Here is a 72,089-nt window from a genome sequence, read left to right as displayed (position 1 = left end):
TTAGCTGTGGGCAAAAGTTGAGGTTTACAGTGACACACACTGAATTGATAAATTAAGTGCTATTGACTAATTGAGATTAATCCCAGGTTCTGAGCAACAGGACTGTATTTGCCGTGGCCAGCTTATACGTCCCCAGTAAGCATCATGTGTGGGACAGCAGTGCCAGATGGTTGCTGTAATGGCCTGTCATCTAAGGGGGTGTTGCTATAGGAGGTTATTATTGACTAAGGAAATGGTGGTGGTTGGAAGAAGTGGCCACCTGGGGTTTTCTAGGGATGGTCAAACGCAGGGTCTAAGGTTGAATAAAGGAATTTGCCATCTTCTCTCTGGGCAATACAGTGTGAGGTGGGCCATGCTTGAAGGTGGAGAGAAATGAGATACTGAACAAAGGGCATTTGTGGAAATGCTACAATATGAGAATACAGGTTTTAAACACAGACCCAGAGCAGTTGTAGTGGCCTAAAATCTACCAAAAAATGCAGGAATGAAAATCTCTTAGGAAGCAGCATCCCCTGCTTCTCCTCTTCACGGCCAGATAAGGTGAACTGAATTCATCATGCCTGCAAAGATCTACAGGAGACAAGGTACCAGGGGTCAAGCAACACTCACTGCAGGTCCCTCTGCTGTGCAAGTTGAAACAGCATGAGAGACACCTATATTCCTGAATTTGTGCTTGGGTGCTTCATGGTGTCAATTTGAATTAAGAATGGTACTCTTCCATACAAAGGATGTTAGTACGACTTTGTGTTGGAACCTCACAGGAGACAGTGCAGAAATCTCACCCTAAATCCCTGTATCCATCTTATAGGATGGAGCCCATGTCTGAGACAGTGAGAGCCTCAGAAGAAGCTGAGTGGATATATGTGGGGTTTCTCAGCTATATAAATCCACATATGAACTCAGTAGATTAAATTATCTCTCTCATATCACTAGATAATCTCAGTAGAGTGACCCTCCCTCAGTGCAGCTCCCTGCTCTGAAGGAGGCTCCTGTTCAAACCTGGATACCACAGCCCAAGATGGGTTCCAGCAACGATTTTTTTAACAGTGTACACCAAAAGCCTCCAATTAATGTTCTGTCTGCTTCTACTGCTGTAACCCCTCCTTAAGAGACCCAAGGATCCTTTAAGCATGGTGTCACACAGAGAGCTCAAACTGAGCTGCACCAGGATGTGGCTGTTGGGAGATTTTCAAAGTATGGCATGAGAGTAAGTGGTGCATCATTTTTGCCTTTTCTAGGCATCCTCTAAAGCAATAGTTCTGAGAGGTATAATTTTTCCCCTTTTAAGTGGGATTTAACATAGTCCTAAAGATGAAAATTCAGCTGTCAATGTAGTTTTTCTATTTCTTACTTTCTCTTTAATTTTTAAGCTGTTATCTAGCTATTGCACTTATCCGAGACTCTTATCCTACACTCTTGAAAGTCCACGACTTTCTGAGTGCACAAGTTCTCTATGTGTTTATTCATTCAAAGGTATTGCAGAGCTTCCAATAGGTGCAGTGAATTCAGGAGACAACATGCAAAATTTGGGCCCAGCCTCAGCAGCTGCTGAAAACACAAGTGACAGGATGAGACTCAGTTTCTGGTGAGCTGGGGCAGAGCTTTGAGCCAAAGGTTTGGGCTTTGCTTTTTTTTTTTTTGCATTAAATATCCTGAAATCCTAGCTGACAATTTGTGACTAGCCAGTGAGGATAGGTCTAGCCTGGAGTTTAGCATGGTCAGTTCAGAAGGGAGCCTCTGTGACACCGAATGTTTAGTTGTTTATGCCAAGTTGAAAAACATCACTGAGAAATAGGCTCTTCTCTGGCTCTTTGCCAAATTTTGATGGTATCATGGTGAGGGTGCCGTGCTGGTAGGTAGGAGAGGAAAGTGTGTGTAAGAGTTTCCTATTTCTCAGTGGGGTGCTTGTACCACTGGAATTGGTACCAGAATTAAAAGGAGATTGTTACTTTTGTAACACTCTTCCTGGAATTTGGCTGTTCCCCAAATTTGTCCCCTAACTGAAATAATTTTGTGAACTTTACCAAATCCAGCTTGGTTGAAACAACAGTTTTGGTATATGGATTGTGAACTGCAGAAAATTCCCCTGCTTCTGCACCCAAATAATTGTCATATCCTGCTCCAAGAAGAACCAATCAAGGGAGCAGAGTAAAATTACAGTGTAAGCTGCTTGGGCTGGAAGGAAGGAGAAAGAAGTGGTATGATAAAGAGATTGCTTGAAGGCTGAAGCCCTTGGACTTTAGCTATTAGATAGGTCTTGTTTCACAGGTGCAATATGGCAAATATTTTGATTTCTCAGAGACCCATGGTCTACTTAAGAGACAGGACACATTACATCGTTGAGATCTAGATGTTATGGATGTATTATTCACATAGTTAATGGATATAAAAATAGATATAAATGAACATTTTTTCCTCATCCATTCCCTATTAAGCAAACTGATGGAAAACCTGTAGAAATAATTTGAAGTTTTTATCTAGGTACATCCTTACATGAAAAAAAAGCTGTCTTGGAGAGAGAAAGACTCTTGAAAGTGATCCATCCCTAGTTCTTTTCATCTCATCTGGTTTTGTATCATCTCAGTTGCACAAAACTAAACCACAGTTTCTTAACAAAATTTCCAAACAATACAGCCTCTAATATTTTGGTATACTTAGAGGATGAGACTTTGATTTCTTTCACACCTGACATTTGTACTGGGTCTGTGAAAATTTTCCTGCTTTCTCTTTAGACTGAGGCAATAATAACCACCCTGATCAGAGGATTATATTTATATTATTAAAATAGTTTATGATACAAAAATAATATCAGGTAATTGCACTTTTTAATCTGAAGATGGTAATAAATCCCATTTATTTTCTAGACACTTCTTTTCTGGTACTCAAAATTAAAAAAAAAAAAAATTCTAGCAGTATAATAAAAAGGATACTTTATTCCTAACCATTGTTTGCTTTTCTCTTCCAGAATGTGACCTTCCGTTGGAAAGATGCTTAAGTGATTTTAAGAGCATAGAATAGATATTTCAGTTGGAAAAGACCTACAATGATCACATAATCCAACTGCCTGACCAGTTCAGGGCTGACCAAAAGTTGGAGCATGCTGTTAAGGGCATTGTCCAAATGCCTCTTACACACTGACAGGCTGGGGGCATCAACCACCTCTCTAGGGAGCCTGTACCAGTATTTGGTCATTCTCTCAGTAGAGAAATGCTTCCTAATGTTAATTCTAAACTTCCCCTGGTGCAGCTTTGAACCATTCCCATGTGTCCTGTCCCAGGATACCAGGAAGGAGTGATCAGCACCTCCTTCTCCAAACTAGATGAGCCCAAAGTCCTTAGCTGCTCCTCATGAAACATTCCTATGAGCCTCTCACCACCTTTGTTGCCCTCATCTGGACACATTCAAGGGCCTTCACATCCTTCTTTAATTGTGCAACCCAGGATAGCACCCAGCAGCAGTAACTTTTTGTGACATAGAGGTGTTTTTTTAAAAGATGGGTGATACCTAAACAAAAGCATGTGTGGCACAAAGAAATGAGACATTGAATTTTAAATCGCTGATTCAAAAATACTGTCCTTCTTCATTCCAGGACAATTATTTTTCAGTTGTTGGAGATAAACTGGGAGAGGAGGGAATTGTAGCTACACAAAGCATTGGGGTGAGAGGCAGGAAAGCTGGAGAGGGGACCACAGAATCTAGCCACCATAACAAAAGAGTGTGCCCTGCTGTGGGATAAGTGGACAGGGGACTTGGAGTGTGAAGAAAAGAAGATAAAAAACTAGGAAAGTAGATGAAATAGGATAGATATTTTAAGAAATAAAAAAAATTTTAAAGATTAAGAAACTAGCATTTAAAGAACAGTAAACTAAGTAAGGTGTTGTGTACACTCTGGTATTAAGGTTGTTACAAGCCTAGGCAGGAGTTCATTACTTTTTGCCCAGACAGGATCACTTTTTTTATTCTTATTGCTTCAATTTCTATAGAGGCTCAGTCTTTTTTTTTCTTTAATACATCCCCAGTGAAATGTAAAATAACCCAAAACAACAACACAACCAAATTTTTGTCCCTGCATCTCAGGCACAAGTTCTTATACAGTAAAATGTGAATAGTATTCTGTTAATACTAGAAATCTCAGGAAAATGCCTTCATTAGAGTATGCACCTGGTTCCCCTAGAACTTTGTAAGTTTTAGGTGCCCAAATTCCTTTGCGATACCCATCCTAATTAACTTGGTCAAGGTCATATGAGAAGTGTGGTGGGAAGGTGAAATTCAAGTTCAGTGCCTCTGTCTCTAAGACCTTTTCTTCTCTGGGACATAGAGGCTATTAACCTAAGAGCTCCCTAGTTCAGGAACCAAGGAGAAGCTGGGAAACCTCATACTCAGTTGGCCTAGAAGGGTTATATAAATAGTTATCAGATTTAAGCTAAGGAATGTTGGTGTCTCCCTCTATTTTTCTGTTTCTCACGCCTTTCTTTTAGGTTTTGGTTGAAAGAAGGCATCCCAAGATTAGTATTTTTCTGTCTGGCTGGGGCAGGTTGAGAAAAGCCTTGGTGTGTCTCTGTGCTGAACCAGAGCTGCACTTCACCTGGAGGGTTATGTTCAAGGAAGGGGCATAGTGCAGCTTTCTGATTCTTTTGTCCTCCTTTTCCTTTGTACTGGAGGCTAAGACTCTGGAACACACTGGTATAATAGAAAACTATTCTGAGGGAAACTATAGATGTTGAAAAAAGATGCATTAAATTATTGCAAAGGCAGAAAAGATGATGTTAAGAGGCTGTCACCCTGGGAAAAACTAAAAAGTTTGTCTTATGAAACTTTATACCATGCAGTGTTTCAGTGTATCATCTGACAAGTAATCTCCCAGTAAAATGTAAACCAGAAATTGTCCTTGTCTCAGAGAGATGCATGCCAAGAGACCCTGAGAGTCCTTGCACCAAGGCAGGGGTTACTAGGGAAGATTATCTGAAAGCTCAGAAGACAAGTGAGTAACGCTGAGTGGACAGCCCATCACCAGGGACCCTTAGTATGAAACCAAACCAAACCAAACCAAACCAAACCAAACCAATCACCCTATTTACTTTTCTAAACAGCTGACACCTATGTTAGTGAGTCTCTGTTTTGAGAGGAGATTCCTGGGGGTTTCTTCTGTAACTTCCGAGAACATCCTTTCTCTTGTCATGGTTTGTTTTGTGGGTTTTGAAAGCACTTAATTATGTGTCTTTTAAAAACAAACAAACAAGCAAAACTGGCAATTCCTTGTTGTTTTTTTTCCCTTAAATACATAAAATGTTTTGTTTTGCTTTGTTTCTTAATAGCTGCCTACAGTAATTCACTAGATGAAGTTGAATTCTTTTTCACAGAAAATATTATGCAACCATTGCAAATTTGGGTGGTGGTTATGGCTCCTAGTAATGACTAGACTCTTATGTGGAATTCATTTCGTTCTGGCTGCATGAGGAACTGTGTCTCCATGTGAAAGATATCCAGAGTGAGAAAGGAATTATTTTTCTCTGAAAGACCATGAGAGAGTGGATTAAGACAGTTTTTCTTTCTGATGCTGAGACCAATTTTCAGTTTGCCTGTTGCAGGTTTACACAACTCAGAGGCTTCATCCAGGAGTTAGCATGTCTTTGTTGTAATTTATATACTGTCTTTGGTTAAAACTAAAATAGAATTCAGCTGGATATGTGACCTAAGCCATACTACCCAAGCTTAACTAACTGGAGTAAACAGAGTTCAAGTTACTCCTGGGAACCCATCTGCACTGAATATAGAGAGATTGAAACCTTACCTTAGTATTGTGGCTTAATCTAAATGTAGACTGACTAGTGGCTGCATGTTTTGAGGTGACCTGTGCCTGTTTTCCTGTGACCATGCACAGCATCCATGTGATTACACACAACACTCACACACGGCTCCTCCGGGGTGGGCTCCTCCAGGGTGGGCTCCTCCAGGATGGGCTCCATCTCTGCTTGCCCCAGTGTAAGAGCACAGAGGGTCTTCACAGGGACTAAAGAAAGTGCTCACACCTTCCACACACAGCCTTGGCCATGTCCAAACCCTGCAGAGGGTGGAGGTTGGAGGATGCAGCACCAATTGTGAGAGCAGGCAGGGGAAGAGAGCAGCAGAGTTACTTGCATCCTGCTAACCAGAAGGGGTTTTTTAATATATTAAAGGAAGAGTTTCATTTTGTAAAATGCAGGTCTCAGTTCAATGTGACCAGGAGCAAATTTATCTTGTTAGCACTTATTTACAACTGACAATTCTCAATTAGCATTTGAGCCTAGATTCTCATTTCTATAAATCCCTAATGAGAGTATAAATTACTAACGAAAGAGCTAAATCTCAGGGCCAAAGTCTTACTTCATTAACACACTAATGTAAATCTGAAGTGTTTCTGTTCTTCTGAGCAGAGTTACTTCACAATAACATTGGCATAAATGAAATGGGAAAGAATTCTCGAGGCTTCTATAGAGGGGCAGCATGAAGTGGTATCATTCTGTTTAATTCTCAAATTCTCTTGCTCTTAGGGAAAATGTCTTCAATGTTTCTGTAGTGTTGTGCTCAAACTCATTTGTCTCATTTGTCTGGCTTCAGACTATTTGATTCCTTTAAATGTCTTTTTTCTTTTTGCTCCTGATGCTCGGTGAGTAAAGACTGTGTGGAACCCTAAAATATTTGTTACCTTTTGGTAGAATCAGTAAGAAAGGTATATCTATTTTAACTAGTATTGGATTTACATATGATATAGGACTCATAGGAAATAGGTAATAATTTAAATTTCAGAAATAGTAGAAATTATGTAATTTATGATAAGTGTTTAAATTTCTCATTGAATGTATCATGCTAATCTGTGATAATATCAATAGGCTGCTGTAGCAAAGACCTAATAGTAAAGTCACTGTACTAACTATATTTTTGGTTTAAACACCTAATAAGAGTCATAGTACTTGGTCAGCTGTGGGTTTTATTACCTCCTGTAACCACTAGAAATAGAGCCATGTTCAAAGGGTCTTTTAGGAAAGACTTTTAGAAAGCGTCTTTGAGGAAGTCACCCAGTGAGTAACGTGTCCTATCAGTGTCCATGATGTTCACTTTGACGTAAATGCCAAAAAATTCAGTCTAACGTGCTAAAAACTCCATGATGCAGTTTCATGTGCAATCCATCATGTTTGATGTTCATGTTTTAAAAGACTGCATGTTCCAGGCAAGAGTCATATATGAGGGCCAAATATCAATAAAATGTGGATTACAATTTTCTCTGTCATGTTTGTAATCTTTTCTTCTTAATGATCTCCTGCTCTCCAGGCTCCTTAATGAGCCTGTTCAAAGAATTTCTTGAAAAGTATTAGATAATTAATTAGAAATCCTAACCAATATTATCTGGATGAAAATTATAAAGCAAAAATTATGTTTATGAAAAAATAAATCTAGCATCATTGTTTTGAGTCAATAACAATTTTACTATTTCTCTTAAGTTAGGAAAGTTCAAACACATGTTTAATAAAGGAGAAAAGCCTACTAAATATCAAAATACTGGCATAATTACAGCAAAAAATTATTCTACATCTTTTTCATCATGCTTTATAATAGGACTCTAAATGATGAGTTTCTAGAGTTCTTAAGAGTATTAGCATTCTACCTTGTAGAATATTGTATACTGTACAGTACAAATGTACTGGCTGGCAGGCAGTAGAAACAAGTGGGAAAATGCAAATAGATGCTTTGACAATGCTGAAATGAGAGGAGAGGCACACCCTTTTAGATCTTAGGATCTCTTGCCATCCTAGGAAAAAAAAGAAGGAAAAACTTGCCACATGTTAGCAGAAGTTGCATGTATTTAGCACATAACACAAAGCTTTAGTACACCAATCATAAACTGGTTTTCTTGTCCTCAGGAAGGAGTGAAGCAAGTAAAGTTAGTAAAGGAAGTTATGCTTTGCAGAAAGCTGTCTCTGTCATGGAAGGTCAGATCTGGGATACTTAAGATGAGATTGGTCATGTAAGTTGTAGTTGCTGAGGCCACTACTGCGGCTTTAGGTAAGTTTGGACTGTTTGTGTAAGGGGTCTCTGTGAGGTTATGAAGAAATGCACCAGCTTTTCTTCTGAACAGCACAAAATATTTATTTCAAACGTCTCCATGCCTGAAGATAAAACATAAATTTTGTGTCACATAGTTGGCAAAGGCAGTTTCAGAATTAGGCATTCTGAATCCTACGTGGCATGCTTTATAAATGGCTGGTTCTAGTCTAAAAACAGAGTTGTCATCTTGCTATTATACCAATATGTAAACAACAAAATGATGATGTGCAGAAGTAGAAGAACAAATATAAAACATTTTGTAACAGCTTACTATATTTCTTGTAAATACTTTTTTTTGGTGACATACTAAAATAAACAATTGTAAGTAGAACTGTAGCAATTTTCGTGAACACAGTGATATCTGAATAGAAATGAGGACTGGAATTGATTCTCAAGTCTAATGTTTGCCAAGAATTTTTGTTTTAGGGGGGGGTGTGTGTGTGTGTGTGAGTGTGTTTTGTTGTGGGTTTTTTGTGTTTGCTTTGTGTTTGGGTTTGAGGGTTTATTTTGTGGAAATATACTCTGTTCGACACATTATTGTTTTGTGATTATAAAAGTTCAGACAGATTTGAAAATTAAATAAAATTATTGTTGCATGGTGCCTGACATCTATTTTAGTTGATTAATATAATCAAGATTTCAAAAGAAAAAATAATAAATGCCATTCTGGCCTTTTCTAGTTAAGAAACAAAACCAAATTGTAAACAACAGAACAAAATAAAAACAATTAAAAAATATTCAGGAGAAAAACCCAGTCAGTAAAACTATATTTAATTTGGTATACTGTATTTAGATTTTACAGGAGGCCTTTCTAGAATTTACAGTTTTGCATATAGGATAAGTAAATAGACGAGGAAGGATTTCTGTCAGATACCATTGTGACAGGCTTTAGTTTAAATCCTTAAGACAGATAGATAGAAGTAGATTAACTGGCCTCAGCTATTTCATGTTCCTGTCTGAATGGAAACACGGTTCCATGTTGAGCTAGTGTGTCCTAGCAGCCTGAAGTTGTAATGTATTTACTGCCTTTTCATCTTGTTTAACATTTGCTTAACATATTTATTCAGATGAGGCTGGGCATTTGTTTATCCCTTATCAAATGAAGTGGGACAGCTCTAGGATAAGAGCAAAGAGATGGTATCACCAGACGCACCTGAAGGCTTCTTTTTTTTTGTTGTTTTTGGTGACAAGATAGCACTTAAGAAAGAAAATATCAACATCAGAAGATAAGTTCATTAAATCACTTGTTAGCCAAACTTTGGATAACTTTTGTTCTATTTCTTAGCATGTAATATATTTTAAATGCTGCAAGAAAGGAAATACTCAACAGCCAACCTTAAACCCAAATCAAACTCCCATCCCCAACCATTAAACAAAACAACTAGCTCAATTCTGGGAGCACCTAACCTGATCAAATAAATAAATAAACCTAAGGGTAAGGGTTCTAGATGGACTATGACTAGACTTTAACTCAAACACTCAAAAGATAAAGCCCCAGATAATCTATCCTGACTGGCAATTGTTTGGATTACCTTGAATAAAGAGCTGTGTGTAGTGCAGCTTCTGCAGTTGTGGTGACACATACAGGCTCTGTCCATTGTCTGTTCTTACTTCCTCTCTCCTGTTCTTTTTCATATTGATTTCTATTCTACCCTGTGCTCATCACTGTGATTTGTATAGACAAAACCTGTACCAAACCAGTAACAGTCTTAATCACAGCTGATATTTGGTTCTGGCCTCACACTTCAGGCATCTTCTGTCTCTTATTGTGATCTGCTTTAAGGATTAAGCGCCCAGACTTGCCCTTAGTTCTATGCAGCACAGTCCCACCACAGCAGTAGGTCACACAGGTGTATTCTGGGATGGCTGTGGAAGGTAAATGCAGAATGCTTCTCTATTGACCCTGGGGAAAAATCTGTCCATGTAGTCACAGTAACTTCCCCTGCCATCTTTGCTTTGGAATGTTTACCTCAAAATCTATGCCTAAGTGTCCCGAGTGAGTGAAATGTGATTTTAAATATCAGAGGGAGAGTACTTCCTCAGAAATTACCTGCTAACCCTATAGCAGTGAGTAGTTTCACATAAACACGCTAATCTCCAGAGAGCAGGAGAGGAAAAGATGTCTTAAAAATTATGGTGATTTAATTTTATTTTGCCCTAGAATGACATTCTCCTGAGTATTTGTGAAAATGAAGATGAATATGCAGGGCTACATTTGGTTGATTTCGCGCCAGATGGCCAGTTGCAGAGGCTGAACTAAGCTGAACTGATTGATTCGTTTTTGCCATATTGCATGCTGGCGTTTACCAGAGTTCACATCATTCAAATACTAACATTTTTGGTGCTTTCTCTTTTTATTTATTTATTTATTTTATTTTTCTTATTTTCTTGGGATGACCTTTGCCTTCGTGATGGAGTCTCCCTGCTTTCTTTCCTTCCTTAGTCTTTCCAGGTATCAGTCTTTTCCCTACCATAGTATTGTTTGGTTGGGTTTGGGTTTTGTTGTGTTTTGTTGGGTGTTTTTGTATCAAAAATATTTAATAAACTGCTCACAGAGACAGGGAAAGAAGGAAATGCAGAGGGCAAACATGCACTATGGCATTTTTTTCCTCCCTGGAGGGTTAGCTTTCTCTTTCACTTGTAATTTGTTACATGTGAACAAAGAATACATCATCTTGCATTAAAAGGGAATCCTTAAAATTCCATGGTTTCAATTTACCTATTATAGGGACTGTAGAGCAAATACTTTAAATTCCCAATGTTCTAACTTTCCTGGAGATATTCCTTTAAAAGCTAATGGAGATAATATCAATACTTACACTGAAATTACCCTAGAAACTTCTGGAAGTTAACAAGAAAAATGGTTTCTATTTGTTTTGAGCCATTATACATACAAACATACATATATATATATACACATACACACATATACATATACGTATATATATAAAATAAAGAATACATAGGGAGTAGCATACCATGTGTGGATGTGCACATATGGATCTTACGAATCAGAATTGGTATATTTTGGGTAAAGATTTAAAAGACTTAATGAGCATGGGTTTTCTTATTAAGTTCTGTGGGCTTTGGAGAGATTTCAGTAAAATTTCAGGAAAAATAACATCTGAATATATACTAAGAAATAAAAAGCCAGTAGTCCTTTGGCAAAAGAAGATCTGCACTTGTGAGCAAAGTCTTTCTTTCCACTCAGTTTCAGCCATAACTCTTAAATGTAATGTCAGGATCCACCTCTTTTTCAGGCCAAGTAATCTGTAAAGCACAATTCCTCACTGATTTCCTACCTTAAATAATGAGGGCTTTGGAGGGTCAGAGGAGAGGGGAAGAAGTATGATAAGATTTTTTCCTAATGGTCAGCACTACAGCAGAAATTTGGATCAAAATATTGGTCAGAAAAACAGGAAGAGAGAGCAAAGCCCTACCCTGACAGAAGCCAGTAGGGATTTTACTGTGGGCCTGAGAGGTGCTGTAGTTTATGAGAGGAGTATGGGGTGTTCTTGTTATGCAGGACTGAACCTACAGATAGAGCCATCAGCTTAATCTCTAGCATGTTGCGAAATCCAACCAGTGCTTTACGGGGCAGCTGACCTGCATGATTGACACATGCTTGTGTGGGGCTGGGAATCCTTCAGATTACTTCAAAGCAGATATTTATGCTGGCTGGCTGCCGTAGGCCAGATGATTTCTTCAAGAGCTATGTCTAGGGAGAGTATCCTCTGTTCTCCAATTCTACTTCATTGCAGCTGTGGTGGATGGTCTCCATCAAAATTTGCTTAACTTGCCCATGCGTGTTTCTCTACTGCACTGGGCAAGGCAGGGGCAGGGGTGTTCCTTGCCCTGTGTTTCACACCTCTGCTCTGAAAGGCTGGATCTTTGTGGCCCCAGAGCTCAGACACAGGCATGTCCTGCAATAGGAAAGGGGAGGGATTTCAAAGGGTGGACATGCACATATAGAAAATCTGATAGAAAAATATTTTTAAACTTTCTAAAGCACTATGGATTTACTCTTCAAACCCCAAATATTCTCTGAACTTTTTCAGTTGGCCAGTTATTTTACCAGCCAGCACAGTGAAAATGGTACAGCACTAAATTTGCCAAGAGCCACCTGCCACTTGTGCTCAAAAAATGCATGGTGGGATTGATACAAACCTCAACTTTTGTCGACAAATCTCCACACATCTTTGTCACCTATAACTGTTCTGTGCATCAAACAGAGCAGTCAGAAACCCAGCCTATAGGATTGAGAAGGATTAAAAAGGGTGAACCTACAGTACTTTATTGACCTAGGTCCTCACATTAACCTGATCTGATCCTTTAATTACTATGAATAGAATAGGGCTTAAAGTCCTACTTAATAACACCCCATGCTTTTTATTCTATAAAGAGCTTTCCTATTCATGTGGCCTCTTCTTTTCAGATTTACAGATTTGTAGCAAGAAGGAATGCATGGTTTTTTTCTGGCACTCCAGGGGAGAAAGCTACCTAATGTGTATGTGTGGGATACTGGAAAGCATAACAGCAACTTTTCTGTTTTGAAAAAAGTTATTTACCAATCAATCCTCATTCAAGTTATTTGCCAGGCAAAGGTGTAAGGAAAAAAGGCAACCAAAACATAAGATCTTAATTTTATAAAGGTAGTAGAAGGAGCTTAACACAGTTTCTATGTTAATCAGAACTGTAACCACAGCAGATGCACATTTTCCCCCTTCCCATGAACACTTACCACCGCCCCCCCCCCAGACTCAGAGAATCAGCATATTACTGTAACCTAGGCAGACTGATACAGACACACTTGATCATATATATGGGTGATATATAGTACTATAATTAATAACTGGTATTTTCTCTGCATTCAGGAAAGCAGCTGCAGCCCACTGATAAGATACTTTATGAGAATAAAATCAAAGCTGAGCATTAATAATTATAATTTGTCATGATCAAGAACAGTGAGACAATAATTTTATTTCTTGAGACTGAATTGAAATATGAGTGGGCCGCTGGGTTAAAAATGACGAGGGGACACAGGTTGTGATTGGGAGCCTAAGACATTGTGCTAAGAGCATTATAAAAAGTAGAAACAGTCTTCCTTATTGTTACATGAACATATTGTGCCTAGCATCTTGTGTGAATCCACCCTGAGGCCAGGTTGAGGGTACAATCCAAATTTGGTTTTGAGTTAAAGATGGAATGAGTGACAAAAGAGAAGTAGAGGGTTTAGGGGTTTTTAGGGCGGAGGAAGAGAAAAAAGAGAAGGAAAAGGAAGAATCTGACAAAAATGGGTGGAGGTAGTGGAAAGAACCAAACCAAAATCATCTCCTTCTCCTTCAGTCATTGCTTCCAGTATGATTTCCCTGAGCACCGAATCCTTTGACTGTCGCAGTTATAAAGAGATTATAGTTGTATACTGAATTTGGAAGAGAGGGAGGGCTGCAGATATTTTACCATTTGCAAGTTTTTCTGCTTATTAAGGAACAGCCATTTCAGCACTATTTTAAGGCTAAAACTTGATTAACATGCAGCAGTGAAACTGGTCTAATTTTATTTTACTAAATTTACTGTAAATAACATGTTAGTAAAATAAATACTGAAAGAGTATGGTATCTGACAGTGAAGGCGTACTTAAAGTGTTTTATTGTAATTCCTTAGCTTTCCCAAGGCAGGTATTGTTAGAAGCCAGTCTGATTAGTCTATCGAAGACACGTCGCTGCCTCTTTCTCCCCCACCTTCCACCCTCTTGAAGACAGAATAGTCTTTACTATGCTTTTAAGGAATGAGGATTTAAAGTGAAGCAAACCATGACAGTGCCAAAGCATACCTATTATTGACAGGTTATATGAAAATGATTGCTTGAATTTATAACCCACAGAGAGACAGACGGACAGACACACAGACTCACAGATGTATATAATCCCTACTTTAGCATTATAGTCTTGCTCTCTATTGCTACTCTATACAGCTGTAATCTCAAAAGACCATTTATTAAATGTGAAATATTGTATGTTCCTGTAGCCTCCTTTCTTGATTGTGTTCCCAGGGCTTTGTTGGGCAATTGATTACACTGTGCACAATCCCGCTGCTTTAGGTATTAATGGCAAAACCCCCATTGTCTTCAGGATTTAGGGCCTTTATGATTTTTTTGAAGTTCATTATATTTTGCAAGGAACTGAGTTTAGAATCCCTGATTGGAAAGACTTACCCCTCACATCTTCCTGTGAAATGTTTTACCTTTAGAATGAAAAAGCATTTGGACTCTGTAGAATGGTTTTGATCTGCGGGATTAAAAGAAATCAGTACTGAAAATGGATTCACATCATTTTCTTTTTGGGTACCCGATTCTTGTGGGGAGGGGGAGGAGGAGGAGAGAAAAAATAACAGCTGATTTAATATAAGTGGGCTGAATTCCCTCTCCTGGTGGGTCTTTCAAACCTCCAGTTTCTGTTCTTGCCATTGCTCTGTGAGTATCCCCCTCCCCTTTTTGTTAAAAGGCATTTACTATGAAAGCCTACAAAAGCAGCTTTCAGTCTGATTAAGCTTCTCCTGTAAAAAAATACAAAAATAGGGATACATTTGGGTCAGTATCAGCCTGCTATTCATCTGCCTTAATTTGCCTACACTGGTTACTAAGGATGCTGCACCTGAGCATGGAAGCCTTCTGCAGTCATTGGGAGCTCCCCAAATTATAATTACTGAAATTCCAAGGTGCAACGATTGCCATAGCCCAAAACCAAGTTGTGAGAAGGGTCTAAGCAGCTTGATATAGCTGTGGGCACACTGCCTGTGGGCACCAGTTTTCCAGCCTTACCTGGAGTGAGCTGTTGCTTGGTGGACACAGAGGGAATGGTTGTCTCCTGAAATCCCCATCACTGGTGATGGCTCTCTCTCTCTCTTCTCCCTTGTGCAGAGGTGGAGTGTCTCATACACCCAGCTGTGTGTCCACTTCCAGAGGTTGCTCATTGACCCTCAGTCAAGGCAAACCATGCCCCACCTTAATTTACCTACCTGTAGAATGGGTACAGAATAGGTGTTTCTGATAGGTTTTTGAGGGAGGCTCAGTACCTGAATTTTTTTGACTTTTTCAGCATTAGCATCTGTATCTCTCACTCGCCCATATATAGAAATACATACAATATTTCTCTCAAGCAGATTAACATCTGTGTGAAATATTTGTGCAGCAATTTACAAAGGTGCTGTGATAACACATGTAAACATTTTAACTATGTAGCACTGAAAAATAAGTTTGAACTGGAACTGTGATTTGTTTTTGCCCTCGAAAGAATTTTGCAACCTTTCTTAATAATTTTTTTCTTTAGTACACAGCAATGTTAAAATGTAATCTTTATTACTAAATGAATGAATGACTAGTGTTGCTTAAGGCACAGACTAAAAAACCATTTTCCCATGAAGCCCAAGTATTGTTGCTGTTGCAGTTGTCCCGTTGTTTTATTAGCTCTGAACAATGTTGGACTACTCTCAAAATCTAATAATCTCTGTAAAGTGTCTTCCCTCGGTAGCATCTTTGATAATGGAGAATAGATTCTAAAAACACAATAAAAGCATAAAGAGAACATTATCATAGCTGCTTTCAAAAACTAGAAAAAAAAATCCAAACAAGTAAAAATGAGACAGAATGCATAGAAAGGAAAAGAAGAAAAGATACTAAATATTAAGTTGTTTTGTAATTTTGTGTTTGTGTTTATGATTTAATCTGCTAACAGCCATGTTAAGTACAGCACAGGATTTGGTGGAAATTTCAGTGCCAGCTGCACACTCTTTATTTCTGAGGAGAAAGAGAGAGAATTAATAAAAAAACCTACGATTTTTTACTTATTAATTGAATTATAAAAAACATATTTTTTTTTCTTTTTTCTTAATGGCCATCAGTTCCCATCAAACATACATAAAAGGAAAACGGTCGTTTTAAATATTATAATTGTTCTTTATATTCCTCTTATTAGCTAGGCATCTTATGATCTCTGAAGAGCAGAAATGGCCCTGGAGACAAAAGCATCTTTGCAGTGTGTGTGCGTTGCGGCGCGCATGCATGCGTGTGTGTCTGCCTATATGTGCACAGATATGCGTGTGCACAAGGCAAAGACCTGCACAGGCTTATAACTGGAGAACAAACACCCATGGCTTTCCTTTGATTTTTGAAAGCAGAAAATATGAATGCTGGCCCCAGAATGTCAGAACATTACAGCTCTTTTGCTATGTAAGTGGAAGATATATTTTTTTAATTATAATCTTTTATACCAGTGACTTTTACATGAAGCAACATTCAGATGTTTGATGTTTCACATTTATTTAAACAATCATTGTGTCTCTCAAAATATTTTCCCTGAAACCTTATGTACAAGTAATAAAATTCTTGTATTGGAGCAGGTTCATCTGATAATAGCAATATAAGGTTGTCTGATTATGCCAAAATGCTATTGAAGAAAGGAGGTTTTATTAACCGACTTTGAATGAAATCCATAACATCTATGAGATTTCCCCCTTCTAAATTGACCAAAAGCTTCATTAGAGAACAGAAACCTTTTTTAAAGCATACATGCTAGAGTATAAAATACATTTAAATTGAACCTAGGGAACAAATTATAACCATTAAATTTCTTTGCCAGAAATTCTACTCTCGTCTCTGCCCCCTGCCACTTCCCTCCCATGTTAGCATCTAGATGCAGCATCTACATGCTAACACTTCAGGCAATTCACTCTCCTGTTTTAAGTAGTTTGAGAGGTAACCTCAGTTCACAGAACATCCTAAGAGACAGGTTTAGTGATGCTGGATGCCATACTTATGGCTTTTCTTCTTGTGTCTTTGTACAGGTCAGTAGTACCTCGGTTCTGCCATCCACATTAGATTTTGAAACGCTACTCTTCCTGGTGATTTTGATGTGCATTTCACCTCAGGAAAATATTTGTTCCAGAAAGAATTTTGCCTGGCATGTTTCTGTGCAGGGGCAAAGAAATGAGTGCTATGTTCCTGTAGAAACAAGGTTTTTCACCCCTGTGTTTGCAAAGGCAGTTACTAACTAGCTCTGGCAGTAACTTTTCTCCCTCTTTGGCTGTCTGCAGGATGACAGGTCAGCAGGAGCTGTGGGTAGAGTTGTATGCAGTTCTCTGCTTGCCAAACAGTTGCTTTTTGTGGGAGCATTTTGCCTCAGACTGGACTCTTTCTGTCTTTGTAAAGGAAACCTCAGCAGAAAGAAGGAACACACAGGAATGCCCTTCATTCCTTTTTCTTTTGGCTCTGTCACAGTCCCATTTCTACCTCTTGGAAGGGAATCTAGCTTCTCATTTAGGACCTTCACAGGATTTCCCTGTGCTTGGCCTGAGGAACAATACTGGGTATTTCCAGAAAATTTTCTTAGGGACACCACTCCGAGCTATTTGCTGTTGTGCACAGCAGATTTTCCAAGCAATACTGCATGTAGTTCCCAGGTTATTTTTTCCCAAATATTTTTAGCAATTCAGTAAATTTCTATTCAAAAGATCTTACTGGAAAACATGAGAATAAGTGATAGCTGTTTTGCTTAAAACAAACCCCAAAAGCCTTATTATGACTGCAGCAGTTTTAATGTAAGTATTTTGGTCAAAGCATTCGAACACCTAATATTCTGCACTTTAGCAAACAACATCCTTCTCCCATATAATGAGATATAAATGTTCACCATCAAAAAACTCCACAACCCCCCAGTTAATTAGGGGAATACATATTTAAAAACAACCAAAAAAATGCAAACACCAAAACTTTGTTTTCAGTCTGTGGTGACTAAAAGTAAGGCCACCGTGGGAAGAGTGTCTTGAATGATATAGTGGAAATAGTTGTGTCTGGCTAGAACAGAAAACTTTGGAAACTGCTTTAAGTATTACAGTTATTTAAATCACAAGCAGCTATCTTACAATTGGCAAAAAATTAGGTTGGAGGAAGAATTTTGCAAACCTGACATTTTAAATTCTGGGCTATCCATTTCATACGATTTCTGACCTTACTTAAATACTGATTTCTCAATAAATTTAACAAAATATTGGATTTTGTAAATGACATGTAATAAAATATGAATTCTGAGTGCCTGCTGCAAAGGTAATTTATTTCAGAGAACTGGATTATTTTGATAAAAAATAAGCTTTTTTCAGCAGGGAAACAGTTGTTTGTTGCTCAAAAAATATATTTACTTGAAGAAAACTTATTTTCTGTTACATAATGAAATTTCTTCGATTTTGAGTCTTTCTACACTGCTTTGAAAATATTTTGCTCACTTCTGTTAGATTTAGCACAGACACACAGAGTTGCAGTCTTATATATTTCCCTTGTGGCAATTTCCAGGGCCTTATTCTGTGGCTTCTGAGCATACTTTCAGCAATAAATTAAAGGCTTCTGGAATGGACATTGTTAAAAAAAACCCAAGTGACAATATGGTAAAAGAACCCTCAAACTATTTGATCCGCCTAAATTTGTTTAGATACCATCGAATCTCCACTGTAAATGGAAACAGTAGCAGCCACACTTGTTTTTACCAGATGAATGTTTTCTTGACACTCAGGAGCTAAGCTTGTCTTTAATGCTGAAGAATCGCCCTATTTGAAGACAGGATTGTAGTCATTGAAGGGTTAAAGTCAGTTTTGAATTTGAGTTAATCCATATGCTAATCTATTTTAAATATCCCTGCATAACTACCATCATATTTTTAGCAGTGCAGTTTGTTGTTCCAGTTGCCAGCTATTTTTGATGACACAACAAAATAGGGCAGAATTTAGTTTTAAGGTCTATTTTGGTCTCTAACTTTAAAAAGGGAAAAATACCCTCTTGTCCAAGGATATTTTTGATTTGAATGGTCTATACCTGCCCTCTGCAATCATCCAATTATTGTAAGCAGTGTGATGGGCCCAAGGTATTAGTGCTGGGAACGTTCCTGTTGTCCCTCGGGTTAGGGATTGTTTTGCAATGATCACCTGTCCTGATTTGAAGATTGCATGACAAGACACTATTAAAGTAAGGGCAAGGAATTCAATTTCTTGATGTCATTTTGCCTGGCCTGGTTTTGAAAATAGGTCACTGTATGCTATCTGGATTTGTATATTATAACAGCACCTGCTAGCATTTTTGTAGTGAAGGGTCTAGCTGTATTTGCATTATAAACCCCTATTTTCAGGGGTTTATAGACTGTAACTTGATTATAGAAGCAAGCTTCTATCTAAATGTTGCCATGCAAGGTCTCTTCTAAGGAACGTGGTTTTTACCCTGCAAATCTCAGTAGACACATGTTCAGCCATTTCTGCCAGGGTGAAAAATGAAAACGTATTTTCAGCTACAATTTGGTATTGAGAGTACATTCCTTTAGAAAAAAGATACCATGCTATATTTATCTTTTAATTAAAATGATCCTTAAAAGAGCTGTGTTTCTGATGCAAGTCTTAATAAGAATCTGAGTAAGTATAGGTTATAAACATTGGTGACTGGGCATGTATATTTTAATTATGCAAATCCACAGTAATGAATGCCCTTATATAATGGAAGGATATAACAGGGTCAAAAACTGGTTGTTTGAAAAGGTTGGTGAATAAATCATATGGATCTGAATGTCAAGTTTATGTTTATCTACTCATTTACACCACTTTTTCCCGTAATGTGGAATTGTTTCTGAGGGAGCCAGCATCACTCTGTGGCCTAATATTTTAAATCGTGAATAGATTCTTGCTTACACAACTGAATCAGCACAGCTGTGCAAATGTGTGTATTTAACACTGATTGAATGTTTCCACCTATACATTAAAAAATCCAAACCAAAGTGCCTTACTACCACAAAATGTAGGTTTTTGCAGAATAGCTGTGGAGGTGCATTTCATCACCTGCCATACACTTCCTAATGTGCTTTACTTTTGTTTTTTAATAAGATCAGGAGCAGCCAGGCAGCCACAGAGAAAAATGGAACTTCTTTTGAAACAAAGATAATAAAATATGCTTGAGGAACATGAAAGGATAGTCTGAAGACTGCCGATGTAAGGAAATTCAGGGTTAATGCTGCGTTACTTCATTTTGAAGTCAACCCCATTGCGTCTGTTTATTGCAGGGGTCTTCAAATAGAGCAGTTGCTCAAGGATGTGTTGGAGGATGCTGCAGCACCCGGTGGGCTCAGCCCAGTGCCAGACATTCAGATGGTTGAATATAAAACTTCCAAATATTTTTTGGAGGGGAGAGGCGTAAGGGAGAGGAAGAGTAGGAGGATGATCCTGGCCAGCATCACTGGTGGTGGCTGTGTCGAGCTCAAGGCAGCACAAAAGAGACAGGCACTCCAGCACTCAGGGCTGTGCCTCATTTTGCCTAGATATCAAGATTCCTAGAGGAATTATTTTTACCTAGTCCTCAAAATACCTACTGGTAAACCAAAATCCCCCATCCTCTGCAGAGCCAACAGTTTGCTACTTAAATGGGTTTAGACTTCATTTTAATGGAAGTGAAACATAGTCGACGGAGGCAAATTAAAACCATATAATTTTGTAATCTTAGTTTAGCCATAATTGCGGCAATAAAACAGTGGAAAGAATAATTGGGGAACATATGTTTGTGAGTGACATTATCTAGGTGACTTCCCTTTTACGGCGCTGCGCTGCTGTCCTATTTGTCTCCCCCTCCCTATGCATTGGAATGACAAACCTGCGAGCCTGGAGTTAATGCTGATTGCGGCAGCTGCTTACACACCGAGTCGCCATGGCAACCGGGGACGTTGCCACGCAACCGTATTCTTTTAGGGACAGGGAAAATGCCCAAAGGCTTACTAAAAATACATGGAAGAGGGGGGGAAAAAAATCTTAAATTTTCTTACTACTGTTAATGGGTGTAAGGGACCATGCTTCTGCTTGAAAGCAGAGGTCGGACAAATAAAAACCCAGCCCTGACCTTTCCAAAATTGCTTGCCGTTGCTTGAAATCTCCAGCTTTATTGACAAAGATGACTTTTGATCGATTGTAAAATTGGTAGCTAACACGCAGCAGCCCTCGCAGCCTGCAAGATGCAGCGCCTGCCCATTGCTATTCCGGAGGGGTTGAAGGTCAGCCGAGAGCCATCAATGCCGTATTGATCAGCCGAGCTGAAAAATGCCCGTGTTTCCAGCTCCTCGCGCAGTGGGGCTGCGGTCCCAGCCTCCAGCACACTCCGCCGCCTCGGCATGCTGCCGAGCGAGCCGTCCTCCCAGCAAAAGTGACATCACTTCACTCAGCTCAGCTGTTTCTGCACTTTTCTATAAATAGCTAGATAAAAAATTGAAGGCTGCTTTTGGAGAATTTAAGCAGCCAATCTTCTCATCGTCAGCAGACGAGACAGGCTGATTTTTTTTTTTTCTTTTTTTTTTTTTTTACCCTACTAATATTGCGCTGCAAATTCTTCCCCCTAATATTTGGAACTTGACACCGAATAACCAAAAATTTCGAATGGTATACATGTCTGCATTCAGGATTGTGTTGGAATGGATACTTAATTAATCATTCATCATCTCTCTAGCTGTTAAAACGTGATCAGATAGGAGTGAGGGATGGAGCGAGAAGAAAGGGTTCGTGCGGCCACATGAGGTGCGCAGGCCTGGCATGTTGCTGATGTGGCATATTTGCTGAGCTCAGTATCACCCCTACCTGCAGAATTCCCCATGTGCCAGACTCCCAGTTGCCCTGCTGAATGAAAAACACCGTGAACTGGAGTCAGAGTTACAGCAGGGCTCTTGTTGGCTGTAATAGCCAAGACAAAGTATTTGAAGAAAGCAATTAGAAATGCAAACAAAAGCGCTGTTAATAAGCACACTTCCTATTTTTCCTTGATTCCCATTTTGCCACTCTATTTCTTAATTAACCCTCTAAGATAGCTGATGAAAGAAAAACATCATCTGCCCAGTCTGTAAATAACCTCTTGCTTGATAGGGTTTTTTTAGGAACAGGAGCATTAAAAGCTGCAAAACACAAAACAAAATAATGAAACTGTCTGGATAAAAATGTGCATTCTGCAAGTTTTATGAAGTTTTGGAGATTATGTCAATTCTTTTGGGAAAAGTAAAGAAAAATACACTTGTAAACATAAATAACATCCAGTCCACTTGAAGAAAAACATGTCTTCCGCAGACTCCTTTTATAGGAAGCCATTATGGCTCTGCTTACCATGACTTTGCTGTCCCTGGGTTGCATTCCCAGTAAGAAGCAAGCAGGGAAGGGGAGCCTCACACAGCCCATAAGCCTCACTCAGTTCTTCAGCACTCCTGAGCACAAGCCTCGGCTCAGCACCACACAGGATTGAACCTCAACTGTCCCCATCCTTGCTGATTTGAACAGGGAGCTGAAACTGCTTGGCAACAAAAAAGATGAAAGTGCTTGTTTTTCAGAAAAGTTAATGGCACTAGAAATAGAAACCTGACAGTTCTTTGAAGGTGGGGAAGAAGGGACCAGCAGTTTTTCTCTCCTTACTGCAGTGCTGATTGCAGTGCTGTGGGTATCACAAAGTGAAATGCTATGGCCTCTGTATTATAAGGGATTAGAGCAGAGAACTATAATAACTCATGCTGGCCTCAATAAATGCATATGTCCCTTAGCAATGGAAGTGCAAATGAATTGCAAAATGTATGTGCAATTATTGATGTATGGGACTTCAAAATGCATTTTTTTCTCTACAGAAACTGATCTATTATTGATCCTGGATGTAAAATTCACAGTTTACTCTAGGGATGGAGATCAGTGAGGCTTGTATTCTTAAATGTCTTTTGAGTATCTGGGTGCACATGATCCAAAACCAAGCTGAGGCTGTTTATTGAAATATTTTTGCTTTGGTTAATGGCCATAAACTGAAACACAAGAAGTTTCACCTCAACATGAGGAAGAACTTCCTTAACTTGAGAGTGGCAGAGCACTGGAGCAGGCTGCCCAGGGTGACTGTGGAGTCTCCCTCTCTGGAGACATTCAAAACCCACCTGGATATGGTCCTGAGTACCTACTCTAGATGAACCTGCCTTTGTGAGGGGATGGACTAAATAATCTCCAGAGCTGCCTTCCAACCCTAACAATTCTGTGATTCTGTAATGTTTGGTCTTTTTCAATGGTCAATACTGATGCTTCAACTTGGGAACAAAAAGGAAGTAGGAAAATGATAGAATGAAATAAATCCAGTATACCTTCTCTGCAAATGGGCAAAGTGGTATTTGCCCCATTGGTTGAATGGAATGCAAATAAAACAGGCTAGAAGATCTTGCTGCATGTCATACATTTCAGAGAAAACCAGTGGTTGAAAGATGGATTTAAATTTTGCCCAGATACTTGCTAAAAATATATGCAACTTCCAGAAGAATTACTAGAGAAGTATTGTCATAGTAAAACCACAACCCCCAAACCAACAGCAGAGTTAAAATTATTTACTGGGATTGTATTTAAAGAACTGAATTCTGTTTTAAAATTTTATTTATTTTTGCATATAAATGGATGTTGAAGCCTTCCTGATTTTCAGCAACATATTTATTTTTCATTAAGGTTCACATTTTGCCCTTATCATTATATTCTGTAAGGCATTTTAAATTTAGCACATTTCTATAAATGTACTTCTTCCACTTTGAAATAAAACACATTGGAATTTTTGGTTTTGAATCAAGTTAGCATCCTTCCTGCTTAAAAAATCATCTGATTGGTAAAGGCAGAATAGAGAAGGCTGAAAAAAAAGACCTGCCTGCATTCCTAAGTCCAACATCATCATCTTGTCTTATTAGTCAATGCAGCTGGTATGTATTGAATACTGAAAAGCTGGACAACTGGTTTTATTATCTTTGCCTGGTCTCAAGCCAACCCCCTTCTGGGGACAACGGTCTTTGCATTCTGTGACCTTTTCAAAATCTCATATTGAAAATATGAGTGGATTAGCCAAATTCGTGAATCACAGCCCTGCTCACTAAGTCAGTAAGAGCTTGCTTGCTGATTTCAATGGAAGCAGGAGCAAAACCCATGTCAGATTGTGCTCCAGCAAAACTCCATTTGACTTTATGTCAGCATAAAATTAATTTCCATTGTCTTTATTGTCCTTTCATGTCTTTTTATTGACAGACAAACAAGAAACTTCACTGAATTTTCTGAATCCTTTCTCAAGAAAGGTTAAGTGAGCCTATCACTTTTATTTCTGAGCACACAAATATCACCTGGGTAGGACCTCCTCTCAGTTCACTGCTGGTAGAAGGAAAAACTGACTTATAGCATGGGTGAGCATTGGTTGAGTGTTTGCTGGTATGATCAAATCTGATATTTGCCTGGGGAAGAGAAGAGGAGTGCCCCAGGGAACTATTCCCCAGACTACCCTGAACTCATGCAAGAGCCTTGAAAACACTGCTGGGCTCCGTGTTTTCCCTCTCCCTCCATGGCAAGGCAGGCAAAGAAGTAGCCCTGTAAAAGAAAAGGTTTGAGAAACTGTGTCCTAAACCACAGCATAACAATATTTGGAAGGACAAGGGGATTCCTTCTGTTGTCTGTAGTCTCCTCTTTGACTTTATATTTTAAGGCATTTTTTTTCACTCTGGTTTTCTCTTGTCACTCTAGTAATCTGACTTTGAGGATTTCTTCAACATTAGAGGCTGGCTGAATAGAAACAGGATGCACTTGTATGTGCACAGACACACACAGGGACACAATGCTTTACAATACTGTTTACTAGTGGAACTATAGACAAAGTAGCTACATTATTATTAAATATCTGTTTAGTATCTTAGAACTGAAAAACAATATCCTGACCAAGGCTGATTTTTTTTTTTTTTAATGAGAAGAAGTCTTTCATAAAAAATCCTTCTTTATCATTTTATGTGTTTGTGTCAAAATATCTCAGGGCACAAAGCCCAGCAGAAAGCCAACCTAGAAAAAAAAATAATCTTTGTAAGTGCTTTCATGACAGTGAACCATTAAATCTCCTGAGTAATGTAGGGAAGAGCTGGATCATGCATAGCTTGCTCTTTACCCAGGATGCACCGTTGCCTGCAAGATTCTGAATAAAGAGACACACCTGCTAGCTAGCTGATAACACTCTGGGGTCATTTCATTGAAGAAACTGTCAGCCAGGAGGTATTTAAATAAAGCCACAGATGAATTCATGACCTGCACTACTGAAACTAAAAAAAAGGTGTTAAAGCAGAAAGAGAATGCAGATAAATGCACATTCCTTTGTACTGCAACAAAACTTCCTTGTGTAAATCAACTGAATGGGAAAGAATGGTGAAAGAATGCATTTCTCCATACAGTAGTGGGGAAGTGAGATGGTACAGCTGCACATCTGGCTACCAGCCAAAGCAGTCGTGTGCCATGCTTGTTTGCCTACTAGTGCTGCTTAGATTGGCAAATGCCCATGCAGTTTGAAGAGGGCAGGCGCATGACTGGATGGCTGCCAGTAAGTGTGCGGGACTGATGCCACTGCTGGACGCCATAGCCTGGTAGGAATGAGGAATACAAAGGCATTCAATAATCTGAATGTCCCTTTGCTTCAAGAGAGTGGTGCCAGGCAGCATTTAATGAGAGATTGCTTTGTTACAAAGTCCTCGACATCAAGTGGGCTGGTAAGCTCATTAACCTGACTGCAGCAAATAAAAAAGGCGCACTCAGAAGACTCCCATGATAGCATACTCAATAGTGTAAGAGTCCTTTTGCTTCCTTTATGGTGATCCATTAGCAAGCAGCAGTGTAAACACCATAAAGCAAGCCAGTTTTCTGATTGTTCAACTAAAGTCTGTTTTCCCTTGGGGATTATGCCACCAGTTGATGCAGAGACATCCCCCCCTACCCCCCCCCGCCCCGTTATCTGTTACATAATGATCTCCTGTGCAATGAAGGGCTTCCCCATATTTCTTAGGAGTACAACTGCTGCTAAGGAAACTACTGACAATTCACATCTCTAAAACATGAAAGGCGATGATGTAGGGCACATCAGAAAACAAATAAACACAAAGTGATGCCAAGGGGAATGGCAAATATGATTATGCTTATGCTTATACAATTTCAGTTAGAACTTATGAAAATGGTACATATCTTTCTGTGTTGTCTTTGTTCCTGTTTACTCAGGGCTCTGTATCCGTAGGAGAGGCAGCCCACTTTGCTTACCTAACTTGGTTCTCTGCATTTTCCTTGAATGTTGTTTGCCTTCAGGAAAAAGCATTATAAATTAGTACTTCCAGAATAAGTGCCTACCATGTATCCATTCGAAACACAGCTCTTTGCTGATTTACTAATCAAAGGAAAAAGAGGGAAGAAGAAAATCCCCAAAGAATTTCCCCTTTCAAAACAAAGGGGAGATTCCTTGTTGTAGTTATTCCATTAAATCCACTGGAGTGACACTACTGGAAACATTTTTTTCAACACCTAAAAAGGTCACATTAAAATACCTATGTTTAATCCCCAGGAACTGCAAAGGGCTGTTGCTTCCCCATAAGCACCCAGGAAACAGAACTAGCTGAAAAAAAATAGCTAAACAAAGTCAGTGATTTTTTATTTTTTGGCAGCTCAGGGGTCAGAATGGACCTGATGCACACTGGTTGTAATAATTTTTGATTATTCAGTTGCTCAGTCAAGGTCCTATTACTCAAGTATTTGTCTAGCAGAAAAAATATAAATTAAAAATCCAGTTAGGCACTAATTAATATGCTTTTCAGGAGAATTACATACTAGTTACAGAGTTTGAATATATTCCGTTCTTAGTAATAAGATTGTTTTTAATTCTTTAATGAATTTCAAAATTCTTTAATGATTTTCAAGGTGCTGCCACCAATCAGATTCCATTATAGGAATTTAAAGTTATCAATAATTTAAAGTTACCACTACTGTTAGTATGTGAAGTTGTGTAAAAAGGACCAAAATAAATAATTAGGCTACCTCTTCCTATCTTTATCTACTGTATGAAAAAATAGTCTGAACTGTGTTTTTTCTGCAATGCTTAGACAGTACTTCACATTTGTAATTAGAACTTGTTTTGGTCTCTGTTTTCCTATGTTGCTTCCCTCCCTTTCAGACAGAAACACACTGGTTAACTGGTGCAAAAAATCTACAGCGGATTGCTGTGGCAGATCAGACACAGGTTCTTCTAACCCCTTCAGAAATTGTGAAAGGGAAGTCAGGGAAATGATGTTATAAGCTTTTTGGCAGTTTCATGTTGTTAACATTCAGAAGCAGATGGAGAGGGCATGCTGGACTGAGTGCGGTGAAGGCCACTAAGGTGGTCAATGGGCTGAAGAACATCATGTTTGAGGAGATGTTGGGTTTGTTCAGCCTTAAGATGAAAAGATTTGGGAAGAATATTGCCATTGTCTAGAACTGCCACATGGGAGAATGTAGGGAAGATGTAACCAGCTTCTCTCAGAAGGTGCACAGTGATAGCAGAGGAGGCAGCAGATACTGGAACATGGTGAAGTCCTGTTAGATATGAGGGTGGTTTTTGCACCTTTTTCACCATTATGGTGTTTATAAATCTCAACTGGGTCTCCAGGAAAGTGGAACTGCTATCCTTGCAAACATTTAAACTCAGCTAGAAAAGACCATCAGCAACCTAATCTGATTGAACCTGCTTCAGTCAGATCCAGCTGTGTGTCCTTCAAACCTTCTTTTCAGTGTAAATAATTTCTTGGTTTTGGGCTGGTCTGGGTACAAGATTGGTCAGGAATAAAGTGAGATCCCAGCAAAGGACTGGCTGCTGTGCAGGATTGATCAGGAACAAAGAAAGGTGGCACCACAGGGCTGCTCTGCTGCATAAGTCCCCAGAACCGCAGCTCTGAGAGGATACCATTTGTGGTATTTCACAGTGTGGTTCTGTCTCTGGCAGCAAGTCCTTCACACTCATAAAGAAAGGTCACTAAATGCAGGCAGCAACAGCACCTTGTCACTACAGTACCAAACACTTGCATATGAATTTTTTATTTGAATCATGCAATGCCTGATGCAAAGGTAGTCCTTGAACAGCAAACTCCTGTTGAGAGGACATCGCCAGTGATTTAACGTGACAGTGTGCTAAGATGAAAACCACTAGATCTGCGTGCACTCATAATCAGGCCTTAAGCACAATGCTGGAAAAGCACAAAAGGACTGGAAATGCAAGACTCAGGGCCACCATGGTAACTTTGAACTGAACAACGTAGCAGAATGTAGCTCTTTTTCCTTTGAATGTAGCAACTTGGGCTGATGTCCAGAACAGTAAGGAAGAGTATGAGGAAGTTGGACCAACTGCTGAAGGACTAGAAGAAGACAACATGGAAGAAGCCAAGCTATCTCAGAAGCACAGGGTTGCTCTGGAACTGCTGCATGGCACCTGACCTGCAACAAAGTTTAAAAGTAAGGGAAAGAAAGCAAGATGAGCTTTAAGAAAACCAAAAAAACCCCATTATATTAAATACTACCAGTGCAAGCTTTTGCTCAGCGATAGAAAACCAACAGAGTAACAGGCATTTTTGGCAAGCAGGATAAGGGAGAGTATTAAGCACAGCTAGATTAGACCCAAGATTATATATTTTCTCTCCATTCTCTTAGTGTTGTTACATGGATCTCTCTCCTTTACTGTATTGGGTTGACCCTGAGTTGATGGACAGTCTTTAAGACCAATTACGCTTCTCACAATTTACATATTTAAACTGCACAGAAAGGCGGGACTTCCCCTTTTTGTCAGAGCTCGCCTGCTGGAAGGTGGGGGCAGCTTGGAGCCTCCCGGCCCCGCCGGGCCCGGCCGGGCCGGGGCCACTGCCCCTTTCCCCCTTTCCCAACGCTGTGGCACGGACCCTGGGTGCCTGGGGGGGACTGCCTCAGAGGCACAGGCAGCTAAAACCAGCCATGGACTGCTCACAGCTAAACCCATCCAGCGCGGCTTCTGGGGACCGGCGGGTCCCTCTCCTCTCCATGCGGAGCCGGCGGAGTCAACGGGAGCCGGCAGAGCCTCCTGTCTGCAGCCAGCACACTTCGTGCTGAACTGAAGAAGACACCACGCAGCCAGCAGCACAAAGGGAGCGAGGCTTTCCCCACCGTAAAGGCCGAACAAGAACACCCTTCAGCATGGCGGCATCAGAGTCAGAGAGAAAGAGAAGTGAGTCACATGGGACAGAGCTGAGCATGGCGACGGGAGAAAAGAGGGCGGTGCCACGATTCTGGCGCGCAGCTTAAAAGAAACCTTCTTGCATGCCGTGGTAAGAAACTGTAATACCACAAACTGTTTGTCTCTTTAATCCATTTGAAGAACATGGGGGGATGGAGTATCTTCGTGTGCCTGTGAAGATTGTGAAGAATGCCGATGTCAGGCTTTATAGTAGTAAGAGGCTGCTAGAGACTTGTGGCGAAGAAGAGCCTTTGTGTGCAGGCCAAAAGAACTTATCCTTAAAAAGATGAATAACCCCATGTGATGGCCCATGCTTTGTAGTGTGAAGGAACTGTGAGATTTTTCATGGGAGAGATGTTCTACACACAGCAGATTGTTTCCGGGCGGATCTGCTGTTGGTGGCAGTTTGGGAACCACGTGCAACTGAAGGAAAAACCTTTTTTTCCCTTAAGCATAAGAGAGAGACTTTTCAAGAACTGGAACACTGACTAACATCCCATGTTTTGTTATCCCTTGTGTGAGCTAGGTAAAAGGAGAGAAGTGCTGGCTGGAGGGGGGGGGGGGGGGGGATTTGCTTTAATTTTGTTTTGTTATTGTCTCTTTACTTTTAATTCTATTAGTAATAAAACTCTTTCATTGTACTGCAACTGTTTAAGGTTTGTGCCTGCTTTGCTTTTCTCCTAATTCTTATCTCACAGAAGGAAAACAAGTAAGTAATGAATATTTTGAACCAAAACCACAACATTTAATTGGTGTTTCTGCCTGGTTTCGAACTCAACCCGCTACATTTACACTTGCACAAGTTTGTGTTGCAAAGCACCCGTGCTGTCCCTGTGAAAAGCAACATGGCTATTTGACTACTCCACAAAAAAACTGCAATACTGATGATAAAATCTGATTCACACACACATTTGTGCAACTTCTTCAGACAGTCCCAATAGTAGGCAAAGTCCTCATTGCTACAACGGATGCTGCTTTTTACTCCTATGCCTGACTTTCCTTCTATCTTTAAGACACATTCAATTACTTTGACCTTGCTGAGATAGGAGTGAAGGTGACTGCCTGTTCCATTTAGAGGTGGACAAAGCATTTTGAGGGAAGGGAGGAAAGGGTAAACAGGAAGGCTCAAGAATCATTGCAGCAATGAAGAACTTGTTTCTCAAATGTTTGATGGACCAGCTCTAGTAAACGGCATAAAAAATTCTTTAACCCTTCTCACAAAAGTTTGACTCTGCTTTTTCTGCTTTGTTCGTCTTGGCAACATCACACAGAAAGCAGTAAGAACATTGCTCTCTAGGAGTGTCCCACAGTATTACCTGTGCTAGGCCCATGGGCACTGCCTTTTAAGCCTTTCATTCTCAAAACCCCTGAATTTTTCAAGTAGGCTATATGACATGGTAGAGATTTGTGATTAAATGTTGCTAGGATATCAGCTCAACTCACAGTTCTGTTGTCCAAAGAATGGCCAGACTTTTCAACCAGTGTCTACAAAGCAATAAATAGCTCTCTTCAGCAGAAGTGAAACTTCCCTCTCTGTAAATTCTGACTTGATTCCAGGCTCATTCCTGGGCAGAGGCAGTACAAGTTCATGGGAGATTTTTGGTTACCTTAGACTTCTAGACCATATAATGTCAGCACTGAGCAGTGCAGAGGACCTATCTAAAGCCATTGGACAAGGTTCAGAAGGGATCACGGTATAATATCTTCCTGTGCTGCCTAGACACTGTAATACATTTGTCTCCTGCTGCTTTATCCTCAAGACTTAAGGCATTCTTGTGAATTCTGTTTGTGTACTAGTTCCACTCTGGGAATTTAGTAGCACTTGCTGGCTGTTTGGTGATAAAACAATGTAGGAGCAGCAGCACTCCCCTACTCTATAGTGCTGCCTATTTTGAGTTTCCTACTTATAGCAGGAATACATGTTGAATAGTGTAAAGAGCTGAGGAAGGCCATTCACAAAGGCAGCCTGAGCTCAGCCCATTCAGCGAGCACAGGTAGCCTCTGTCCATGTGAACAGGGCAGTTTCAGATGGGGTTTTCAAAAGTCCAGGAGAGTGATTACAAGCAAAACATGCATTTTATATGTGAACAGACCAACATTATTCTGACAAATATTTCTTCTGGCCCAGATGTACTGAATCATTGAAAGAACATAGAATCAGACAGGTATTTCAGAAAAAACCCTTGTCATTGTCACAGTTGTTGGGTTTTCTTTCTTTCTTTTTACCCCATTTTCCTTTTTTTTGCTGGTTTTTTTTTTTTTTTTTTTTTCATCTTGTTTTGGTTTTTTTACAAGTAGAAAAAAGTGGCAGCCTTGATTTTTTGATAAAGTGCTGGAGAAGCCAGAACAGTAACGTATCCTGTTAAGATGGATCACGATTTTTCATTTCTCTGGCTCTTCAGGCCCTCCTGATGCTTCAGCTGCTTATTCCCTTTGACCCCAAATATACAGATCCACTTCATGCTCCCCAAATTTCCAGACACACCATGAAGACCCTTGCACTCCCAATATTGGAACTTTGCAATGCCAAGAGTTTAACCTTTTAGATTTCACATGTGTGATATCCTAGAACCTCCTTCAACACATTGGCAAATGCATATGCACCACAGAGGAAGGGAGGAGGGAAGAAAGGAGGAAGGAGTACACCAAGACTGCAAGAGCTTTTCACAGTTACTCAAGAGCTTCAGTGGCAGGGACTCTTGAAGTACAAGAGAGGGGTAGGACAGAGTGAGAGTCAGAATAGCGGCGATAGTAATTATTTTTTTTGGAGCAGTCATATTTGTATAAATCTATGATTGTTTAAGATGAGCTGAAAAGTTATTTAATACATACATGACCTGTCTTGATAGTTAATTTTCAGACACAGATTTCACAAATTTTAACTGAGTTTTTTCTTCATCATTTGTAAGTTTGCTTAAGATAATTGAATTTTGTGTAGACTAGAACAAAATTCTGATAGAAGAGCATTTGTTTTCTCTTACATTTTGAATCTAGTAAGGTGAGCATTTGACAAAATTCTCTCTGCAGTAGTGCCTGTTGGAAGAGACTGAACACAGATTAACAGTGCTTGTTCAATTCTAAACGGGCGCTAGAAATAGCCTTTTAAAACATAGAACAAATAGGTGATGCTTATCTTTTTCTTTAGCTGTATGCCCTATCATTAAAAAGGGCACAGAGGACATAGATTTCAGAGTTTCCAATAACAGGAGATGTCTAATTTTGACCTCCCTAATGGCATTTACAGAAGGAAAAGATCAAAACTACGCATGACATAGGATACTTTCCTCCCAGGTCTACATGGTGGAAAGCAGTCACGTCACAAGGGTCACTAACTTCTGGCAGCATGAAGCACCTAGCACATGTGAGCATACCATCAAAAGTCTCTATTTTTCTGTCTTCTGTGCCCACAGAATAGAAAGAAGAGAAAATCTTCACTGGCATGACCTCAGTTCTTTTCTGTCACTACCTTCAACTGGCAAAGAGAAGTGGACCTGGTGTGACTGCACCTTCTCTCACAGCTTCTGAGGGAAGAGGGAGCGCTGGCTATGTTTGCATTGAAAGGTAACACAGTGTTTGGTGCTCGAGGCGCAAGCTCTGGCGTGCCCCAGGTCAGAGTCAGTCCAGCTGCGCTACCTCCACGTGTCGCTGAAGCGGCTTTGGAGTCAGGAAAAGGGCTGCTGGCTGGGCTAGCAGGCTGGCTTCTCGGCAGAGGAAACGTGGCAGGAGCCGATGGGATCGGCTCACGCTAGCTCGGAGACAAAGGAAGAGAGAGGCTGTTCTGGTCTGAGTTCTAACAGGTTTATTGTTAGAAGTTTCACAACCCGAACGAGCTCGGAAGGCTGGAATCCAGTGTAATGGGAATCATGGGATTGTGATGGGATGGGATACTTTTCCCTCAGTTTTATAGGGAATTTGAAAACCCCGGTGAAAGGGGAAAACAACCAATGAGTTACAAGCCAGGGGGAGGATACAATGTAACAAGAGCCGCTGGAGGGGGGGAACCGAGAGGCGGGAGTTATAACAGAGAACCAGTGAACAACCGAGGAACCGGGAATTTTCCCGACCCGGGGGAGGTGGCTTGGACCTGGGCACCGCCCAGGGGGTGCGGCTTAGGCTTCTGAGCCGCCCCTCGACCTCTGAGTCTGCCTCTTCGGGAAACTCGATCCAGGGGATGGGCTGGAATTGATTGGCATCTCGCTGCCCCAGCCCCGCAGGGGGCTGGGTCACACCGACTGGAAGGTACAGCTGGATATTGAGGCCCGGATAATTTGGAAACCCAGGATGGTTTCTCATATCTGAAGAAGCTAAGGTTAATCTATTATAATACTAGTTTGGGGATTTTTTTTTCTTTTGTGACCATGTCAAGAGTCACACAACATTCTGCAGTATTTTGAATCTTGTCTGATGGCACTGATTAACATCTGAATACGCTGGTGCATCTCGTGTATTTTGCTATATCTCTTGTTTGGAGTTGTTTCTCCATGCCATGAAAAAACTTTGTTGAAAACTGCTGGAAACATTAACTTTCATCCTCAGATAAGTGATTCTTGGCCTGTTTGAATTCCTGTCATCTGCAGGGACAAGATCAGCTGCCAATATGCTCTTTGAAGTAATAAAACTTATTCAAAGCCTTGCAAGTCAGCTCAAGAAAGCCTAGAAAGCGACAGTATTCAGATAATCATTTTCCCAAATCTGGAAATAATGGTCACGATACACAGAGAAGTGAATTTCTGCCTAGAAAATGTCTGCCCCCATTTGTTCCCCTTTCCTAATGCACTCAGATGACAGCAAGCCAGGTATTGATGAAACAATCAGGGTCAACACGAATAACAACCGGGCACTGGATTCATAAAGGATTCATAAAAAATTCTACGTCCACATCTGTCTAAATACCAGGCATGAGCTTATTGTGCCCCTCCTCCTAAATCACATATTTTTGTGATAAAATTAATTTGAATCTGAATTTTGTGACTTGAACAATCCTTTCATTGCCTGCAGTGGCATGTTCAAACTGAGAACTGAATGAAACAGAGGTTTGGTCCTCTGCTGTTACTGCAGCATTTAATAAAGCATAGGGTCCCCAAAAGCTGGCACAAAATATGTATGACGCAGTATTAAAAATAGACAGGAATGTAGGAGTGGTAAGTACGAAATTAGCAAAAGAAGAAAATAACTGTAAATAAAAATGTACAATGTTACTTTTTTGAGCACTCTGCTGAGCAAAGTGGGGAGGTTGAAGAAGCTGAATGTAGATGTGAGCCAGGAGAAGCAGCTGTGTCCTGTAGTCAGGCTGCAGCCCCTTCTTTCCCTACATCCCACCTGGGCCAGCCACCAGCACAGCTCCTGTTTTGGCGAAGTGGGAAAATAGATTTTCCTGTCCCCAAACCACTCTGCTCACCAATTGCCACCCGATTTTGAGGATCCTGGTTGCCTGGGAAACATAACTGGGTGTTGCTGTGGAAACTCGGCTTCACTGACCACTGGGTTCCCCTGCCACCAGGCAAGGAGATGGGAACTCTCCTCATTTGTGCTACCAAGTGGCAGGAGATAGCTTCGATAGCACTGGTGCTATCAATAAAGTTGCAAAACAGTGTTAATAGATTTTACTTTCACTTATTTAAGCCTCCTCTGCTCTTGACTTTTGGAGGGAAAAAAATCTGAGGATAATCCATTTACGTAATAGATTAGAGGAACAAGTCGGAGTAGGAGGAGGCATTTGTTTATTTATTTGTGTCAGAAAAGTTTCTAAGACTTTTTGTGCACAAATTACTTGGAAGAAATGGACTTGAAAGCCTCACAAAATGTACAATTTCACATTGCATTAATGTAAGCTTTTTGAAGTTAATATAGACCATCCTTTGCTATTATTGTTCCTGTGTAGTCAGTTGGCTTAAACTGTTCATCTCACAGCAAACATATGCTGTCAGTAAAAGCAATACCTGCTGCAGCCTACATTAGCTCCTTGTTTCCAAGACTCATAACAAACAGAAATGGTACTGACTGTGTTTAACCCTGGTTCTGTATTTTGGGGCAAAAGGAGTTAAGAAATATCTGAAACAGAATGCTATAAATTCCTCAATGGCCTCTGCTGGCTTTGGAAACAGAGCAGCAGCCAATTTTTCCTTCTCTTTTAAGTAACTAATTGGAAAAAACCACTATTACAGCTCACTTTGACATCAAGGAAATAATAATAATAATAATAATAATAATAATAATAATACTTTGCACTTGTATGGCAGCTTTTATCCCAATTTTTCAAAGGATTTTTCAAACATTAATGGTGTTCCACTTTATTCTCTTTTAGTAAGGTGGTCACATGGTGGTGTGGGAGCCGAGGAGACAGAAGACAATTTATAGGGTGGTGGGACACTAACGCAAAGTTCAGGAAGCTGTGCAACCTACTGACAACACAACAGCTCTATGGCTAAACCATGTTTAAGATAAAATAGTCTATCTAATCTGTCACTGTCACAGTTTGCTGCAGTAGAAAGGGACAAAATCTCTGTAATCCATTGATTCTACTGTGGATGCCACAGCAAAGGAAGCCAAGTTTTGGTTAGTTGAGCAGAATCTCTTGATCTATTTACTTTAGCAAACCCTGGTCTTGTTTATTTTTTTGTCTTCCACAATACTTAAAAATACATGTAAAAAACTGTAATTGTGTTACATCAACCTGTGTTCACAGAAGGCAATAACGGAGTAAAAATGCAGAATAATTTGAGCAATTGTCTTGCTTTTTTTACACTTTTGGGGGCTCCAAAATATTCTGCACTTGAATTTATTCAAATAGGGAAATTCTGGTAAGTCAGGAAAAAAATGTCTCTTCCCCCTCTTTTTTTTCCTTTTTTTTTTTATAGGAAAAAGTACTGTTTTCTCACTGTAATAAATATCCACAAATTTGATATTCAAGTAGTAAAGGAAGAAAAGGATTTTTTTTTTCCCACTGGAAGGGTGACATATGACTAGCCCTTTTTTAAAAATACCTCCATATCCAATGTATAAACAATCAGTGCTCTGGAGGCATCTCTTAAGCGACCTTATGGACATAGGGAATACTATGTTATCTGAAGCTCTCAGGAAACCCCGGCTTATCTGTAACTAATATAAACCAGAGGAGCTCTGATGAAATCTATGGAGCTACATCAGTTTACACAGGCTGAAAATCATGCTCAACTGTTCCCAGTCAAACAAAGGCACGAAATTCTCCATTTGCCTCAACAAAGGCAGATGCTTTACCTCCTTACCTGCTCCATTTGCTTTAATGAGGTGTTCACAGCAAAGCGTAAATGGTACCATTTAGACGTCAACATTAAGCATGGTGATGTTTTAAGAGTAGCACTTAAGGAAATTAAATGTGTAATCTGAGCTAATGTGAATGGTGTATGACTGTTGTTAAATAAAGCTAAAATGGACAAAGTAAAATTCTCTCAAGTGCCTCTAACGAAGGCATGTTGTTAGTTGTGTGAGTTACATATGTGAGGCATAATCTTGGTACACTGGAAATTTATCCATTCAGGTTTTTAACATGGAAACAGGGGATTAGGATGACTATGACTGTTCCATGGCACTGGCATTATCTGTTACAACATTAGTATTTGATATTTAAAATTCTGAAGGTGGAGAAATATTGTGTGTTGGGAAATCCTGGGGAGGGACTATGGCTGCTCTGTGTATGCAAGGAGACAGGCAGGTGCTGCTTTGTCCCTGTCCCTGTCCCCACACATTACAAATGTAAGTAGCAGATGCATGATTTCATAGATTTACCCCAGTGATTTGGGCGGCGTCATTGGCTGTGCTGGAATTATATCAGATTTACTTCTGTCTGAAACAAGAATTGGGACTAGCTAATTTAGCTTAGTGTGCTGATATGAAATAGAAAGTGAAAATGTCATTCATTTGTGTTTCTTCTTGTACCGAGAAACTGCTGGAGGCCTTGTAGGAATGGAAATGTTAGTACTAACAACATAGTATTGCTTTTACATATATATATATATATATATATATATATATACATAAAAATTTCACTATATTTGCTTTAAAACAGTTTTTAGGAGCATGTTATGCCTATGTTAAGGCACACCTTTGATTACTGGCTCTAACCCTGTTTATGAGGACCAGCCTCTCATTTTTTGTGTGTCTGTGTATTAACCTGAGGACAAAGTAATAGCCTTTGCTAGACTCAACAAAGCCCTGTATTCATGGGAAAAGCATTATCACAGATAAAAAAATATCTGATTTAAAATCATTTTCAGACCTTTCTACTACCCTTAGGTTAAAAAAAAAAAGGAAAAGAAAAAGCAATGAATAAATTAGTAGCCACATCATCGTTCCAACAACCTAATTTCAATAGTATTGTAATAAAAGGACAAAGGTCATAGATTAAAGTATTGTAATGGAAATGCAAAATCTATATCTGCTCATAGGTTTAAAACTGTATTTTTAAAGATAGTACTAGTAATGATTATAATTTGAGTCTAGTGTCACTAATAAGAAAATAGTTCTATTTCATTCTGATTCAAGAACCAATATTTACAAGTGTGGGTGTATATAAGCATAAATAAACAGTTAACAACTGTACTGAGAATATCTGCATGGAATTTTGGGTCAGCTGTAGAACTGTTTGTCTAATGCTCTTATCAAGACACCTGTTACAATTTAATCTTTTTTTCTCTTTCTCTTAGTAGGAGGCAAGTAATAGACTCAGGATGTGGCTAGAAAATGAAAATAGCAATATAATTTTCCTGGTTTTTGCCAAAATGTTAAAATGCATCAAATTTATAAATAAACTACATAAGTATCCACAATACTTAGACTAAAAGCACAGAGAGCAATGCAGCTCAGACCTACTGAAGTCTGGCATCCAGCATGCTCTATCCTAAGTAAACAATCCTGGAGAGAACCCAAACTCAACTTCGGTGAGAGAACCCAAAGTGACTTCTGCATCAGTAAGTGCAGAAACCTCCCTCCCTCCCTCCCTCCCTCCAACAACTTGAATATGAACAGTTCTCTTCCTTCTTCCTATTGTCCCTCAAAGTCAGAGGCAAAAATGAATGGAGGAAGCTGTCTCGAATAACATTTTATTAAACTTTTGTCTGCAGTTTTTTACATGGGATTATTTAAAGGAAGATAAATAATACAGGCTTCCTATGGTATGTTGCATTCCCTGCCCCTCCCTGCCCACTCCCCCTACCCCTCCTAAAATAGTTTCACATATGGTCGAGGATCCATACAAAAATAACTGACATTCCCTCTACCTAATGTTATAGTACATTGTGTGGAAAAAAACCAAAAGTCATTTAACTTCTGTCATTTCCTAACATAATACTTAACAAGCAGTTTGCAGTGCCAAGGTAATGCTGTAGGAGTCCTTCTCACCAGATAGAGCAATAATCAAGAAGCACCTGAAGGATGCCAGGGCTTTGTGTTCAGGGGATCTGATCTGTATTGCACATCAGGCAGCAGACCTAGGGGACATGAGAATGTGCTTACCTGGGAAGACTCTTCTCATTTTCACCTGGGCATGCAAAGGTTTGCCACCCTGCTCTGTCAGCTGTCATGGTGCCAGTTGAAGGACAGGGTGGAGTAGAGCAGCCTACAGCCTTTCAGGTTGTTTTCTTCCACAGGAGTAGAGCCCTGACTCCTGCAGTATTGTGTTGTCATGTGGCCACCCCTGGTTCTCTGTCCTGAGCCTCCCTTGCTGAGGTAATGAGTTTGAGAGCAGAGATATACAAACGATGATGTACCATTAGCAGCATGCGGGCTGCCTCAAATCTGTACAGCCTGTGGAGAAAATTGGTCCTTCTGAGCATGCACAGGACACTGGAGCTGCTGCTGGCAGTGTGTCCCAAAGTAGCTCAGCTTGGAAAAACCTGATCTGATGCATAGTGGAAGCACAGAACATCTGCAGGTTTTTGTCCAGATTAGTTCTTGTGCTCTCAAGTCTCCTCTGTTGCTAGCAGGACTGACCTCATACTCTAAAGTGTTTCTTTTGACAAGCAACTCCTCACTTGCCCTGGAGTGTTTGGAGAGGAATGCCGGGCAGAGCTCCTCCAGCTTCTTCCTCCTGGAGACCAAGGTTAGGAACGGCACTGAGCATGGACCAGGAGGGTGAAAGGGGAAAAAAGGGCTGTTTATTTTGCTGGTTAGAAGACTGTTTTGCCTGCGTGAAACTTACTTGCTGGTGGCAAGAGAGGAGCCTTGACTTTAAGGTGGAAACCATAAATCAATCTTAGGCAACCTTTTCCTGGGCTGCCTAAGTCACAGTCTTTCAGAGTAATAGGCTACTGTAGATGGATGCATGAGGGTGGTGAGATGTGAGGTGAGGCACGGGCTGTGCTGAAATCCAGGGGGTGTTTGGTTTAGCCCATGTCTTCACCAGCCTCTTGTGAGCCAATCGAGAAACATTATGAGCTACAGCTATAATCTGGTTTCCTCTGCCCTTCTAAAAGTTCCTCGGGTTAAATATGTTCTGGAGATCACAGAAAGCCACAAATTTGTTTTGTAGAAGCTGGATCTGTCTTGTCTTTGTGCATTTCACAATTTTCAAAGATAAGCAGATTTGGTCTTCATTTATGCATGCTGATATGCATAAAAATGGATATTGCTCATAGTACAAGCTTCAGCCAGCAATTTTCTGCAACATATTTGTTTTTAATATTTAGTTATTTAATTTGAAAATACATACAACTCTTCAGACACCCTCACATAAATGGCCTAGTCTTTCAACCCAAACTATTACAGAGATGTTTCCAAAGAGCTTGTGTTTCTTCTGTAAGGGAAAGGGAGATGTTTTGGGTCATTTGTTCACAAATGCAGCTCACACTGCATGATTTCAAACTCCTTCAGTGCAAGAGGAATGTGTTATCTCCATTTACCATTTCTTCCCACAAAGGAAGCTTGGGTAGGATTCTCACGTCAGTGCAGAAGACACAAATCTGACTATGTACATGTGTGCGTGTACACGTGTTTTAAAGGAAAGCTGGATTTTTCCACAGAAACTCCTCTAGCAAACCAGTGTGGTGCTCTGTGTTTGGCTTGGCCTCATCCTTCTGTGCAATCGCAGAATGAAGATGGAGAACAACTTGCACATAATTTGTGTTGCGTCTCTCTTCCAGTGACGTTCTGTTCTTTACCCTGTACTGCTCAGGTTTTCCAATTTGTTTTTAAATAGCTTGTGGTTATGGCTTCTCCTTCTTCCCCTGGGATACTATTCCACAACCTAATGGTTCTCAAAATTAGAATTTTTCCTCCATCCCAGGTGCATGACTTTGTTTATAAAGCGGTGAATTCATCCAGTAATGTGCATGGTGCAGATGTTTCACATGGGGACATTTATGTGAAGTACTTCCATTGAAAAATGGGGATAAAATCAAAAAAACCTTATTAAGTGAATTTACAATATATGATGTGTAAACACGCTTTTATTTTGCAATTTCACTACAAAATTAGCGACACATACAACTGTAATACTGTATTGCCACATAAAAATTAATTACCAAGAATTCTATTTTCCAAAGCTTAGGATCACAGCAAATTAATTGAAATTCTTCATATAAAAGAAGGAATTTCATAATACATTCTTACAAAATATATGCATAGTACATTTCAACCTTTTAAAATTTGTGACTGTAACAGCGGCTTTTTTCTTTTTCTGCCTTTTTAATAAGGTGGCAATTGAGATCTATCACATCCATAGCATATATCACTGTTTTTATTCAAGAATTCTTGTGAAAATAAAGCACTTCTTTTATTCACAAAAATCATAATTGCAACATACATAAAACCTGTCAAAGCTCCAATTTCCAATATTCTAATGAATATCAAAAGAGTCCAGCATTTGTGACTTTGACAAATTGCAAATGAGGTTTTATTCATTAAGAGGGGCGCTAATGTTTATTTAAATGCAATTTACTGTTGCATTATTGATTAGCTACTGCAAAATTATCTTACAAGGAGCACGTGTAGCAAGAAGATTTCAGGTTGAGAAAGGATTTATCTAGGGAAGGCCTGTAGGCTTGATTTAGGCCCCAGGACATGAGAGTTTTAATTTATCTGGAAAGAAAGGCCTGGTGGAAGGTTTGCTTTGTTTGCATTTAGACAGCAGATGAAAGGGGTTTTGATGTTGAGCTGAGAGAAAATGGCTGCCACTCTTGTTATTCACAGAGAGAATTGAGCAAAAGGAAAAATCTATTATAGGGGGCAAGATAAAAAATTGTCTGTCCTCCCCTGCCCCCCTGCCCCCAGTCCTATTCAGCATCACACTATATGTGGCTTGTTATTTTCGGAAGGAGAAATAATAAAGAAAATGTTGCTTATTATCTAAAATCTCTTTGCCCCTCCTGCCCCCCCCTCCCCCACCAACTGCATTTATTACTGAGCCCCAACTTGTTTTTTCAGTGCCACAAAACTCCAGTGAGACTGCCATATCTGACCTGAGAGTACAAATTAAATCTGGGCCTATATATTTTAATGAAACCTGAATGTATAGAGTTTTCACTGCTTCCCAACATAAGCAAACATTTTCTGGCAATGTTTCACGGAACTAATTGATAACAGCTCAAAGAGTGATACAGAGCCTCTTTGGCTTCCATCTTAAGGAGGGAGGCATCTGCAGTACTTAATTGTTCTAGCACTGGTTGTGTCTACAAGAATCAATTAGTCATGTAAACCACTGGCACGAATCCTATTCTTCCTAAGGGGTTCTACTGCAAGATTGAATAGGACTCAAGGAAATACATATAAGGGATAGAGATTTGAGAAAGGGTAGTCACACCACTGATCTAACAGATAGAAGCCTGTGAACCTAAACAATGCCACTGGATCAGATGGATCTGGTAAGCAGGCAGCTTCTGTTCCTGAAGTAAACTATTTTAAATTTCCAACTTGGAGAAAAGTGTCTTAAACAGAACAAACTGCTACTTCAAAAGGCATGGGTCAAGTACACAGTAACAGGACCTGAATGTCCTTTTCTGGACTCCTTACAATCTGACAGTGCTTCTCATTTCAAATGACAGTCAGGAAAACTTGGAAAGCTCTCAGCCAATTGCAAGGAGGAAGAATGATCCCACTAAAATTAAATCTGAAACTCAAATATTACACCAAGACCTTTCAACTTGCTCATTATTCCATTAAACCAACTGTAAAAGCACCATTCTTCATCTGAAATGAGTTTAGAAAAACTTTCATTGTGTGACTTGGTCCACAAATGAGAGTGGCAGGAGCTGAATGATATTTTCCTTCAGGGCTTATACCTTTAGTGACTCTGATGATGATGACTAAGTATCAGATCTGACAAGCTGAAGGTTAATTACTTACTCTGTGTTTCAGGTCTGTCAGGGCAGAATATCAGCATCAATTTATTTACCTAAAGTCAGGAGTATTTGGAATTAACTTGGGGCATAGAGAACTGTTGTTCTGAAGACTCATTGTCTTTAGAACAATGTTAGTCCTCTACTAAACTGAAAATGTTTCTCTGCTTCCCATTTTGGCCTCATTTAAATTTCTCCTCTTTCCTCAACTTTCAAGGATCTCTTGGTATTTTTCCTCTTTACCTTCAGTCCTTGGCAAACAGTAAAATAATTCACATCAGATCAGTGAATATCATGAGCAATTAGAAGGCTCAGACACAAAGCAAAGTAGGTAGTGTAACTTTGAGATGGATGAATATATCCATAGTCCATCAGAAAATACAGAAAACCTTAAATCACACTGTCAATGGAAAAGTCTTCCTAAAAAAATCAGGTGGGTGACAAAAGCCTTTCCACATGAATGTGACATATTTCAATCATTAACTGGTGAGGAAAACAGATCAGGTGGTGCTACTGCTGCAGCAAGGGCTACTGCTGCAGGTGAAGCATTGCTTGGCAAACTTTTCAGCCTTTTCCAATTTCAATTTTCTTTTTTTTGTGGTCCACAATTAAAATGGAAACAAAAATTTATGGGGAAAGGGGTCTACTTATATCACATACTTTTACAGGCCTCTGGCATCTTCCTCAGCAGCATTGCTCTCACCTTCTCTCTGACCTTGTTCTTCGTGTGTCCTCATATCCCTCTGACTCCTCTGTTTTGCTAAAACTTAGGTTCTTTCTCACTCTTCTGGGGTTTTTCTTTCTACTTTTCTCAAAGAACCTCTTTCTCCCTGATATCTGTGTTGGGATTTATTTGGGTGCAGTTTATTAAATCTGGATTTCACCTGGGTCCCATTGGAAACAGACATCAGAATTCCACTGGCACTCTGTGACGAGAGACACTTAAATACAGATGCAGTGTCCTATTTCCTTTTTGTAGTCTCTAGTATCCTGTTCTTGTTTGTTTACTCAGAGTATATATAGAGCTGGTCTTCTGTTTCCAGAAAATATTCCTTTGCATGTATTATCGATCCACAAATCCTTTTTTTTTCTTTCTTTGTAGAAGCCTACAGCTACAGTTGGAGTTAAGTTATGCTGAGATCCCTGATCAAAACAGGCACACTTCAATAGAAACATCACTCATTGGGAATTTGCTCTGATGTTGCCTGCAACAAACATTTAGGAACTGTTTTGTTTTCTCTTCTCTATGTCTGACTTTAATTTAGAACCCAAAGCTCCAGTTAGTTATGTGTGTATTTAATATAATAATAATAATAATAGTAATAATAATAACAACTGAAAAATGCTTTCTATGCAACACCAAGGAATAAAATTTTTATTCCCTTCTTTGACATTCTCAGTACCCCTAACCTTTAACATAAATGTTCTCTATTTCTTTAAAAGGCTGGTGGCTATCCCAGTAGCTCCTCAAGTCCGTGTCTTGAAAACAAATAGTTTCTTAGCATTTTCCCCAATATATCTTTGTTTCAAAGACAAATGAGAATTTCTCTAATGCTGTCTTCTAAGCCAAAAGGAGTGTCAAACAAAGCAGCATTCTGTATAAAATAAAATAAAAAAGAAACTTGACATCCATATAAGACCTTGGGGAAAAATGCTACTTGTATATGTTGATTCTCACAGATTTGTTCAACTTTGAGTAATTTACCTTGAGGATTTCACATAATATGCATAGAAAAACCTTGTTAGAAGGAATATAAACAGAAAGACTGTACAATGCAAGGGTACAGAAATGTAGGAAGAACAGTTGTGCTGGTGGAGCATTGGTCCCGTGCATAAAGGACAGCTAAGAGTCAGATCAGATCAATCAAGCAACTCCTATCATCTAATGCAGGATATCTATGCTAGACATACAGTGGAAAAGTACAGCATTCAGACTATATTGTCTGTGGTGGGTTGACTCTGGCTGGATGTCAGGTGCCCACTAAAACCATTCTATCACTCCCCTCCTCATCTGAAACGGGAAGAGAAAAGATAACAACAAAACTCGTGGGTCAAGATAATGATAGGGAGAGATCACTCACCAATTACTGTCATGGGCAAAACAGACATGAATTGGGGAAAATTAATTTGTTGCCAATGAAAGCAAAGTAGGATTAGAAAAAGATGACAACTGAATCTTCAAACAACTTCTACACACGCCTCCATTCTAACTTCACTCCCTGTTTTACCTACCTCACCCCCACTGGCCCAGGGAGACAGGGAATAGGGGCTGTGGTCAGGTCTTCACAAGTTGCATCTGACACTTCTTCCTTCTCAGAGGAATGACTCCTCACACTCTTCCCCTGCTCGCCATGGGGTCCCTCAAGGAGCCTGTGCCAGCACTGCCTTGCCCTGGGGTCACAGCCTCCTTGAGGGACTTGCTCAGTTGTACGGTCCTTCACGGGCTGTAGGTGAATCTCTGCTCCACTGTGGACCTCCACAAGCTGCAGGGGTACATCTTGCCTCACTGTGGTCTTCATCATGGACTGCAGGGGAATCTCTGCTCTGGTGCATAGAGCATCTCCTCTTCTTCCTTCTTTGCTGACCTCAGGGTCTGCAGAGTTCTTTCACATATTCATTTCTCTCTCTGGTTGCAGAAAGAGTTGGTTTTCATATTTTCTCCCCCTTGTTAAATATATCCCAGATATGCTACCACCATTACTGATGGGCTTGGCCTTGGTCCACCTTGGACCCAGCTGGCATTGGCTTCACTGGACATGGGGGAAGCTTCTGGCAGCTTCTGACAGAATCAACACCTATAGGCCCTCACTACCAAAACCTTCCAAGCAAAGCCAATGCACTGTAAAGTTCCTGTCCTGGATTTACTCTCAAGCTTGAAGAAGACCAAAAAGACTAAGAGGGTAGAGACATGAACTTTGGTACAGAGTATTTTCAAAAGGAGGGATTATGTAGAAATGGTGAAGCATAATAAAAAGAAATTCAAGAAGGATTCAAATGGAAAAACACTGTCAAAATGCTTGTGAATAGAAAAGTGAGTGTTTAAAAATACTGCCATGGATTCAGCAAATATATGCTAACTATCAAAACAGTCTCTAGAAAGACAATTCCTTCCTCCCAGACTGGTGCATTTTAGGCAGTAGGAAATGAACAATGAGATGAAGGACATTATTAAATGCAAGAATTTTGACTTCCAAATTGAAGTTCTGTTCAAGTGAGGAAAATAATGAAAAAAAAGAAGAAAAAAGAGAAAAGCTTTGGCAAGTAGGTATTAAACACAATAAGGCAAGCCAAAAAAGGTTTCTGAAGAGCAGGTTGTTAAAGGCGTAAGAACTAAAAGTGAATTCTCTTCAAACACATCAGAGGCAGGACTTGTGAGATAGTCTGTGGGGCCAATAGATGATGGATATAGTAAAGGAAAGCTCAAAGGAAACAATGCCATGTAGAGAAGCAAAATGAATTCTGTGCTTCTTTGTTCAGTGGGAAGGGGGGAGGGAGACAAGGTAGACCAAAAACTTTGTTTACAGGAGAAATACCAGAAAAGAAGCAGCATCAACTTTTAAAGAACAGAGTTATCTCTCTGTAATCTGTTCCAGTTTCTCAAAGGAGTCACTGGATTTGCACGAAAAGCTGATCTGATGGAAACAGTCTGCCTAGATGTCTCCAAGTGCTTCATCAAAGGCTCCTGAAAAACCCAGTCTATCACGCTTTAATGGCCAGATAATCACAGATGAAAGTTCAAAGATAGGCACCTATGTCTGTAATGAGGCACCTGAATAAATTATTTGCCTCTTTTTAATTTTTTTTTTATTTGTACATGTCTTGCAGCTCATTTCATTGGGAGAAGAATGTGGTTTTGGCTGTGCAGAAAGTATGGATTGTTTTATTCAGTAGTCCAACATCAGGCATACAAACTGGCACAACTGCCATTTGATGTCCATACAGGGACGCACTTTGACACCTTTGACCATAGCCAGATGCACTAACTGCAGAAAATAAAATATCCCTTTTGCCATGTATGTGTTGAGATGGAAAATAAGCCACTTAGTTCTATTTTTATTCTTCATCTGGCTGATGGACAGAAGAGTAGATTACCACTGAATTAAAATATTTTTTATCAGCATTCATCTGAGACAAGAAATCTCAACTTCATTGAACTATTCGCTCTATAAAAATTCGTAGTAAATGCACAAAGATTGTAATGTAGGAACAAATAGAGAAAAATTAATAGTGTACAAGTACAAAGACTGGATGAAATAATAATGAGATCTAGGAAAAGAATACTGTTCCATACTATTAAGAGTAGCAGCACTCAGAACAATGACAACATCAACAAATCCTGGCTGACTAGTGCCAGAGTTCCCCACAATCCACACCTCAGGTATTCTTCCATACCACTGCTGCAAGAAGGTTTTACTATTCTGAAGCAAGAGAAAGAAAAATTCATTGTGCAATCTGATTTCTCAGCTTCATTTTCCACATTTTCCCTGAAAAATTTAAGTCTCTATCACAGTAACAAATTAGCCCCTAAAGATGCTAGATTGGCCTGAAAGATTTGTCATTTGATACTGCTGCAGCTGTTTTGGAAATAGTCTTAAAAGAAAATAGCATTATGCCTGTTTGTTAACGGAATCTGGAAACTGCAGAGCCTGTATATTTTTCGAGTTTTATAAAGAGCCTTTCTATAAAGTCATTCACACAACCAGTTATTTGGGTTGAAAAGCACTCTACATGAAAACACTGGCTTGAATGTCAAAGACAGGAACAGCAAAGTTTTGCTAGGTTCTCTATTTCAAATTTTGAAGTAAATTTGGTGACTTCAGAGAAATTATATGGGGGATCACTCCAGGTTCTCCTAGGCAGCCAGTTCTCTATAAATGTAACATTGTAGGAAATCAAATCAGAGGAAGCATCATCCCAGCAATGTGGGTAGCTCCTGTAAGATTTGTCTAGCCCTGTCAGTAAAAGTAGTGGGTTATTTGTTTGGGGTTTTTGGTTTGTCTGTTTGCTTGTTTGTTTGTTTGCAGGGTTTAAAAATTTATTTAGAAATTATGAAAGAAAAACAACTTCTATAATTTGTTGCAACAGAGGTTAGCAAGTGGGAGGTGTGTTTTGGTGTGTTTTCAGTTAGGCAGGAACAGCCATGTGCAGGTTAACAAATGCAGTGAAGATCACTGGCTCTGCAGGAGCTTCTAAACACCTGTCTGAAAGATGCTGAGGGCGAAATAAAGGAACTGTAGATTGTAGCTGCAAAAGTACTTAATTGGTGACTGGTTGGCATTCTTCTATTTTTTTCTTTTAGATTAGATGTTAACCTTACATGTCCTGTGCATCTTCTAAAGAAACATGGGGGTTCTTGCCAGAAAGCTTGAATGGCAGGTATTTTGCCAGAAAGACCTCTGCCTGCCCCCAGGATTGACACCCTGTCCCTCCTGTCTTTGCTGAACTAATTACTTGGAGGAATTAAACTGCAGTAACAAATTGGCAGCTCATTGTGATTGGAATCTGTTTGAAGTAGGCCTTTTAGTTACACACTGTATTTTATAATTCCATTTAAAATGGCCTATTGAGGGGATCTCAGTAAGATTCATGCTGGTGGGACAGTCTGTGGAACACTGCCATTTTATTTTATATTGCTCTGAAGAATGGTTGCTCTACTTTGAAAGAAGATTCTAAAAACAGTCTAGAAGGGGGTTGATGGGTCAGTTTTTATTCATTCAGTCTTGTCATCATGTTCAAGTTTAGAGATGACTTTTCTACTTGCAAGCCTTGCAGACTCTCCCCATCCTTTGAAAGTCAACCTGGCTTCTCTTTTTTGTCAAGTCTCTTAAAAAGCCTATCCTGATTTTGCCACTGCAGCTCCATTGACTGAGTGCATCTCTGATAGAAGGGTAGGATTGCAAGGTAACTGCTGCCATGACCCTGCTTTCTTGTCTATCCCTTTGCCTCTAGGAGATACAAAGATATTTTTTCATAGATGGAGCAATGTTCTCAGGTGTTATTTAAAAAAACCCCACAAACAGTGATTCCATTGGAAAAGGCTTATTGATCAAACCCAAAACTTCTCAGAGCAGTTTGAGAGTTTGGATTCTGCTTTCCATCACAGAAAGTAACCCATGTTCAAGATGAAACCTGATCAGAACAAGGAAAAAAATCTGACTACATTTCACTGTTAAAGACACTTGTGTTAGATAAGCAAAGAGAATTAAATGTTGTCTCAGAACACCACACTTTCTACAGCTCTATAAGAAACAGGAGGAATTACAAATCAAAACCCCCTATTTTTAAGCCTAACACAGAGTTAGCATCTCCAGCATGAGTGATTCTACCTGCATGAAGGATCTGTTATTTTGGTAGCAGTTGATCAAAAAAAACCCTAACAAATCAAAGGACGCCTCATCCTTGGCAAAATAAACATCTCACCTTCCATGTGCAAGAATAAAAGAGAGAAAACACAAAGCCATGTTGCATGAGGTTATCCAAGGTTCATCTGCCTCTCAGATATTGGTCTTACAACTTGCTATGCAGTCATGTATTGTTTCATAAATCTGGGCTAAAATTCCTCACTTTTCCCCCTTCAGAAAACACCTGTCAGACAGAGGCCCTTAATAAAAGGACTATATCCTCCTACTCTTCCTCTCCACATATAGTCGCTTGCTTCCTAAATCATTCCTCTGGAAAGACTACTCCTGGAACATGGAGATAACTCCTGATTAACTAAGGTAGCCCTAACAAAGACACTAAATACAAAGTAAGAGTGCAATAACATCATTCCTCAAAAACCTAATCATGGATTTATGGCTTAAGAGACAGTATAGTCTTGCTTTCTAAGTTGACAGAGAAATTTCCTAGGAAATCTGGAGAAGCTCCAATCCTGAAGACAATTTTGGAACCCGGGCAACTCAAAGGATTGGTCAAAGCCTTGCACTGTGATCATATTTCTGATTGAGATCTTTATCCTAATATTAACACTACATATTCCTTCTTAATTTTTTTACCTTCCATGTGACTTAGTTCAGGATCCATCCAAAACCCACAGGAGCCAGGTGGTCTGGATTCCTCACAAATCTCTGATTGGATACTACAGTCTTAAAATACATAATTTTTCAGAAGGGAGGTAAGCCTGAATTGTGTCTAAAATACTTGCACATGGTAGGTTCTAGAGTTGCTAATGCAAAAGATAGGCTGATATTAGTGCTTAATTTCATTTATTTTTATGCCTTTGTGCAATAGAAGAGTGGGAAACAGGACATACACACTCTCTGTAGCAGGACCTAAGTTTGCAATTGTGAAGAGAAAGAAATAATAAGGTAAAATGTGTGGCTGCAGTAAGGAACACATGCAGGAAATAGCACATTGACATTAAATTAGGAAATCTGTGAGTTCCATAGCTAGGAAAACAGCCCATTAAATGGGAAGACCTGGAAAGCTGGAAAGAAGCAGGAGTATAAGAGTAGGTAGGGCATTTAACATAAAAAAAATATTTTTTGGTTTAAGCAATTAAAATGGAAGAGTGAGAATTCAAATGCAGAAGTGTAGACTTGTTTTGTAGATACAGAATTCCAAGTCAGGAAAAACAAAGAAAAAACCCACTGCTGTGGGTTCCACATTGAGTGGGACACCAAGGATAGGGGAGACGCATCGGGACTGCTTGAGGGGACACCCAGCAGAGCAGAAGCTGCCACTCTGTGCAGGATGAATGCTCCCTGCGGTCCAAGTGGCCTGGCAAGGAGCTGCAGTGGCCAAGGTGGAGGCATCACTGCAAAAAACCTTGCTGCCCAAAGCATTGCTATTTCTGCTTCCCTGGAACTCAGGTCCCTCTGCTCCCAGTCTGTCTCCCTCAATTTAAAGCCCAAGCACCTCAGGAAAGAGGCCTCCCACTAGGGTATAAATGTACCCTATCCTGAATTTCATGAGCAGTCACAGATATGTGCACCATTTTATCAAAATCTCAACTTTGACTGACTTCAACTGAACATAATGAGAAACCCTTTTGAGAATAAATTGAAATAGAGTGAGCAGAGCAGTAAAGGCAGCTTTATCAGAAGAATAGATCTCAGTGACCTCTCTGGGCTTTTTTTCCAGTCTGCCATTAGTAATAAAAAGCAGTGGTATAATGAACATTGCTTTCTGCAACAAAAGTGTTAATTATTCCTTCTCTCCCACAGAGGTAGGAAAATGTCATTGATAACTGGTTTGCAAATTCTATAAAATATGCTTTCATCCAATTTTACTATCAGAAAGAATCAAATCATTATATATTTTAAATTATATATATCTTTCAGATCACTGAATTTTTCTCCTAAGTACAAATGGACTGTTCTTAGCTTAGCATGACTGAAAACAACAATGACTATTAAGGTAGTTTTATCATGCCATTTAGTATGCAGAGAAGTTGTTTTATTGCTAACAGTTATTTTTATAGTTAAATACCAGTAATTGTCATTTAGTGTGCTTGATGACAAACTGGAAACTTCAATTAACAAAAAAATAATTAAATAGGATTTCCTACACAAATAGGAGAAACATTTTGGAATCAAGTGGGAAGAAAAAACTCCACAACTCTTTGCCTTTCCACTTGAAAGACTCACAGAGGACAACTGGTGAAAATAATTAATGGAATGATATACATTATAGTGCAAAATAGCATTAATTCCTACATCAATTTTTTCAGACTTTCTTGTTTTGTAAACCACAACTGACTAAAAGCATCTACAGTGTGAGAGTTCTGTAGAAATGCTTGGAGAAGATTTTGAAGTGGTTGCAAAGCAAGGAGAACTGATAATGCTTTCAACTAGACTTACAAATCTATTGTTTATTACCTCAATGATATGGTATGTTGTGAGGTGCCTATGCTCATGCAGTAATGATTAGCTAGTTGGCTAACTTCCAGCCAGTGGGGTTATTAACAATATATTGTCAAGCTTCAATATAAGTTTGATTTCCTTGTACTGTATATTGCATGAAGAAAATTGTATTAATCAATATAAATTATTCCCCAAACAATAAGACACAGTGGGGGTGAGCAGGAAAGGCTGGAAATGAGGTGTTAGTGCAAAAAAAACTGCAAAAGAATAAAAAAGGTCACATGTTCTGCCTCTAATTAATGTCGAAGGAAAGTCTTTGAAAGGCAGAAATCTAATGGCTAAAATAGAAGACTGAGTAACGGCCTGTGCTAAGGAGCAGAATTGGGATGTAACCTTACACTTATCGAGTTTTTCCCATTATGTTTCAAGTTTTACCTGAAAAATAGGGATTCCACCTCCCTCCTATTAAAGAATCATTAATACATTAAATGGTTGACTGACAGTGCTTTATATTGGATCATAGGCAGATGCCAAAATTTAAGATAGGATGTCGAAATAATATGAACCGGTATAGATGAAGTCCAGAGTATGTATATTTTACTGACATTGTGCCTAACTTAGTTTTTTATTTCTCTTATTTTAGAAGTAATAGCCTCAGGCATGTGCTTCCAGGGCTACTCACCATGACAAAAATCTGAGTACCAACTAGTGCAAATGCTAAGTATCTGACATTATTCACTAGGTTAGGAATTGAATAAGAGCATATAGAGTTCAGATGGACTATTAGTGCTTATAGTTCACCAGCCTTTGGACTAACAAAAAATCCTTCTGCTTATTTAAACCCTTGCTTCTTCTCTGGCGTTACACTGGAAATGAAGAAGACTAGTCAGTTTGATGGGTTAAGAACTGTGGACAGCTACTGACTTCATGTTCACCTTTATGGACTATCAGATAGTAATTTCTGGCCTCAGCCAGCATACCCACAAAGTTGGATGTGATATATGCCTCACAGGTGTGTTGTGGATCAGATGTGTTCAGAGTGTCAGTTGTGCTAATGAAAAGTGCTACACAAAACATTGCTTTGAATAGATGGACACGGAACCACTGACCGAAGAGGTCCTGGCATCAGATAGCTTTCTGTGTCTTTGGAAGACTCCTCAAAGTGTTTTGCTTTTGTTTGGTTTTTAAATTTATATAGAGACATGAATTTTGAAGTATTTCTGTGAGCACTTAGCTCTGAGCAGGTAAACTGAGAGACCACAGTGCTTACTGGTGCTCACACTTTTCTTGGGTTGGATTATGTGCTAGTGCCAGCTGAGGAAACTATTTCCACACGTTCTTAGCAGTAGATTGTATGAATGGAATGATTGATATCTGTAAGACTACGTAAGTATTTTTTAAATACTCAAGTAAAACATGTACTAAGCCAGAGGCTTAAGCTTCGCTAAGAAGTTTGCACACACTGCAGAACAATATTTCTATCCTATTTCAACTTTAAGCTGGACACATAGACCAACTGTGATCCATGGGACCCCTGATGTGCTTGTGCCTGAAGCTCAGTGTATGCTTAATGGACTGATGGAGTTGGGCCTGACAATAAACAAGTCTGCTGGTATCCTGAAGATCCATCTGCTTCCCTCATATCTAAACCTTGATGGAAGTGGCTTAAATGGACATGTTTTACTCCTCAGTTGGAGTGGGCTGAGGGCACACAACATGGCCAGTTATAGCCAGCGTTACCATCTGTCTGGGTTTTCCTGGATGTACTCTTTGTTTTCATATGTACATTTTGATCTGGATAGTAGTTGCATAATTTTTCTAAACGCTAGGCAGAAATATGGCAGCTCTAGCGTCAGCAGATCAAGTAAGAGGACATGACTTGGTGCCAAAAAGCTGAAATTATGCTTAAAAGACTATTTGAAAATAGATTTACGATATAAAAAAGATGTATGAAGATGTGTTTTCAGAACAGCAGTCTTTTTCACTCTGAAGAATTTTAATTGGACTGAAGCAACTTTTCTCTAGACCAAGCGTTTAACAAGGTGTTGCAGTACTTGTGTTTTGTTTCCAGTTTCCAATATTAAGGATATAGATGATACTATATAGTTATATTTAAGCAAAAAAAACCCCAACCTTAGAAAGGTTTCTTTCCCCCTTGAAAATTAGAGAGGAACACCAGCAGTCAAAAAGCAGTCCTTGAAAAGTATAATTAGCTCTGCTGAGCAAATAACAAAGGTTTTGTTACTGTGCCACACAGCATATCTCTTAAGTGTTTTTTTTACACCTCCCTTAAGCTGAATTACTAGTGAAGTGAGTAACTTTGAAAATACGGAGGTTATTATGGTTTGTGTCTTTACACTTTTTATTTAATGTAGATAGCATGTGCCTGGTGTATGAGGATGGATATAAGTGAAATAGTTTCCATGAATCTACATATACTTTGTCATATGCATATAAAATATGGAATGAAATATCAGATATGAAATGAAAAAAGAAAAAGGAAAAGAAAATAATCAAAAGAAATATAATTGAGGGAATGAACAGAGAAGAAAAGTGGATTTGCTTCTAGAAAAATGTAGAGAACAGAGATTTGAGAAAAGAGAATGGAATGATTAAAAACTAACCATAAAATAGATATTAGAAATACATGAAATGAAGTCAAAGCTTAGCATAAGGAATAAGTAGGCACAATTTCTAAAATGTGACAGATAATAAGAAAAAAAAAAATTAAGAGAAAACCCAAAGGAAATTAAAAATAGACATATGGTAAGAATCTAAATGAAAAGTTTAAAATTTTGTACTTAGCTATTAGCAATTATTTAAAATTTTAATCAGTTTAAAGGATTATCAACAGAAGTTAAAAATTCTGAGGGAATATTCTGCCTTGTTTGATGCTATAATAATGAAGGGCATATACTTGAGGTGATTATGTCTCTAATTAAATGGGATTATTCCTGAGTTAAACTTCAGTTCCTCTTGGTTAGTCCTGTGATACCCTACTTGATTTACTCTACTCGTAAGATGATAAAATAGGAAAGGTCAACAAAAATAAAATGGAAACATGTAGACCTAGTGAATACTGCAAAAAATATCAATTTCTAGCTACTGAAAACAGTTAACTAACAGAAGAATTTACCACAGGGACTACCAGATTCCCCAATAAACTGAAATGTTGCAATTTACAGGATGCCTTTCTGAAATGCATAATTTATTCCCAAGTTATGTGTCGGATGAAGAAATTGTTAAGACTTTTTTGTCTGTGGGAAGATTGGCAACCACAACCATGGTGAAGTGAAATATTGTGTCACCACTGTTTCACGACAGTTCCTTTCCTTGACACGCTGTTGCAGTGATATCGGGGGCATGTCAGGGTAGAGTGACTATGTAGGCAAGAGCTCCTATAAAACAGGGAAGTCCCCAAAGGCTGTGCCTGCCTGTTCCTATCTCTAGGCAAAGCCTGGATAGGACAGCCCACATTTCATGTGGTAGCGAATAGCATCAGTGGTTCCTACCTCCAACAGCACGAGGAGAAACACCTCAATTATCTCCAACTGTATTTTTTAATCATTTTTATCTACTTGGAAATTGTTCAGACACTGAGAGAGGAACACAAACCTTTTCTTGCCTCTGAAATGCCTAATTTGACGCTTGCTGAAAGTGAGGGTGGCAACATATTACTGCGTGTTCTGTTCATACTTCTCCCATGTGTTTGTTACAGGACACTGGCAAGTCTTTTATCTGAGCCAGCAGAGTAACACTAATGCTCTTGGCTCTTAGTTGCCATGGTTTACCTACTCCTTGCATAGCCAGTATTACTAGTGGTTACTCCCTGCCTGATAGCCTGTCCATCAGTTTTATTTCGGACATATATTACATGCAACATCCAACTCCTCCATAATTCAGATGCACTGAATAACACCTGGAAGCTCATTTACTCTTTGAATATCTAAGTAAAAATGAATTTTAAATAGCAGTGAGGACCTGTCATCCTTGTACTCCTCTTTCAAGAGCTTCTGGAGATATCCTTCATATTAAAATCTCACCACATATCAAAATATTTTCATTTATATAGGTGGGTTTACTAATGACCTAATTATATTTTGTTGCCAGATTCTGATATAGTGACTTACTTGTTTTTCTGCCATGTTAAGAAGAATGTCCCACCTTAAAGGTTAGGTATTTTTGGCATTAACTACAAAAGTGAAATTAAACAGTTAAAGCTTTTCTCACCCCTGCTTCCCTAAATATCCCAGTAAAATTTAACCTTGGATGAAAGAAAAATCATAGAAATTTGTTGTGCCACTTCTGTTCTCTTAGAGATGGACAGGCCCTAATTTCTACAACAGAGATTTCTCCTCCACTTGCTTTTCTAAGTGAAGGAGGACATGGACCCTTCTACCTGTGTTAACAGTACATAAAGGGATATCACAAATATTCGGATCTTACACAATTAGACCATTTATAGAACATTTACATTTTGACAAGTCAAGGGCAGAGAGGAAAATACGATCCATATGATATGTCCTGAATATATCTGATCCAATCACAACTCAAAAGGGTTGTTTTAGTTATATTTTTATATTCTATTTATAATGCAGGTCTTTGACCTTAGTTTATGCAAGAGAAAATGTCTGCAAATGAGATGACTATAAACTAATGGTCCCTTTGCGCTATTGAGCCAAGGACTTTGAGAAGTCTTGATCCCTTACTCTCTTTCAGCTCTCCTAGTCCCTCTCTGATTTATAAATGGAAATATTTATGTTTCTACATCACCAGATGCTTCCATAAGATTTCTGCTTTCTATTGGAAGGTCATTAAAAGAGTCTCGAGGTTTGCTTTCATTTTGGTTGAAAACATGGCTGTAGTTCTTGGATGTGTCCCAAGTCTTGTCCTTTTCAGGGATGGTAGGTTCTTTGTTGTTGCCACAGCCAGAACACTTTCCCTTGGTTTGAAAACATCTAGGATCAAATCATAGGGGCCAAATACAGAATAATGAAACAAAAAATAGGTAGAAAATAACACTGAAGTCCATGTGATTGTCCAAAGAGACTACAGAAAGTAGAGCAAAGTAAATCAGCTGCTTGTTGCAGGGAATCATGTAACCACAAGTCTTATGGCAGGTTGGGAATACTAATTTGGAGATCAGTGTATATGAGAAAAGCTCATGGAATTGCAAAGGAATGTGGGAAACAGATACACCTTTTCATCTATTGTTTTCTCTAGTAAAATTTGTGTTATTTCTAGATAATATCAATCATTGTGCCGTTGGTGGAAGACAATCAGGTCAGCAAATACTTCAGCAAATCACGTAACTCCATGGACCCTAGTGGGATATGCACATGAGCACTGAGGGACCTGGCTAATGCCATTGCTAGATCACTCTTGATTATTGTCCAAATTCATGGAAAAGTGCCTGAGGACTGGAGAAAGGCAAATGTCTCTCTTACCTTCAAGAAAACAGGACAAGGGCAAGAGGGAGAACCCAGGCAACTACAGGCCTCTCAGGCTTGTCTCAAACCCTGGGGAGGTGACAGAACAAATCCTGGAAACCATCTCCAGTCACATGAAGGACATGGAAGTCATTAGTCAGGAGCAGTCAGCATTGACTGGCCAAGGGAAAGTCATGTTTGACAAACCTGACAACCTTCTACCATGGAATGACAGGCTTGACAGTTGAGGCAAGAACAGTGGATGTTGTCTGTCTTCAGGTGAGGCTTCTGACGTTGTCTCCCATACAATCTTCGTGATTAGATGGAACCCCTCTCCTAGGAGGAAAGGACAAGAGAATTGGGGTTGTTCAGCCTAGAGAAGAAAAGGCTTCAGGGTGATGTTGTTGTGGCCTTTCAAGACATGAAGAGAACTATGAGAGAGCTGGAGAGATATTTTTTTACAAGGGCATGTAGTGATAGGATAATGGGAAATGGCTTTCAGGTGGGCAGGTTTATGTTGGATGTCAGTAAGAAATTAGGGTGGCAAAACACCAGAACAGGTTGCCCAGAGAAGTGGATGCCCCATCCCTGGAAGTGTTCAAGGCCAGGTTGCCTGGTATTTGAGCAACCTGGTCTAGTGGAAAGGGTCCCTGTCCATAGCAGGGAGGTTGGAACTAGATATCTTTCCTGTTCTTTCCAGCCTGAACCATTCTACAATTCTATAATCAGAGACAAACTGATGAATTATAGGCTGGATGAGCAGAGAAGTGAACTGAAAACTTGCTGAATATTTGGGCCCAGAGGATTTCATCAGTGGGATGTAGTTTAATTGGAGGCCTGTTACCAGTGGTGTACCCCAGATGTCAATAGTGGGTCAGATCTTGATCAGTGCCTTCATTTATGATCTGGGTGATGGGACAGAGTGGACCCTAAGCAAGCTCATTAATAGCATAAAAGTGAGAGGAGTGGCTGATATACCAGAGGGTCATGCTGCCACCCAGACAGGCCTCAACAGGCTGGAGAAGTGGAATGACAGGAACAGCATGGAATTCAAGGAGAAAATCTTGCATGTGGGGAAGAACAATCCCAAGCAACAGCACATTCTAGGGGCCACCAATCTGGAAAAGAATTTTGCAGGAAAGACCCTGAACATCCTGGTAAATACCAAGCTGAATGTGAGCCAGACATTCCACACATCCAGCAAATTTGGATAATGGTGTCCTGGGCTGCATTAGGAGACAGGATGTCAGGGGATGTGATTCTTCGGTCAAACCATCTTGATGTGGATTAAAACAACAACAACAACAACAGCAACAGCAACCACCAGAGAGACATTTTGTTGCTGAGTCAGTTTTGAGGAATTTGTTTTCATTATGCATATGACACCACTAAAGGTTTTTGAGAAGGCAAGCAGAAAACAAGAATAGTTAAATGCAGCAGTATTACACAAAAGTTTAGGTATAGACCCCACATATCAGCAGTTTCTGTTAGAGTTTTGTTTTGTGTTGAATTCCAGCTCTCCTGTTTCTGGGTTGTCCAGCTAACAGGTCCACATCCTTTTCAGAGAGCTTGCCTTTTCTCACACACTGCATTTGAACCTCTTTGCCTTTCAGAATCAACCCACCCTCAGAGGTGGGTGGTGACACCTGTAGGCCTTCCAGGTAAGGGAGATACATCCCCTCTGTGCCAGACACTAATCCTCTCCCTTCTTCCCATGGGCTATCTCACCTGGTAACTCCAGATTATCACCCTGTAATTCCTCCCACTTTGCTGTTTACTGCCTGCAAACATTACACTCACAGATGGTGAGCATCTCTCCTTCCCCCTTCCAATCATCATTTGGCCATGCCACAGCACACATTGTTAGTTCTCTTTAATCTTTCTCCATAATTAAATGAAAAGCCAATTTAAAAGGAGCTGTAATAAAATTTCTTCTCCTGAAATTAAATATAAAAATAGTTGCTTCTTTTTATGTATTGTAAGCGATTAATAGGGAACGGGGCCATTTCAGTAAGGACTTCAAACAAATGTTCCTTCGTGCAGTGGGGCCGCTGCTGCTGGTGAGGAAGAGATCTGTTTTGCCTGCTGACACTGGGTTTTCTCTTTCATGGCCATTTTTCATACCTGAAAAACAGTTTGCAGACTCTTTAAGCAGAGAAGTGGGGGGAGGAGGGAGAGAGGGTTGATAGGTCTACATTAGCTCATTAAAAACTAAAAAACCATTTCTATTTTACATAATTTAACATGGCAAACTATTAAAAAAAAATAAGGTGAAAACTGCAACCCCTAGGCATGCGTTTAAAACATCCTCATTTAGATGCTAATTTTGATTCCTAGTGTATGGCTGGTTAAAAAAAAAAAGCCATTAACAAAGGGGCAGATTACTTAAAAGGCATTATTAGGCAAATATGTATGAGTTTTCTGATACCAAGTGGCCCTTTTATGACTGAATACAGCTGCTAAGTAGAGTGACATGGGGATATTTGTATTAAAAGGAAAGGAAAAGCCACCAGATTTAAAAAAATACAAACCAAAAAACAATAATTATATAGAGTGTAAATCAAACAGGTAAAAAAAAATTATTTAAAGGCAAGTAATACTTTCTCTTTTAGATATTTAGAAAATGTGTGGCTCTGCAGGTGATGCATATTGCCAGCTGAATTCTAGGATGTACCTAACATTTATGTAATAGTGAAACAAATGTTAAAATGTTGCTATATAATTCTAATCATATATCCTGTTTTGTGTGTTAATAAAATAACATTGACAGAAGAGTGAAATGAGGAAAATAACAGGCAACAGGAGAGGAAAGCGCATTCTTTCCAGCTGAGACTGAACTCATGACTGGCAAAAATAAGGTTATAATGACATTAAAATGAAAACTGTTCAGACAGAAAAGATATAAGTAAATGTACGGTGCTGTATAAATTAAATGAGTAATAGAGGATGGGCAGATGGTTGCTTAACTGCATCACAGTAGAAGAACAGTGAATAGGTTTTCACTGAGAGCTCCCTTTCTGAACCTGAATAAAATTTTCCTTAACAGGAAGAAGGCTAAGGGAATTTCTGACTCTGAGAAGAAGAAATGAATTTGAAAAACAGAACTAATTTTGACTAATTTCTCTCTTAGTTGTCAGGGTATTTGAACAATTTTTGTGTTCTCTGTAATTATCCAGTTAAGAATCAGAAGCCTAAGCCAGAAACAACTGATCATTCAGATCTTTGTGGTCCCCAGAAGCCCCAGAAAAGGCATTTTTGCTCTGGAGAGTCCATAGTGTTCACAAGCCCTTGTCTTGGCAAACACAGGGCAGTTTGGATTTGTTTGCGTTTAAATGTTTAAACTATTTAATGAAACATGGATGAGAAATTAAAGCAGTGCTTTGCCTTCCTCTCTCTCAGATCTTTCCCTTTACATATAACATTAAAACTTGCCAAAGCAGATTCTTCTTCCACCACAACTCAAGGAGTTTGACCACCATAAAACTGGTGGAGAGAACTCATCTCACCAGCATATCTTGTTAGCTGAAGCAGGACAGAGACAAAAGTAAAGTTTGTTATGAAAATGGGATGTTACATGAGTGTAAGAAGAAAGGGATATCTATCTTCATGTGTTGAACTTTCAAATTTCCCTGCTTTATTAAAAGGGCTGGAAGAAAAATATGAGGATTTAGTGACTCATGTTGCAGTTCTTTAAAATGCACCAAGGCAATCAATATCAGTAGAGCTACATACAGCATCATATTTAAATTATTTTAGTATTGCCCCGGAGTCTATATGGTTAGATGAAGAGTGACCATGGAAGTCTTATCTTAAGTTAGTCCCAAAAAACCTTTTTGACTCAAAACAATAATTTTATTAAGCATTTTGTATTTGATAATTTTAAAGCTTAGCACCATTGAGAATCCCTGAATTATTACTTCTCTCTTCATTTCATTATTTTAGGATAAAGAAAAATAAATTGAGTTTTCAAGAAAAAACTAAAGTAGGCTGGCCTAAACCAAAGATAATTCATGATTATCCATGCCAATAATGCTGCTCTGTGTATTTGCTCTGTGACATGGAAAAGTGAGTTAACAGTAAATGTAAAGTATTTTCTAAACACAGCTGTAATGTGGACGTGGAAATGATTTGGCAATATCCCACACAGCTGAATCCTGGCATGAAGTGGATTTGAGGTAAGGATGAAGGAGCTTATGCTACTGGTTTTAGTGCAGGTATATATTCGTTTTCTCTTGCAAGTCAATTACTTACTAGTAACTAGAGTTTGTTTAGTTGTATGTAAAGGTTATTGAGGCTATGTTGTAAGTGATGGTGATTTATTCCCAGAGAAGTTTATAGAAGAAATGTCTGTTCTACCTTTCATAGGTGCTAATTATTGCAAGTTAATAAATTATTGTGGAGAGGAATCCTTATGAAACTGGGGATGTTCTACTTCAGATATTCATTAAACCCAAAAGAGCTTTGTGAAGTGTACTGTTATGAAAGTAGAAAAAGTGTGTTTTGTAAAGCAAAAGGAGTGAATGAATAGCCTATAGACACTACTTCCAGGCAAATGCAGGATGTGAGACTAGAAAAGTGAAAGATGGTAAATGAATGTAACCTGTGGACTACAGAACGAAAGTGGAAAACACAGTTTAATGAATAAGAATCAGTGAAGTGTGTAACAGTGCAACAGACAAGATGAACAGAACTAAGATAGGTGTGTGAAAAGAGGAGAGATTTAACTTTAATGGAGGAAAATCTGACTTTGCTTTGCATCATGAAACCAGGAGAGAAATGAGTAAGGGGCTGTAACGCTTGCCTGTATTTTTGTGAAGTTATTTTTGACATCCTACTGCATGGGAATGGGTAATCAGTGTTTCAGACTGTCAGACAATCAAATGTTGAGTATAGATGAGGGTTTGATACTGCAATTTAAAGAAGAATAGCCACTTAGTAATTAAATATTCCATGCAAATTTCTTTCACTCTAGGTTTGGAGCACTCAGACAGGGACAGATTAAAAGAAAATTAGGTAAGTTTATGTTTGGTGTTAATCTATAAAGAAAATTCTGAATCTCTGGCTGCTACAGAGGGGAGGTTTATTTGGCCTCTACTTTTTGCCTGAGAGCTAGAGAAAAGCATTAGGAATCAAATTAAAGATGCTGACTATATGCTGTTTTAAGAATCCTGTGAAGGAGTCACAGTAGCATGTGCTTGACATTCTAGCCACCGCTCATAATATAAGTTAAGATGGCAGTGTTTATTTTTTTTCATAGCTCTCTGTTTACATGTGCAGGTACCCACTCTGCTGCAGGACAATAGGAGGGTTCTGGAAAAAAAACAAGAGTCAAGGTTCTTTTTTATAGGTCCTTCCTTTGTAACAAGTGAATTGGATGTGGTTGTTTTTTTACAGCCTGCAGCATGTGATTTAGAAGACGAGTATTTGGGGGCTGTTCTTTTGTTTCTTTTTCTTTGGAGGTTTCTGTTTTGGAGTATTTTTTAGGTAGATATTATTCACCCTTAGGTATTATTCAGCTACGGTCTCTTCTATTTCCTCGTTAATGTGACATTACCAAAAAAAACCCAGATCTCTAGAGCATGGGTAAAGAAAATGTATATTTTCTATGCTTTAGGTTTGAGCAATGAGGGTAAAAGTAGCAACAACCTGGCTGAGACACTACCAAATAAAGAAGAATTAAACAAGAGGAGTGAAAATTGAATTTTATCAAGGCTGCCATTTCTGGCACATGTTTACTGCACCAGTTTACAATTAAAGATTTAATAATTCTGCTTCCCTTCTGAATGCAGTTTTTATTTTAACTCTGAAATAAGGGGCAAGTCCTGGACAGGAGGTCATTAATTTTCCTGTTCAGTCACCACCTCCTCAGAGCCACTAGAGTTAATAGGGCTGCATATTAATCAGGGCCTTGAGTCTTCTTTGTAGGAGAAAGGCAGGAAGGAGGGGGTCTCTGAATTTACTCCATTAACTTTAGGTGACAAATAAAGGCTGTTCTTCCTGCTGGGCTGTCACTTAGGATGCCTGGTTACAGCTGCACAGCTGATGTGTTGTATTTTTATGTGTTGGTAAAGATGAAGCAGGGTTAAGGCAGGAGGCACTGCTCACAGTGCAGAGCTGAACACAAGGAATATGTTCCTTGCCTAGAACCAGCCTGAAAATGTCATTTATCTATGTTGCGCAATAAACTGCTCTCACACGGACATCTCGGAAGCATAACCAGAAGCAACCTGTGCTTGAAACAAAGGATTTTTTTCAAGTGTGGAAAATTTGAATTTGCAAATTCCTCTAACAGTCACAGAGATTCACCCACTGTTCTCCAAAGGTCAAAGTAGCATTTAAAAGTAAAGGATAAAACTAAACTGTGGCACAGAGACCTGTGACAGGACTGTGACAGTCCCTTGAGAGGCTGACATCACTTCTCCTGCCATGATGCACCAGTGCTACGTGGCTCCACAGAGTGAGCAGGGACAAAGCAATAGTTTGTCCTTGGTTCTGTCCTTTTGTGTTTGACTGACTCACCCGCTGTCCTGATAAGGGCACATGTGGAAGTAGAAATGACAGGTGAAAGGCAAGGCTTGGGATATCGTGCCTGCAGACAGTTGACTTCTACCTCCTCACACTTTCCTTGCTTCAGAGATCCAGATATTAAACCAGCTGTGGAAGTGGTGTCTTTGATTTCTCATGTCAAGGGGTCTCACATTTTTTCTAGAACTAGAGAGAATGAAAGCAGTTGCACTTAGCTGAGCTGGGGAATTTTACACCATTAGTTAAAGAAAGCAGACAGTAACAGCACAAAATAAGGATACTTGTATAGATAGTCACAACACAGCCAGCCTGATTGAAAAAGCTAATGATATTTTTAATTTTAAACACATGTATAATGCCACCCACTTCAGTCCCAGCTGCTTGTCAGTGGTGCTGCTTGTGCTAAGCTTAGGTAAAATTTGATTTGGGCTACTCTTAAAGGAGATATGAACCCTTCATTAGGAAAAAGACAGAAATTTTCACAGCATCCTTACTTAAGTGCAAAACAAAATCCTTTTACATTAGTAATTTATTTACATTTAATTATTTTTCGTAAATAGTTGCCTGAAGAGGAAGTTAGAATGCTCTTACTTTGGAAACTGAAAGCCACATTGTTAATATATTATAAAACTATGATTAACAGTGCTGCAAACAATAACATAATCACAAGAGCATTTACCTATTTTCTATTTTGCAGCTTCTCAGAAATTTCTAAGGTTTTCATTCTTCTTAATGAAAATATAATTTTCAAATCAATTTTATGCAGAGTTAGGTACCTCTAATTTTTCTTTCTCTTCCCTAAAATGGTAGAGAAAGGCATGCCAGCTTTCAGAGATTTAGTGGGATAAAAAGACACTATCTTCACCTTCTTTAATAGCTTTTCATGATTGGTTGGCATGTTTTGACTGAACTGGAATGGGGCAACTTTTTCGTGCTGTGAAATCTCATTAAATGGGTTTCATTGTGATTGTTACATAGAGTAAGTCTTTATTTTTTTAATGGTTTATTTTCTTGTGATACATTTCACATAGAAAAAGAATGTTTCATATCATCAGGGTTGAGGTTGTGTTGCTTGAAAAATCCTGTATTGTTCTTGGATTCTCATGAGAATTTATCCTTGTGCATTTTCATCCACATGCATTTGATTTGTTCTAGTGTAACTAGGTAAACCTATAGCTCTAAGACATTGGTGGTTCCTAAACTCAAGCTCCCTAAGGTAACTTGAAATCCAGTTGACTTAAAGGATGAAACAAAAGATATTTATTTAAGTGCAATGAAAATGCTTTCATTTGTGTGTTAGTTTACACTTTGAATTAGAGACTATTTAAAATATATTTAACTGGAGTGTTCTTTCAATAAAGTTCACACTTCTTGTAATTGCAAGAATCAATCTTTTATTTCACATAAAAATTGATCTCCATTTGTTTTTAACTCTAGTCTTAGTTTCTGTCTTGGGAATTTTCAACTTTTTTTTTTTTTTTTAAATGAAGACAATGACATGAGGTATTTACTGGCATTGTCTTTCTCATCCCTGGATGATAAATTCAAGCAGGTAGGGGATGCTAACCTGTTAGTAATACCTCCTATTACTGCTACAGAGATAGGCTGGTAGATGAAAAGGGTTTGCAAATGGTGAAAGCAGAGCCAAAACTGAGACTGCCACTTGTCATGCTGACTGTTTCCAAATGCTCTCCCATTTCTCTGCCTTTATCTAGTTGTTGTTTCCTGGTGTACACTGCAATATTTTTGGGACAGAGATATTTTTACTGTTGAAACAGGAAGGATCTGGTTTTGTGGGAGCACAGACACCCTTCCAGCCCAAATGTATAGCAATAAAGAAGTATAAAGATTTGACTAGGTTTTTCAGCCTCGAAACAATGAAAAATGTGAACATTAAACATTATAATTAAATCATTTTGATATTTATGCAGTTTCAAAATCTGCTTTTATTGAATATTTTTAGTTTTGCTCAGATACATGCTCCCAATTAAAAAGAAGGTCTCCTGCTGTTGGTAAAGCTTTGAAGCTTTTTTTTTCGTTAGTTAAATCTGTTAATTCTTTTTGAAGTGATTTCACATGATTAAGGCTGTGAGCGGCCATAATGTATCAGGACAACAGCAAATTCTGTTGTGCTTTAGAAAAGAGGACCTCTGATTTATCAATGTTTTCTGGGGGGGTGGGTGGGGGTTCTTTTTTTTTCTTAATTTCCTACCTCCTTTCATTGTGAGTCCTTGATGAACCGAATATCAGTACTTTGAGTTACTGGAGAGTTAATAGCCAGAAGTATTATCTGAATTGCTCTACAGTTAGTTGCAGAGGGGTTTAGCATGGATTTCAGAGATTGGAAGAACTGGGGTTCAAGTTAACCCTTTTCCCAGGTGTCTTCCTGAGACACGGGGGACCCCTAAGGAAAAGTTTCTTTGACCTGAGAACTTGCTTTCTGTGGCTGACTGACATTGCCATGGTGTGAGCATTTTTCCAGTGAGGAGGCCATAGCCATTGTTTGATAGAACGGGGAGGAAAATATGGGGAGATATGGAAGTAATCAGGGATTTTAGAAAGGATGTCTGTAAACCTTTAAGGATTTTTTGCCTCAGTGAAAAGAAAAATTGAAACATTGTGGAGTGATGGCAGCAAAGCCACAGGAGAGCGACAGCAGTTTCAAAACTCCTGCCCCATTTTATGCAAGTAAGGTATCTCTTGGATTCCTTGTTCATGTTTATGGACAAAAATTAGGAAAATTGTCCTGACTGCACTGAGAAAAATCCCAAAACTTGGCAAGAGGAGGTTTTTCCAAACACTGGGTTTCTATGGCACCAAGACAAAGTGTCAGGAGGACAAAAAGGAGGGCACAAGACAGGTGTAACTGCCCCTCTGGGTATTGCTGTGGGGGAGTACAAATGACTGGCTACAGCCCCCTTAATCCCTTCTTCCCTGTGAACCTACACCCAAAACTGTTAATAAAATCTTGTTTTTAATTTATAATGGTGAGAGAAAGAGAGTACGAGGATGAGGGAAAGGTGCTCTAGTAGATGACCAGTGTCTGTGTTTCAATCCCAACATGTAATGATGAACACTTCACTAGGGAGTTTCAGGGGAAAAGCCACAGGCAGACAGCGAAAGTGCAGAGGAAGAGAAATCAGGAAGAGAAATTAGGGAGGAGGAGGACGAAGAGGAGGAGAAAAGCGAGTGGGAACAAATCAGTGAGTGGTCAGAGTGCCTTTCCTGTTGTCTGCCCCAACAGCAATGAGTTTAGGGCAAAAAAACCAGCTGCAAACAAGAGCACAGTATTCTGTTAAGGCTTGATTCTGTTACAGACAGGATTTCAAGAACAGCCTTTCAGCTATGGCTGTATGAATGCCTAAACCAGTAGTTTAACTTTACAGATCCACAAAATGTATAAATCCCGATCCAACAAAACACTTGCCCATATGTTTAGTTCTAATGGCATAAGCACTCCCATCTGCTGTGACTAATCACATTCTAAGTGTCTAAGTTATCCCAAAAATGTGGAAAATGATTTGGTGTTCATCAGTGGTATTTGTGTCATAAACATATATTTTTTTGTATAGAGCATTTTTGTGATTTAAAAATATATATGTGAATGGACTTTTTTTAACACAAAGTTTTTCAATTGGGACAAGTGAAACATTTTATTATTTTGGAACAAGGTTTTCAACACTTTTTTCTGGTTCTTTCCCAGCTCTTTCTCCTTGCTTTCCCATACAATTTATCCCAAACCAGTTTGTAGATGCTGGTGTAGATTCATGCAACACTTGCAACCTCAGTAATTTCTTTGAAAAGACTATAAAATGTTTAAAAAATGAGTTTAAGTTCTAAGTAAATGTTTAAGAATTGCATTTAAGGCAAAAAAGAGCATTTAGTGGTGTGTAATAAGTCAGCATAGGCAGACCAATAGGGATCTGACAGCTGAAAAGCTGAAAAAATTTTCAGCAGATGCTTAAAAAATGCATCTGCTGCCTTGTACCATTGGACAAACAGCATAGCATACAGGACAAATAATTAATAGATATCATAATTCAAAATGCTCTGAAGAGATCTAAAATACTTTTTGGTTCTTTTTTTTTGCAGTCCTGTGGCTTGTAAGGTCAGTATTTTTTAATTATCTATTAGAAGTTCAGCTTTAGAGGTCTAGGAGGGAATGAAAACAGCAGCTGACACATATTAAAGACCTTTAGAAACACCTGTTTTACAAACGTAAAATATTTCCACTTTAAGGCCCAGGATCACAGATAATAACCTCAGGCCAGAAATGGAGAACCTTGTAACAACAGAAAAAGTAAGTCTCTGGTTTTTGGCTCCAAGGAGTCTTATGGTTCACTCTTAGACCTTTCATAAACTCAAAAGTTATTTGTGCTGAACTTTGGGACAGTGTGACTTCTGTGATGAAACTCCGTGTTTGGGAAAGGACACCATTTCTAATGGTGCATGCTCAAATCTCCTTCAAGGTTTGGATGGGACTGAGTAGTTCTGGACAGAGATGGATTAGCAGGGAAGGTGAAAGAGAGACATGATTAATGTAGCTGCATTAAAAGATGCATGATAAATGCAATTTATCACATGACTATCACCATTGTATATGTGCTATATAATTTAATATTAAATAATAGTAGGAGGCTTGTTGCCAAACAGTAGGAGCATGGATGACAGAGAGGGTGATTGAGGGGTTAGAGTTAGGAGTGATATATTCATTGATAAGAGTGTAAAGGATTATAATTGTAAAGTGGCTACTGGGTAATGCAGAGTAATCAAATATTGCTTCTTGTATTAAGGTGATTTATTGCTCTTTTCTGAAATTAAAGCTGCTCAAGGCATTTTATGCCTAGGAACCAATTTTTGGAAAGGACTTACCCGGTTTTAAGGAATAAAAACATGTTGGGATGAATAACCCTACTCTACATAATTGTCCATACTCCTGTTACGTCCCACAATTTTACATGGGAAAGTAATAAAATAACAAGAGAATTACATTAAAGTGCCTGAGCCTTTCCTCTGCTTAACTAATAAAATACTGGGACATGGATTTGTAGGCTGTTACTGAAAATAATAGTAACTTTAAAGCTGTCTTTTTTGGACCAGACAATTAGGTGTCTGATATGAGAAGGGTGTATTTAATCGTCTCTTATGCAACTAGATGCAACTATTTTGCCTTTTAAGAAAAATAACTCAAACTCTGCTTTGGTGTTCTTTAGTTCACACTGCTAGGCTTCTTAGTGAAAGTTAAGGTATATAATTCCCGTTTTGATTAACAGGTGAATGCTTTATCTATTTCAGAGTGCAGTCTGCTACTATTGTGTTTGGATATTGAAAATGTAACATAATAATCTTCAGTAGCTTTATAAAAGAGTGATAAAGATGCCCTATTTCACCTTCCTTTTTACTGGGAAAAATTTCTTCTTCAGGGCAAACACCTAGGAAGGAGAACCCCACAGACTTCCTGGACAAGGTCCAGTGGTTATTCTTCTCCCTTTAGGGCAGGGCATGGAGTCACCAGCTCTCAACTCACTTTTCCTGAAGAGCCCCTGTCAGGCAGGTGTCTGCCAGCCTCTGTCCCTGTCACAGCCCAGGAGAGCAACCTCTGTGATAGCCAGGATGCAGAAGTCTGGGGGTGCAGGGTGTAGGAGGGCTGAGAGGGGCATGGGTTTGCTGAAAGAGAAATGCTGTCCACAGACAGTTGCTGGAGAATCTGGTGTGAGGAGTCCGGTGCTGGAGGAAGAGAGGACGCTACAGTCTCATGGCAGGGATTTTCCTGCTTCATGTGGTTTCTGTGTTGAAATCCTCAGTGGAAATGTAACACAGGTTGGTGCTTGTCTTGGAAGGAAAGGCAAAGACTCACAGACTTCACTCTGCAGCTTTCCGAAATATGGTTCCCTTTTCTCTTACAGTTCATCTCCATTGTCCACTGGAAAGCAGACATTAGATGCTACATCTGACGTATTGCTCTGTTGTTTTTTCACTTCCAGACAACAATTTACTCCAGGATTTTTGTTGCTTTCTGAGGCATGCAAGCACCCGTAGGATGAGATTTTTAATTTGGATGCAGGAGGAAAGACTCAGTTGATGCAAGAAGAGAGAGTCGCTTTGCTTTTCACTCTTCACAATGAATATTATATCCCAGGAAAGGAGAATTCTGCTGCATGCTTCCGGCCCTTACATAGGAATCCACAGGATATTTTAGAATGACTTCAGGCACTCAAAACTCCAAATAATATGGCAGTTGCAACCAAACTCTCAGTGGTCCCTTGTAACCGGGAGAGCAATAACAACCAAATACTGCAGAAAACTGTGGATTGTGCCTGAACCTGTACGCAGGCCCTGCTTGAATAACTGGTGTAGCCACACATGAGAATCTTGGATATGCTGGATCTTTGGATCTTGGGCTGGATTTTTACTAAGAGCAGTAAGTGTTGTGAAAATTTAACCACATAGGTTCCTACAGAAGCAGCTTAGTAAGGAATAGAAATAACTATAAAATTTGCAATATACTTTACAAGGTTTAAAGTGATGAAGAAAAGGCTTGATAGCCTTGTTTTATCAGATTTGATGTTAAACTTCTCCGTGCTCTGGACCTTCTTTCATTTCCAGGGCTCTTTTTCAGGATTTGGGTGGATGGTAAGAGTTCTGGAAGGAGATGAAATCTGGTCAGTCCCTTAAAGTACCATGATGATTTTCTCCTGGGGAGTTCTCCTTATGCTCCACTTTCTCTGAACTGCTCTCTTAGCCTTGAGGCAAGATCTAGTCCCATCTGTCCTTCCTGATGCACATATCTACTTCTTCAGCCATGCCATGGTAATTGCTCCGTTCCCATTCCAGAAGAAAATCCATGTTTGCGAAGTGTTTATGGTCCTAGGGAGACAGCTTGCAATGTCTGTTCGGCATTTTAATTTCTTTACTTATTGTTCAAAATATTTATGGGACACTTCTCTGTGGTATGACCAAGTTTTGATTTTACCTGAACTTGAATTCCATTACTATCTCATTTTCAAAATGATATATGTAGTGTTGTCATTGTACCAACAACAATGCTCAAGTGGGATTGCATAAGCCTAAGCAAGTGGTAGGAACAGTGCATAAATGTGATGAACCACACCAGGCATGTCTTAAAAACCAGTGTATCAGAATCCAGCATTGTACTATTATCTTAGGAATGTTTTTGCATGATATTAACCTTCAGTACACAAGTCATCCTTTCCGTAGGTTACAGGCAGGGGAGACTCCACAGGACTGATGAGGCAATGTTTCTCTCTGGCACAGATAATGTTGGTGCTTGAAGATTACTCAGAAATATATATTCAGTGCTTAGAAATAAGCTCATTCCAACATTAGTACCTGAAATTATGGTTACATACAATGTCTTCCATCTATTAAAATGCCTTTGAGAAGGTTTGCCACCATTCCATATGACAATGCAGGAAAAAATGTTGCTACTTAATTTCAGGAAAAGCTTAAAAAGACAATCAGAGATAATAAAAAAATCACAATTTCTTTCCATAATGCAGTATTGATATAAAACTTACAATAGTACCTTATTTCATCGAGCATTTCAGGAAGTTATAGCTCAGTTGATAGTCTAGGGTGGAAATAAATATAAAATATTAATTTAGCAAAAATAGTCCTTTTCAAAGAAAGAAAATTACATAGTTGTCATTTAATGGCATACTGAAATACTACAATCTACTTATTTACTGCTTACCTGAAAGAATTCTCCATTTCAGCTCTTGCTACAGATGTGAACAAGGTACCATTTGCCCTGTTTAGAGAACAAGAAATATACAGTAAAGTATCTGTCTTTATTTGGATCAAACATGAGATGACAGAATTTGGAAGACTTGGGAATGAAATTAAAACAAATCATTTAAATAGCTTAATTGACTGAAAGTGTGAATAACAGATTGTAAGTATTTTCATATATTCAGCAAATGTGCCACAAGTAGAGTTTATCAATCAGTGGATGGAGGGAGGTTTCCAAAATCCTACAGATTTTAATACTTTCATTCTTTCTCTGGGGAAAAATAAAAGAAAAAAAAAAAGAGAAAAGAATACCTGGGTAACCATACAAATATATACTGTGTTCCTCAGGGAACACAGTATTAGTACAGTTATAGTTTTTCCCAGAATGGAGCCCTTGGAGGTTCATCTGTGTATCCAAGAGTGTCTTTATGTCTCTGCAGCTGTGGTCATCCACATGTTGAGCACAGAGAGGACCAAATGCTGCATGTCTCTCTTTGATTGGTGACCCTCGCAGGTTTGACTCCTGGATTCAGAAAGTGGGATTTGGCCCCTGGTAAAAATGCTCGTTTGGCAATGAGAACCCAGCCCTATTCCCAGGGTAAAGCTTCCTTTTACTTCTGTTGGAGGCAAGGCCAAGAACTACATTTTCACTTCTGACTGCTGTGCATGAACTCATGCATAATGTCACTAGAGGTTTTAGTTCAGATTCAAAGGTTAAACGGAAGGTCTAGCCTTGCTTAAACCACAAAAGAAAATTGTTAGTCCTTGCTGAGTACTTAAGGAAGAACGACTTGTCATAAGCACTCAAACCTCTTTAGCCACAAAACTCCTAGGATTGCCGAGAAAGGCTGTGATGCAATGAAATAGTGTTAGCTAGTGACTGGTAAATAAAGCAACCACTTTTACAGTGATTTCTCATAGCTTCCAACAACTATATGTGTTTGAATCATTAAATACATGTGGTATTTCTTCAACCTCTCTTATACTGTACTTTTCCCCTCACCATTCCTAGTTGTACTTTAAGTTATAGATTTTATGTTTATCAAATACCTTTCTGTTATTTTTTCCATGAAAAGGGTAGCGTTTTTAAAAATTATATTATTCAGATGCCTTT

The sequence above is a fragment of the Coloeus monedula genome, assembly GCF_965178545.1.
Source record: "Coloeus monedula genome assembly, chromosome: 1".
Classification (NCBI taxonomy): Eukaryota; Metazoa; Chordata; class Aves; order Passeriformes; family Corvidae; genus Coloeus; species Coloeus monedula.
The sequence above is the reverse complement of the archived record's forward strand: the minus strand, read 5'-3'. Positions refer to the sequence as shown.